The following is a 61558-nucleotide window of genomic DNA, read 5'->3' on the forward strand; positions in this document are numbered from 1 at the left end:
ACCTTGTTCCCCCTTCCAGGGTAACGAAAAGGATTCTGATGGCTTGAATGGGGCATTGGGGAAGGGTACGTGCAGCCTGATACAGTTGGTCGTCCTGCACGTAAGAAAACATGCTCGCTCCTGTATCAGCAGTTCACGTACACGGCTCTGACACAACGTGGAGAGAGCGACAGAAGGGGAACGTCTAGGTTACGTATGTAACCTCCGTTCCCCGATGGAGGGAACGAGACGTTGTGTCTTCCCCGCCACGTCGCTGAGCCACTGTTGTGGCCGGACCATTTCCGGCTCCTCAGAAAAATCCTGAATGAACTCCTGTATTTGCGCCGCCTAGATACCCGTATGTCCGGGGGCGGGACATGCAAATACCGGCTGCCAACTTCTCATTGGCCTTTTTTCATAGATCAGAGGTGAATATCGGCGCTCAAGAGAGACCCCTAGTGTCGCTTCTCTGACACAATGTCTCGTTCCCTCCATCGGGGAACGGAGGTTACATACGTAACCTAGACGATTTTATAATATGGGCATATTAAAGTGCATTTTACAAATTTAACCTGAACACATATTTGCAAGCACAAGCTTTGTTGATGATAATGAGGCAGCGTAAACACTAGTTAAAATATAATCTAAACATTCATATCATATTTATATTTATACAGCTTACAATTTAAATACCTGCTTTAGCAGAAACAGCATTTAATGTAACAAAAACTTGCTTATTAGGACATATTTCAAATTGCAATATTCTGAATCCTGGCTGGCAAGTCTGGAAACAGTCCCACTAGTAACATATGTACATGTTTATATAAAATAGCATGTCAACTAATGAAAACTAAATTACTTACTTGTCTGAAATTGATTCCTCAGCTGGATCAAGTCACTCATCAAAATACAAATGACCAAATTGACGCCCTGGCTCGGGGCCTTATCAGGGGTGTCAGCTTGAGCACGTAAGTGTCTTTTAATGTCTTTAGAGCCAGAGAATTTTGAATTATTTGACATATTGTCCTCCTAGAACAGTTATGAAACAGAGTGTATCAAATCTCACCAGTTTATGTCATTAAAAGTGTTAAAACTAGCCAAGTGCGCAGAGCTTGGCATTCAAACGTCAGATCCTCGCATAGCGTCATGTGACTCTCCTGTATAGGTATTCTTAATCCTATTTAGGAATAAACAAAATGCACTCCAGTCCCATTGCAAATGTTTATTAATTTAGTTACATTTAATTTGTTTTTTAAATATACAGCGCACACATTTTACTCTACATAACCTAAAATCCTTTATCCCATCTTCATGTCATTTGGAGGCTGACATGGAATATTTTAAAGATTAAAAATGTCCAAGATTCCTATCATTTTTATCTCTGTCCTCACTGCTATGAAAAATGTAATATGCTAGTTGTTAACTAAAGTGTAAGTATCTGTCATTCATGTTTTATCCAACTTTTAACCTACAACCTAGACATAAAATATATATGTTTGAATTCAAATGCATAAACAATGCAGTTTTTGATGAACACTTCTTTCAAAACAAAATGACCATGCTTCCTTTTTGCAAGCAGAGAGGGAACATTACTGATAGCATTTGCTAAATAAGTGTCATCAGTTTAACTTGAGATGTGATTAAAGAAACTTACAATTGCATTACATCTCCCCTGTTCTTACAGTAGCTCAGCTTAACACATTTTTACCATATTTCTCCAAAAATCAGCTCAGAAAATGTTAAAAAGGTTAGCAGATTCTCTCTCAGCCTACTAATGGGATACGTTAGGCCTTCAAAAAGAAAACTTTTATGGTAACAACTCAGACGTTGTCTGACTCAAACAGTTTTATGACAATGGCCTCGTGTGGCTGTAATACGATTGACCGAAGAGACACAGGGCCTAGTCGGTCAAGTCCCGAGCTGGTTAAGAACACACCACCTTTAGGCAGACTGGGAGCCCAATCAGGGTCCAGAGTGTGAGGTTCAAAACCCAAATTAAACATCACCAGGAAGTGAACGCAGCCCCATGAGCGCAAAAAAGCTAAAGGAGGTATGGCTGTGGAATTTGGGTTGGATGAGGACATGGTGGCATTGAAGGGGAGGAAGGAGAAACTGCCAAATTGCAGAGCCTCTTCACGAGCACGCGACTGCCTCAGAGAGTGGAAGAGAGCTAGAGGTTGCTTCAGCTGTCCCAGATACTAAAATTAATTCAAATAAAGACAAACGTGTGAATGAAAATGAATACTCCACAGAAAAGTTCAACCAAAAAATTAAAATGCTGTCATAATTTACTCATGTCGTTCCAAACCCATATGACATTCTTTCTTCACTGGAGCACAAAAGGAAATATTTTTAAATATTGTTGTGATCCCTAATTTCTGTGTAATGGCAGTTTATAGGACACCAAAGTGTAAAAATCGATTTTAGTGAGAAATAACACAAAATGTTTGCTATTTTACAATGAAAATCTTTACTTTCACCACAGATCTCCTATACATGTTCATAAGTGCACGAGAGAAGATTGTTCACAATGTCTCGCATTTAAACCTTGCAAAAGCGAAACATCGCAAGTTCTCACGTACTGTAAATAGCGCAAGTTCTGACTTAAACAGCACAAGTTGTCACATGACCAGTACAAGTTATCACATGAAAAGCACAAGTTGTCACATGACCAGTACAAGTTATCACATGAACAGCACAAGTTGTCACATGAACAAAGGAAGTTGTTGTGTTAACAAGTTGATGGGTGAACAGAGCATGTTGTGAACAGCACAAGTTCTCACATGAACAGCACAGGTTGTCAAGTGAACAGCAGAAGTTCTCACAAGAACAGCACAGGTTGTCACCTGAACAGCACAGGTTTGTCAAGTGAACAGCACAAGTTCTCACACGAAAAGCACAGGTTGTCAAGTGAACAGCACAAGTTCTCATACGAACAGCACAGGTTGTCATGTGAACAGCACTGGTTGTCAAGTGAACAGCACAAGTTCTCACATGAACAGCACAGGTTGTCAAGTGAACAGCACAAGTTCTCACATGAACAGCACAGGTTGTCACCTGAACAGCACAGGTTGTCAAGTGAACAGCACAAGTTCTTACACGAAAAGTACAGGTTGTCACGTGAACAGCACAAGTTCTCACATGCCGTGAAATGCACAGGTTTTCACATGAACAGCACAATTTCTTGTGTGAACAGCACAATTTCTCACATAAACAGCACATGTTTGTACATGAACAGCACAAGTTTGTGCATGAACAGCATAAGATTTCACGTGATCATCACTAATTGTCACATGAACTGCTCAAGATTTCCCAAGAACAGCACAAGTCCTCAAGTGAACAGCACCAGTCCTCATGTGAGCATCACAGCTTCTCAAGTGAACAGCTCAAGTTCTCACACGAACAGCACCAGTTGTCACGAGAACAGCACAGGTTGTCAAGTGAACAGCACAGGTTCTCACACGAACAGCACAGGTTGTCACGAGAACAGCACAGGTTGTCAAGTGAACAGCACATGTTCTAACGTGAACAGCATCAGTTCTTGCATGAACACAAGCCATTTTGAAAGAGCTTCTCTTTTGCACTTATGAACACGCACAGGAGAACTGTGACAGTGGTCAAGATTTTCACTGTGAAATAAGTCACATTTAATTTACACATTTACTTTTATTTTTTTCTCACCAAATCGTACGCCTTGGAATTTGACGCACAAATTGCAGTGACTACTTTTATGATATTTTTGGTGCTTTTTTATCCTTTAAAATTAGTCACCACCAACTGCCATTGAATGGAATTCAAGAATCGTAACATTCTTTAAAACATCTCCTTTTGTTTTCCACAAAAAAAAAAAGAAAGTCAAATTGGTTTGGAATGGTTCGAAGGGGAGTAAATGATGAAATAAATTTAATTTGGGTAAACTGTCCCTTTCAGGTTCAGTGAGAAAGTAACAAAACTCACCTGCTGGTTTGCTGCTGACGTGTTCAAAGTACCATCCTAAACACAACAGATAATAAATACATTGTTACTTCAAATTGTGACCACAACATTGGCAAGTCAAAGAGGGTTTCCCCATCTCACCTGAATTGGATTGACCTCATCTCCAAATTTGATTATGGGTGTTCCGGGTAGCGTCATTATTAAGACGAGAATGGCTCTCTGCAGCTCACATGGTACATCTCCACCCACCTGTGATTGGTGCAAACATATGACACATGGCATGCACAGCACATAGCATATGTTCTCCTGTGTTACAAGATTACAAGAGTCTTCTGCTCTTTAATAAATTGGTACGGTCAGTCCTAAGAAATTCCCACTCACAGTCCAGCTCAGCCAGTCTCCCTGTGCAATCTGTAGACTGGCCTCCATGGATTGAGCCACTTCAGAGACCGACAATGGATGATGTGATGGAGGGATCAGTGACTTTGTAACCAGCTCCACCAGTGAACCGTTAACAACAAGGTTGGATGTGTTGAGCGTTGGAAGAGTATTCTCTGTTTGCCACACCATCAAAATTCTTTAAAAATAATAATAATCATAAAAAACGAATTCATGTAACCATGACTTACTTAAAGCACATTTATTTATTGATAGACATAAAGTATGCCACTTTCTGTTCACGTGGCAATACCTTTCATCATCCTGTGAACTGAACTCTTGCATCAGCACACTCCACTCCATTAGTGTCTGCAAACCATAAATACACATCCATTTCTACCCCGGTACTGAGAACTTGCTCCAAACAAAGATATAAATAAAATATACAACCTTCTCCACATCATTTCTCAAAGCCGAACTCCTACACAATTTTCCACACAACTATAGAACACATCAGTCTTTTTTCAGATGGTTTTACCTTTGCAGTGAAGACAGCGTCTGTGTCACAGATTGCAAACCCTGAAACACCTTGCTCCAGCCAGTACCTCAATGAGTCCTGGAGAGAGAGATATGTTACCACATAAGCAATAATAAACCAAAGGTGGGCAGAATTATGACATAACCCTATTAGCTTAAAAAAAGAACAAAAAGTACTGTAGTGTAATAAAAAGTATTGTAATATGGTACAGTGATGGTATCTTTTTTTTTTTTGTCATGAAACTTCTTGTTTTACATAATGTTGAGAGAGTGAATATACATTACCTGAATGTGCCCTGATGTATGGTACCAATGCTCAGTGCCATTACTCTGCTGCTCAGACAGGTCCAATGCACAAAGGTCCAACATTATTTTCACACCTGAACCAAAGCAGGTGGATCAAGTGGATAATTAAAGGCATAGTTCACCCAAAAATGACAATTTTCTCATCATTTACTAACCCTCGTGCCATCCCAGATGTGTATGACTTTCTTTCTTCAGCATAAAACAAACAAAGAATATCTCAGCTCTGTTGGTCCATACAATGCAAGTGAATGGTGACCAAAACGTTGAAGGTTCAAAAGCATATAAAAGCAGCATAAAAGTAATCCATTTGACTGCAGCGGTCAAATCAATATCTTCATAAACGAAATTATAGATCAACAGATCAATATTTAAGTCCTTTTAACCATAAATCTACACTTTATCTTTCACATTCTTCTTTTCTTTTTGGCGATTCACATTATTTATGCACATCGTCACCTTCTGGGCAGGTAGGAGAATTTATAGTAACAAAGGACTGAAATATTGACTTAAATAAGTGGTTTCTCACCCACACTAATCATATCGCTTCTGAAGACATGGTTTAAACACTGGAGTCGTTTGGATTACTTTTATGATGACTTTATGTCCTTTTTGGTCCTTCAAAATTTGAGTCACCTTTCACTTGCATTGAATGGACCAACAGTGCTGAGATTTTATTCGTAATAATCTAATAATCTTCGTTTGTGTTGAGTGGAAGACACATGTGGGATGGCATGAGGGTGAGTAAATGATGAGAGAATTTACATTTTTGGGTGAACTATCCCTTTAACATTGCCTATAAATGGTCTGAAATCGATAAGTTAAATTATTTGGACAATTAACCAAGTGGCATTTATTGTAGAGAAAGGATTGGTCAATTAAACCATTTCACAAAAATAAGTTTGTTAGATTTTAAATGATAAAACAATAGATATGCTTCTCAAAATTAAGATAAAAAGTATTTGGACCCTTTCAAGTTGTTAAGTGTTTGTTGAACATGTCCATAGATAATGTGCTGAAATACACATGTGGTTACTCTGCTAGGACACCTGTACGAACTTGAGGGGAACCGACTTCAAACATTTATTAAAAATCACATAACAGTTCATTAAAAGTACTGTAATTGCAGAAATGCCACAGAAAATTGAAGTATGGACGAGCATCATTATTTATTTGCAGATGCAACTTGGTTTGATATTTTGTTAGCCAATGACAGTCGAACACTTCTAAGTATCCAAATGCTTTTTGGGAGGCCACTCTTGATGACATTCTAGGATGATAAAATATGGCTCAACCACATCATCTAGTGACTTTTAAGCATAGCACAATCATGACCCAAACCAGTGAGATGCTGTATTTATTCAAAACATTTCATGGTTATAAGATGGTGAATGCCAGAAATACCAAATACAAAAAAAGAGCAAGTGCAGTAGTAAAGATAATTCATCCTGCCAATCTACCTGCTTTATGGCTTTCTTTAATAAGCCGCTTGAACTGTGGAAGAGTACCAAGCTGTTGGTCAATCTCTGTCAGGTTTAATGGGGAATCGTCATGTGGGAACAACCCCTCAAGGATCACAGCTCCGACCCCCAGTGACTTCAGATATGGCAGCTGCTCGGACACCTCTGAATGAGAGACATACATCATAATACCAGCTTTAGTAATGGAATTAGCTGAAATGTTCTATTTCTGCAGCACTAGCATCACCAAATGGAATTGCAAAAATAATAACATAATAAACAGATTCCAGAAAACTCCTCCCATCTTCTATTGGTTGTACAAACAGATAGTCCCACCCCACACTTACACCAAGTGCAGAGCAATAAAACTGTCATCTGTTTGGACACTGTTAAGCATTTGTCACAACTGTGTTAAATGTCCTGCATTGTGGTTTCTGGACACACTTCATAAACCCAACATTAACCTTGACTTTGACATGTGGGTGTAATTTCAGTCATGATTAAAGTTGAGTGAACAGACTGTTTTGAGAGCAGTAGAGGTGATGTGAAATCAATCAAATAAAACTAATTAGGACCTGAAAGTCTTTAAAAATTACATAACATTTTTTTGGGACTTGGCTAAATACGGATAAACAGTGATTTGCTGTACAGCTAAATATAACATTTAGGGCAATTACAATTAGTTAATAATTAAATCTTGTTTTCACTGACAGTGACTTTTATGTGAAATACAGATATTTGATTCATATTAAACAAATAATTGTTCATGCTAGGTTAAAGCTGAAGTGTGTTACTAGGTTATTTTCAAGAAAACTGTGAACACTGTCTCTGTGACGCTATTAAAATTCCTCTGTTTGTTCTGAGCGGACCAATCCAGCATGACACAACAACACTGACTCAACCAATCCCGAGAGTTGAATCTGTTTGTTCAATCAAAAGCAGAAGGGGGGCCTGTACCACGAAGTTCGTTGAACAAACTTACAGAATTTGTTACAGGATTAAGAGTTGCAGGATTGGTTTACGAGCTGACAAATACAAAACCATTCCAACCCAGTTTAAATGGTAACAAGATGCTCAATATAATCCTTTCTGTTAAATCAAGAGTTTGATCCTGCATTTAAGAATAGTTCACAAGGGGCCTGGGTAGCTCAGCGAGTATTGATGCCGACTACCACACCTGGAGTCGTGAGTTTGAATCCAGGGTGTGCTGAGTGACTCCAGCCAGGTCTCCCAAGCAACCAAATTGGCCCGGTTGCTAGGGAGGGTAGAGTCACATGGGGTAACCTCCTCATGGTCGCAGTTAGTGGTTCTCGCTCTCAATGGGGTATGTGGTAAGTTGTGTGTGGATCGTGGAGAGTAGCATGAGCCTCCACATGCTGTGAATCTCCGTGGCGTCATGCACAGCGAGGCACGTGATAAATGTGCGGATTGACTCTCTCAGAAGCGGAGGCAACTGAGACTTGTCCTCCACCACCCTGATTGAGGTGAGTAACCATACCACCACGAGAACCTACTAAGTAGTGGAAATTGGGCATTCCAAACTGGGGAGGAAAGGCAATAAAGTTATAGTTTATGAGAACGTGCACATGAATGAGGGACGTTTGCAACAAACATCCAATCATGTGAAACATGGAGCAAGACCATGGGATCAATTTCTCAGTTTAAGGCTGATCATAATGAAAATATGAATACACTGAAACACATTTACACTGCACAAGAGATCACTATGAAATCATAAAGAATTAAAACTCATGATTTACTGTCAGAGTGCAACAAAAGGATCCAAATGCAAAAGGTAACTCAAATCAAAGTCTTTAATGATCAACAACAAAGGAAGTCTGTAGTGGATAACACAGAACTGGAACTCAAATGATGCTCTCCAGGAAGACAGCTACACAGAGGGTACTTGTCAGGAGAGGAAACTTGGAGCAGAAAGTTCACTCGAACAGAAGGTACTGGTCCTTGTAGAAAGTAGCTTGAGCAGAGTAAGCCTTGTAGAAACTCACCACAGCAGGTAACAGGATACACTAAGACGAGCGCAGCTACACATGACAAGACGTGGTGAGTAACTGCTGACAGATGAGAGAGCATTACACAAAGCGTAACACACACAATAATCCGACACAGAACAGAGAGAGCAAACACCAGAAGTAGACAGAGTAATCAGACAAGACTAGAAACAGGTGTCACTGCAAATCAGCGCGAGCGCTGATTGAGATGATCAACAGGTGATGTCAGAGTGCAACCATGTAAGTGTGTGTGCTGGTGTGCGAGTGAGATGAGTGTGTGAATGAGTGTGTGTAGTGAGAGAGAAACAACCCAGATCCTGACAGTACCCCTCCCTCAACGAGCGCCACCCGGCGCTCCTGAGGGAGAGGCCTGGCGAGCCCGGTAGAAATCCTCGATGAGCGAGCGGTCCAGGACGTCCCGGGCCGGGATCCACCGCCTCTCCTCAGGACCGTAGCCATCCCAGTCCACCAAGAACTGGTGGCCACGCCCTCGAGGGCGAACATCAAGCAGCCTGCGAACTCTGAAAATGGAAGCCTCTTCGTCAAGAGGTGGAGGAGGAAGGGTGGGACGGGTGGGAGCACGAATGACAGGCTTAATACGAGACACATGAAATACAGGGTGTACCCGGCGTAACTGATGAGATAATCTTGACAGCTGCCGGACTAAGGACCTTCACAATAGCAAAGGGACCGACAAAACGGGGCATAAGCTTACGTGAGACCTCGTGTATAGGTAGATCTTGAGTGGAAAGCCACACCTTCTGCCCACATACGTATCTAGGGGCTTTAACCCGACGACGATTCGCAGCTCTACAATTCGTGCTCTAGTGCGACATAAAGCCGATCTCACTCTCCTCCAAGTACGCTTGCACCTTTGAATATGGGCCTGTACGGAAGGCACGGAAGTCTCAGAGTCTTGTGATGTAAAAAGTGGAGGTTGGTAACCGAGACAGCTCTCAAATGGGGACAACCCAGTAGCGGACGACGGCAGAGAATTATGGGCGTATTCAGCCCAGGGCAACTGATCGCACCAAGAGGCAGGGCTCTGTGAAGTCAAGCTGCGCAACATGCGTCCGAGAATCTGATTTGTTCGTTCGGCCTGCCCATTAGTCTGAGGATGGAATCCTGATGACAGACTGGGGGATGCCCCAATCAGTCGGCAGAATTCCCTCCAGAACTGAGAAGTGAACTGAGGCCCTCTGTCAGAAACAATGTCCGAAGGAAGACCATGAATCTTAAATACGTGATCAACCATTACTTGGGCGGTCTCACAAGCGGACGGTAGTTTAGGAAGAGGAATGAAATGAGCTGCTTTAGAAAAACGGTCGACCACAGTGAGAATAACCGTGTTGCCGGCGGATGACGGGAGACTGGTAACGAAATCTAAAGCAATGTGCGACCATGGGCGTGACGGAATGGGAAGTGGTCTGAGAAGGCCAGCAGGCGGAGAGTTGCCTGATTTTGTCTGGGCGCAGACAGGACACGACGCTACGAACCGACGAATGTCACGTTCTAGTGGGCCACCAAAATCTCTGGCGAATAGCGGCCAAGGTACCCCTAACACCGGGATGCGCGACTAATTTAGAGGCATGACCCCACTGGAGAACGGCTGAACGAGCGGTCTCGGGAACAAATAACGTACCCTCTGGGGCACGAGGCGGTCTGACAACGTGTGAAAGAGCCCTCTTTACGGCCTGTTCGACTCCCCAGACGACAGCTCCGACCACGCAGTGTTGGGGAACAATAACCTCCTTGGTCGAAGCCCCCACTGAAGAACCGAACTGCCGCGAGAGAGCATCGGGTTTAAGGTTCTTGGAACCTGGTCTAAACGAGATCGAGAAGTCAAAATGACCAAAAAATAATGCCCAGCGGGCCTGACGAGCGTTAAGTCTCCTGGCGGAATGGATGTATTCGAGGTTCCGGTGGTCAGTCCAAACAATAAATGGAACACTGGCTCCCTCCAACCAGTGCCACCATTCCCCCAGAGCTAACCGAATCGCCAAAAGCTCCCGATTACCCACGTCATAATTGCACTCAGCCGGCGAAAGACGATGGGAAAAGAAGGCGCACGGATGAACCTTGTCATCAAGAGAAGATCGCTGTGACAAAATAGCCCCCACCCCAACATCGGAGGCATCGACCTCGACTATAAATTGTCTCTCAGGATCCGGAGTGACTAAAATGGGCGCGGAGGAGAACAACCTCTTGAGTCGTTCGAATGCATCTTGCATCACCTCAGACCAAACGAATTGAGACTTGGTCGAGGTGAGAGCAGACAGAGGGGCCACGACTTGACTAAAATTACGAATAAATCATCTGTAAAAGTTAGCGAATCCCAAAAACCGCTGGAGAGCAACACGAGAATCCGGAATAGGCCAATCGAGAACCACCCGCACCTTCTCGGGATCCATGCTGATACCCTCAGCAGAGACCACCGAACCCAGGGACGTGACCGATCGAGAATGAAATTCACATTTCTCTGACTTGACAAAAAGGCGGTTCTCGAGTAGTCGTTGTAAGACTCGGCGAACGTGTTGGATGTGTACTTCGAGAGAGAGTGAGAAAATGAGGATGTCGTCTAGATAAACGAACACAAAGACATTTAACATGTCTCGCAAGACGTCGTTGACTAACGCCTGGAATACAGCGGGAGCATTGACCAGCCCGAAAGGAAGAACGCGGTATTCAAAGTGACCAATAGGGGTGTTAAAAGCGGTCTTCCATTCGTCTCCCTGCTTAATACGAACGAGATGGTATGCGTTACGTAGATCCAGCTTTGTGAAGACATTTGCGCCCTGCAAGATTTCGAAAGCCGACGACATAAGGGGCAAGGGGTAACGATTCTTGACCGTTATGTCGTTCAGCCCCCGATAATCAATGCAGGGATGCAACGAGCCATCCTTCTTCTTCACAAAGAAGAACCCAGCACCGGCAGGAGAGGAGGACGGGACAATAATCCCAGCGTCAAGTGACTCGGAGAGGTATCTTTCTAGAGCCTCCCGTTCGGGCGCAGAGAGAGAATATAATCTACCACGGGGTGGCGTGGTGCCAGGATGGAGATCAATGCTACAATCGTAAGGGCGGTGAGGCGGTAAGGAAACGGCCCGGGAGCGGCTGAAAACCGCTCGCAAATCGTGGTATACCTCCGGGACTCCAGACAGATCTCCAGGCTCCTCCTGAAACACAGCAACAGAAGAAACCACAGGAATAGCAGAAACTAAACAATTTACATGTCATGAAAGACTCCAAGACAACATGGTATTCTTGACCCAGTCAATATGAGGGTTATGTTGGACTAGCCAGGGATGTCCTAACACAATGGGGGTATAGGAAGACTGAAAAATGAGAAAAGAAATAGTCTCTTGGTGGTTTCCAGAGATAACTAGACTCACCGGACAGGAGACACGGTGAATCTCAGACAAAATACTACCATCTAGGGCGAAGACGGTGGTACTATTGTTCAAGTCCACTAGAGGGACGTTATGTTCCCGAGCCCATTTCTCATCAATAAAATTCCCTTCAGCCCCTGAATCGATTAGTGCGGAACATGAAACAGTAGAACCAGCCCAACGAAGAACCGCAGGCAGGATGGTGCGGGACTTGGATGGAGAGGACGTCACAGTAGCGCTCGCCAGTACTCCTCGGTCTACTGGCGAGCTCTGGCTTTTAACGGACATGAAGCGGCAAAGTGGCCAGCCGCGCCACAGTAAAGACACAGTCTGTTGGAGATGCGACGTTGTTTCTCTTCAGCCTGGAGGCGAATGCTACCCAACTGCATGGGCTCAGGGTCTGGTCTGGAAGCAGCGGAAGTAGATGGCTCACTAGGTGTAGCGGAGATTGCTCGAACACGTCGCCGTTGCTCAAAGCACTTGTCAAGACGAATCGCCAGCTCTATCAGTTGGTCGAGCTGGTCAGGTGAACCGCGAGCATAAATCTCCTCCTTCAAATTAACATTCAGACCCTCCAGGAAATGAGCAACCAAGGCAGGCTCATTCCACTTGCATGTGGTGGACAGGGTGCAAAATTCAATGGCGAAATCGGCTGCAGTTCTTCTCCCCTGATGAATAGTGGTCAGAAGACGTGAAGCCTCGCGACCAAAAACAGACTGGTCGAAGACCTTAATCATCTCCTCCTTAAAGAGATCAAAACGACTGCAGTAGGGTGTCCCTGCTTCCCAAGCGGAGGTTCCCCACTCACACGCATGCCCAATCAGTAACGAAATCACAAAGGCGATACGGGCGCAATCACTTGCGTAAGTCTGTGGTTGCAGGGAAAACACCACCTCACACTGAGTCAAAAAGGCTCGACACTCAGTCGACTCACCGGCATAACATGGGGGATTGTTCACACGAGGTTCTGGAGGAGAAGGACGACTCTGAACTGCTGGTGACTCCTGGTGCACATGGAGAAGACGAGCAGATAAATCATTCACCTGTGCAACCAAACTCTCCACCGCATGTCTGGCAGCAGATAATTCCTCCTCATGTCGACCCAGCATAGCTCCTTGAATCTTTACCGCAGAGAAAAACGATTCCTCCTCTGCTGGATCCATCCTTGGTCGGATTATTCTGTCAGAGTGCAACAAAAGGATCCAAATGCAAAAGGTAACTCAAATCAAAGTATTTAATGATCAACAACAAAGGAAGTCTGTAGTGGATAACACAGAACTGGAACTCAAATGATGCTCTCCAGGAAGACAGCTACACAGAGGGTACTTGTCAGGAGAGGAAACGTGGAGCAGAAAGTTCACTCGAACAGAAGGTACTGGTCCTTGTAGAAAGTAGCTTGAGCAGAGTAAGCCTTGTAGAAACTCACCACAGCAGGTAACAGGATACACTAAGACGAGCACAGCTACACATGACAAGACGTGGTGAGTAACTGCTGACAGATGAGAGAGCATTACACAAAGCATAACACACACAATAATCCGACACAGAACAGAGAGAGCAAACACCAGAAGTAGACAGAGTAATCAGACAAGACTAGAAACAGGTGTCACTGCAAATCAGCGCGAGCGCTGATTGAGATGATCAACAGGTGATGTCAGAGTGCAACCATGTAAGTGTGTGTGTGCTGGTGTGTGAGTGAGATGAGTGTGTGAATGAGTGTGTGTAGTGAGAGAGAAACAACCCAGATCCTGACATTTACACTGCACAAGAAACTTAATTAGAAATATAAAAGCTTTTATATTAATTTAAATGAAAAGCTTTATATAATTTTGCACTATTAAAAATCAATATAGTATTGCATGATTAATAATGAAAAAATCAATCACTTATATGAGAAATATGTCATATTCAATAATTAGAAGTATTTGCTCTTTTTTTTCTAGCAACATGTCAAGCAATAAATACATATTTGGTTGGTCGTATTTGATGTGCTTTTATTGAAATTAAATAATGTGAAATAATGTATGTTCATCTCTAGCCCATGAAAGAACAAGTTTGGGTGACATTAAAATTCAGAAGGAATAACCTCTTTTATTTATTTATTTGTATTATTATTTATCTGGCTTCCATATCTAAAACTTCTGAGCAAAAATAATAAATAAATAAATACAAATCTGCCTTAAAAAATAGGCTAATGTGTCACAAAAGTGTATCTATAATGTTCCATATTCCCCTAATCTGCCAATTGCTGTTATTGATACGTCTGTCAATTCAGTTTTTGTTTATTCTACCTTACTTACTGCTGATACTGCTGGTCTCTGTACTGTCTACATCCATGAAGAGTGCCGGCTGCAGATGAAAAAACACATCCCTCTGCCACCAGTGGAGTGAAGGATACACAGCCCTTGGGGTCTGAATGATTATTGCGACTGCAGTGCCGAGCATAATCAGCCAACTGATCCAAAAGACCAGAACTAGTCGAGAGCGAAATTTCTTCCATCCTGGTCCGCCGGCGCACTTCTCCAACTCCTCTTTGCTCAAGGGCTTCCAGATGTACTGGTGGACCTCTGGTTCAGGGATAAGGAGAGGAACAGCCTCTGACCCGTCCAGAAAGGGGAATCGTCCTCCAGGTGTTGTGCCATAGCCTGGATCACCTTCAACATGTAGTGGCATCTGATGTCACTGGATATTTGAGGAGCCATGGAGAGGAGAGCATATCAAATCATACATGATGAATATTGTTCAGATGTCTTTTCCATGGTAGACCCAAAATAGATTCTCAATTCTGAACAATTATGTCTTTTGTCTATTAAAAAACTTTCCATTTAAATTATACTTTTAAAGAAAACTCCTAGTTAAAATCCCAAGTTCAAGTGGTTCCTAGTATTAGTTGTAATTACAGTACTTACTGTACATGTAACAGGAAAGCAAGTGTGACAAATTCAAGCCTATTCATTTGCAGTAGAAAAGTCTTCCCAGCAGTATACTCTAGTCACAACAGGCAGAACCTTTTCACTTAGAATTGCTGTAGAAAGCTTCATTCTAGTCCATACATTGCACCTTACCTGTTAGGAATGTCTTAAATTGAAAGATCTCTGATTGTGATGGTTGCTTTTGTTTCAGTTTTCAGTTTATTGCCATTACAAACACTCCATTTGTTTAGTCAATGTAAACGAAGAACAGGTTCAGCTGACCTTCTATGAGCTCCAAATGCTCCTATATCCTTGAACTTCTGGTCTAAAGTAAAGGTATGTCAGGATCACCAAATATAGGGTTCAAGTAATTAGTATAGAGGTGCCATGACCCATAACACTTTACTAACACATTCAACAGAGCTTGTGGTACATTGGCTTTTGGCCAAGTAACATAGCATAACCTTGTAATTATCAATTGTTTGTGTAAGAGAGAGAGATGTGTGTGTGTGTGTGTGTGTGTGTGTGTGTGTGTGTGTGGTGCCTCTTTGTAAAACAGAGTGTTACAAAACTTAGCCTTAAACTTTTTTAACCTTTTATTACAGCACATATGTTTAGCGTTACTACCGTTAGTGTTTCTGTATCAAGCACTCTCTTGATACAGAAACCTGCTGGATTCACTTGTTGATTAGCATGTAGATAAATCAGTGTGCTTCACGTTTTGACCACCAAGTGCCACTGATGTCCATTCTAGAGAATCACAAATTACAAAGAAACAACTTTTAGGCTTTTCATCCTGGCACTTCGGATCTCATAACAACAAACACTTACAAACTGGCATAGAGAGATAAAGAGAAAATGCTCTGAAACAAAATAAACCTCTTCAATCACATCTTTATTGGTGCATTTGAGTCATAAAAATCATAATTAAAAAAAAAAAAAATAATAATATTATATCCTCTATTACAACCTGTTTTTGTTGCTAGTTTATATATATAAAAACTAGCAACAAAAACAGGTTGTAATAGAGGAGGCAAAGGCATCTATACAGATGTAAGATAGAGAACTAAATATCAATCAACATAGACAAGCATTGTATAGTTACACATCTGTGCAAATAATAAAAATCTTGTTGAACGATGCTAAACCATTTTTAACCCTGTTAACTGTGAAACAATCCAGAAGCACAATGTTCTGTAAAAGGATTATTAGATATTAATTTTTAAAAGTTTTAGTTTGTAAAGTAAATCAATTGAAAGAGTTCCACAAGAAGCAGGGCCGGCCCAAGCCTTTATGGGGCCCTAAGCAGAATTTGATTTGGGGGGGCCCCTCGGTGCCGCCAATATGATTGAATATTGTCAATGCTTGATTATTCGCACACTATAAATCTAACACACCCCTTATCAATTTTATTAGTTGTAGCTGTGTTGCTTACAACATACCAATGTCTGCCTGGCATGATTTCACCCTTCTATGGTTTTAAATGTAACAGTAGCACACCTATATTTACCCAATCCTGTTGATCCTCCGTTACCAGTTTTGTGTACTTCCTAGAGAACAATTAGCAGCAGAAGCTGAAGACGGTATCATTTCTTTTTGAATAAGTGAGCCAGCTCCACTTACATTTTTTCCCCATTAATTAACTTTCTGTTGGTGTAGTGGAAGCTTCGGCCATCAGGTTTTTCAGGGAATGTGAAGTTTTCCTTTATAGGGAGTGGCCCTCTGCTTACCAGATCAGTCCTTTCTGAGTCAGACAGGATAGATGACCACATCACTGCACTACGTGTGTGTGTGTGTATGTGGGTATGTATGAAGGTGAGTGTATGTACGTATATGTATAACTATTTATATTGTATTCTTTTTTGTTTTTTGTTAATTACCTATGTCTTGCTGCTGTTTTTGGTATTGTTTGTATTGTTGTACACTGGAAGCTTCTGTCACCAAGACAAATTTCTTGAATGTGTAAGCATACTTGGCAATAAAACTGATTCTATTCTATTCTATCAGTGGATGCACGTATTGGGAAGTGCTCCTCGCCTGCAGTGGATGGACCTGATGAAAGATGAAAATAATAATAATAAAAGCTAGCCATGTTAGATGTCATATTAGAAGGTAATGCAACTGTCTGTCAAAACAAAGGCATGGTTTATCCATATAAATATAATGATCTGGGATTGTTGAAAAATCATCATCAGCTGTAGCACAGGCACTTGGGGCAGGTGGCATTGGTTGTGCCCCACGTCCAAAATATTTCAACAGTGCTCCTAGGGAAGTTTCATAAGAGTACATATTTGACAGAATATTTGACAAAATATGTTATTTTCTCAACACAAATTATTAAACACAACAGCAAGCCATCTGTACACCTAAACAACAACTCTTAATCTATAACTAGCTAATTGAGGCATAATGATATTGGAATATAATAGCAAAGACCCCAAAATGGTAGACTAATGTAAATAATGTTAAGTTGTTATCAGTAAAAAGTTTATGGAACAGAAGCTTATTTTTATTACAAAAATAAATACCCAGGAAAGTTATTTTTACACAGAAGACAAAAATTTTTATCTAAAACTAGCTAAGTAATATGTTGTAGGCTACTAATAATATATTAAGATGTCAAGGCTATTTACAGATGATTAATCAAACTTTCCTAAAAAAAGAAGATATGCAACATAGGCTATGTTAACTAACAAGCCAGCTAATGTTAGCTCGTAACATAGCCAGCTACTTAATACCTTTATCGTGCTGTTTTTTCTCTTCCTCTGTTTTCTTCTTTTTCCTTTTCTTTGCACCAGAGGATGTCCTTTTTTGTGACATTGCTGTTTTGCTGTCTGAATGTGCTTGCATCCTGCAGCCCGTTAACATAATATTGCATTTAATATTGCGTTTTTGTATAATTACCATTGTCCATTGACAGTATAATCACAAAAAAAAAAAAAAAAAAAAGATGTGCTCTTGGGGGCCCCCTGGTGGCCACCGGGGCCCTAAGCAGCCGCTTAGTTCGCTTATGCCTTGGGCCGGCTCTGACAAGAAGTACAGAATCTTTAAAGGTGCACTCAGTATTTTTTAACCTGTTGATATGCACCCCCTTTTTGAGCACAAACCATGAAAATGACTTAAATGGTTGTATTTACTGGACCCTTTGGAGTATGGACACAGTTGTAGTATCTTTTGAAAGAAGACACTTTGGGCTTTATTACACAAGTGTCAGAATTAATATATGTTGTTATATTTTTCAAGTTAGAGAAGATGAAGTTTATAGTATTGGAAATATTTTGTGCTGATCATGTTTTTATAATCTAAAAAACAAAAATAAAAGTATCAAGACAACCCATAAATACAAAGATCTCAAAGCCACAAGTCTAAAGAAGTTACGTTTCAAATTTGAAGATGATCTAACAAAAAATGAGGTTCTTGCAAGCTTTTTTCTCTGAAAATCGCTGCCGGTATACAGAGTAAAATTCAAAAGACACAAAGTCTGACCACACTTCTCGGCTATTATGAATAAAACTATACTGCATTTTTAAAAACAGACTTTGGAGACAGGCTCATTTTGTTTACGGGATTCTAATATATAAGATAATATACAGTTTTGATGAATGTGGCTCAGATTGCATACGCTGATGAAGAACGACGACGAAGGGTAATTCTTTCAGGTGAGATCTCATGTAAACAATGGAGAATATATCAATATTTCTCAGCTTTATCACTTTTATGGACAAAAAGTGCTATTGGATGTTTTTCAGTGAACGCTTGTCATGGACAATTGACCCAAGTATGGCGATCGCGTTTTCATAAAGGTGAAGTCCCGTTTTGATGCTGCATGATTAATTTGTACTCCTGGCACAAATAACTAAATTGCTGTTTCTGGAGCATTGCTATCGTGAAACAGATCGAATAATGATATCAATGATGAACCCTTAGACCTTTGACAAGATGTATAATTTGTTAACATTCATTACATTTATAGACGGTAAATTATATATTAAACGTAAGCAGAGTGACGTCACCACCGCATGTGGGGAAATGCATATAAACAGGTTAATGCATGACGTCATGGACTTACTGATACCTAGTGACGTGGATGTGGCATCATTTGTAGAAATTCACTATTCACAGTTCCCTGTCAAAAAGCTACACTTTGATGCTGCACTGATTTAGCGCTTTGGGAACAACTTAAGGTGTGACCAGCTGTGAATATGTGTGCAACACGTCAATGAAATTGACCAGAATTTTTTAGCTTCTGCTGATGACATCATTGGATGCACCTGTAGAAGGGCTATAAATAGATGCGTGACAGGTGCATCGTCAGATCTTTTGTCTTCAGATCATTCTGTGTGTGTTGGGCTGATCTGTTGAAGGACCTGAGTGCGGGCACCACGGTCGACGAAGAGGCTTTCTCTGAGCTTCATCGAGGATCTGTCTCTCCGCACGACCAAGCAGACGGCCCGTGCCTTTGGCCGGTCTATGTTGGCTTTAGTCAGCATGGAGAGACACTTATGGCTCAACCTGTCGGGCATCAGAGACAAGGACAAGGACAAAGTTTTCCTTCTTGATGCCCCGGTTTCGCCTTCTGGCTTATTTGGTGATGAATGTATGTATCTATGAATGTAGTTATCACCAAGTTCCAGGAGGTGAAAAGTCACGAGGAACCCTTCGGGCAATTCCTTCCTCGCTGCACTCAGGGGGAGGGGCCGTCGGCCACCCAGCCCCACCCCGGTACTTCTAGAAGGCAGGCTCAGAAACAAAGCCTGGCGAGTCGTGCTCCCCCTCGTAGAGACTGCTGGTCACACCTAAAGTTGTTCCCAAAGCGCTAAATCAGAGCAGCATCTCATTCCGCTTTTATCAGCATCTCATTCCACTTTTATCAGCATCTCATTCCACTTTTATCAGGGAACAGGGGTTACAGTTAAGTAACCCGAGACATTAGCCTTGATTAATTTAATAACGTGTAAAAATCTTCCATAATAAGGGGGTTACTGAGATTATGTGAGTTGTATTGGCTGGTAATGTGACCATAACATGGCATAATGGCAGCCCCCATGAGGGGACCCTCTACATGTAGAATAAAATAGCTTTTATAAGGTTAATGATATAATTGGACGATTCATATTTTATACACGTTTCAAAGTTGCTATTTGTTTCTAAGCACTCATTTTATTCCTCATTTAAAAAGTTTTACTTCTACAGAAATGAATAGTAATATAGAAACATACAGCTCTTGAAAAAAATTAAGAGACCACTGGATTTGCTGTTTACAGGTATGTGATTGAGTAAAATGAAAATGTGTTGTTTTATTCTTTAAAGTACTGACAACATTTCTCCCAAATTCCAAATAAAAATATCCATCCACACCTTGAATGACATGGCTGTGTGGCATGGAGCATTGTGCTGCTGGTGTCACGATTCACTGTTGTTTGCTTTGTGTTTCTTCCCTGTCATCTGTTCCTTCCGGACTATACTTCCCATAATTCCCTGCCCTCATCACTGCCAGCTGTCCTCGATTGCCCTCACCTGTGTTTCATTAACTCATTATCCCTTGTGTATAAAATGCCCTGATTTCTGTACAGTCTTTGCAAGTTGTTATGTTTATGCGTGTGATTCTCTAGTTTATGGTTAGTTCTTTTTTGTTTACGTTTTGACCATCCTAGTTTTTGGTGGTTTCAGTATTTTGATTGATTCTTTTATCATTAAAAACTTGCTGCACATAGATCCAGCTCTCGTGATGTCCTTTCAGACATTACAGCTGGAAAGACCAATCCTCAGTGTTTGGGAACATTGTCAGAGCAGAAGGAAGCAAGTTTTCTTCCAGGATAACCTTGTACGTGGCTTGTTTCATCCGTCCTTCACAAAGACGAATCTGCCCGATTCCAGCCTTGCTGAAGCACCCCCAGATCATCGTTGATCCTCCAGACCTGAACCCCATTAAAAACCTCTGGAATGTGATCAAGAGGAAGATGGATGGCCACAAGCCATCAAACAAAGAGCTTGAATTTTTGCACCAGGAGTGGCATAAAGTCACCCAACAGCAATGTGAAAGACTGGTAGAGAGCATGCCAACATGCATTAAAGCTGTGATTGAAAATCAGGGTTATTCCACCAAATATTGATTTCTGAAATCTTAAGTTTAAACATTAATATTGTGTTGTTTTTAAATGAATATGATCTTGTTTTCTTTGCATCATTTGAGGTCTGAAAACACAAAACTGCAACTTTTTGGTTATGTTGACCAGTTGTAATTTTCTGCATATAAATGTTCTAAATAACAATGTTTATTTGGAATTTGAAAGAAATGTTGTCAATACTTTATAGAATAAAACTAAAAATTTCATTTTACTCAAACTCATGCCTACAAATAGTAAGAGAAACTGATAATTTTGCAGTAGTACTTAATTTTTTCCAGAGCTGTATGTATGGAATCATGACCATTCATGTGAGATGAAGAGTTCAGTCATATCAGTAGCCTTATAAAATATATTTTATTCTACATGGGGCAGGGGCACCTCATAGGGGCAGCCATGTAAGCATCACATGACCAGCTGAATACTAGTCACTTAATCTCAGTAACTGCCCTGTTATTGGATACTTTCATTCATGGATTGAACTAATACTGTCTTACTGTGCATAGTGCATTTCTACAATGGCATTGGTAAATGAAAACTACTGTATTTTAATGATGCAGCTTCCAGGCACCAAGTGTCACTGTAAGCCAATTTAAGTCACTTCAACGTACTTAAAAAAATGACTGAGTGCACCTTTAAGGAGTAAATGTTTTTTTAGCAGTGCAACTTTAACTATGGCTATGTAGAATGCTTTGCATTCGTGAAAGTCTTTGATCATTTCACCTCTACATCCTGTTCCTGTTTACAATAAACAACATTGATTAAAAAAAAGGAACAGTTTGGATAAACAGTTTGACATCTGTAAACCAGGTGGCACAGGAATGTCCTCCTCTAACTGATTATTATGTCTACAGAGATGCAAGGCTTGATTCCATTTCCAGGGAAACCGCCACTAGTTGAAATCATCAAAGCCACCACCTTCCTAATATAAAAAGATATATGAGAATTAAAATCTAAATATAACTATAGAAATACTTGTATTGATGTTCTGAAAGATGCAGATTTGCCTTTTATCTAATAAATTACTATTTCATGACTTTGACACCAAATAACTGCATGTGATTGTCAAATAAAATTGTGTGGAATGAATCATTTACATTTTAATTCAAGACAGTTTCAACATGTGCAATTAAACGTCAAAGTTTCAGCACATACCATTGGCTCAAGAGATCAAAAGGCTGCTGCATATTTTTGATATGCGGCAATTATGCAATCTTTCCTGTAATAGAAATAAAAGAGTCAGAAATGCACAACTGGTTTGTTTACAGAAAATGTTTTTGCAACAGATACATTTTCAATGTTTTGTGGGCTGAATGATCAACAAAAAGGTACGCATCTGTCCTCTTACTTTTTTCTTTCTTTCCCTCCTTAATTCATATATTAAATAATACTTCATTATCTTTATATCTACCCAAAATAGGCACCAAAAATTGTTCAGACAATGTAAAGGGCAAATAAATAGGTACTTTTCCCTTCCTGTCCCACTCACTTGCATGAAATGCCGCCCCTGGTGGAAGACCTGGAATGTTCTCAGACGCCAGGAATTTCATCACGTAGAGCAGGTCAAGTTCCTGATCTTTAGCTCTGATTATGTGAATGATCTCTGGGTAACGTGATAGGAAAAGATAAGATTATTTAAAAAAATTATTGATATTTTGGAGACTTTTTATCACACGTGTTTGGGAGGACTTGCATCTAATCAGGCATCTTTATCAGACTCTGCAACATTTTATACTGAGTAAACTGGTCCGTTTACCTTCCACTTTTTGCTCAATGATTTTCTCCAGCTCTGCCTCATGTTGCTGTGCCTCTGGTGTAACCTTGGGGGCGCCATCAAAGCAGATGATGATGACACTGATGTTGTCTAAACTTCCCTGCAAGAGGTGAGACAAATTAGCACTTTATAATAAATTCAGGGCAGTGGAAGATGATTTTTGTTGGGGGTGCTGTAGTGGGAGATGCATTTTTGCGTGAACAACATGTGACCAGATGACCATGACACCCCCCACCAACCCCACCCCCCAATAAACTGTCAATTACTAAATTAAATACAGTATGAAGAATTTACATGATTCACTGGCATTTTACCAGAATGTCAATTTGCAATTACCCTAACCTTTTTAGGGCATTTTATAGAACATGAAAACACTGTAATCTTTATTGTTGTGTGTGTTCCCGGAAAAATACTGATATGCTTGTTTTGGACGGGATTAAAATCAGTGAGAACTCTAGGAATCATTACATTGCCCCACATAAAATGAATCCCGTCCATATATTGGTTTATGACATCACATGGCTCGTTGATTCAGGGTTGCGATTTTACTGATGGTTTGTCTGCTATTTGATTACCTTGACCTGTGCTATTATCATCTCTCCCTCCCTGGTTTTTGGCTTCAAGCACATGAGTAAACTTTTCTTATGGGCTGACAGACAGCATCAAATCTGGGAGGGGGTGATAATTATGGGGGAAATTTCAGCACAGCGGGAAAAAAATCACAGTTGTCTGATTGGTCCGACCAGCACTGGATCTGTCTGAGGGTGGGTGCTTCCTGTTTCATTTTCTGCTTGTAAGTGGGCAGAAGCAGAACGGAAGAGTGGTCTGATCTGCATATAAATGTTTTCCATCTGAAAGCACTAAATATTAAATGAAACAAATGACAATAAAATAAAAAGTAATCTCTTCAGTAATCAAATATACTTTTTAAATGTAACTGTATTCTAATTACCAATTATTTAAATTGTAAATATAGTGGAATACAGTTACTTTTATTTTGTATTTTAAATATGTAATCCCACTACATGTATTCTCATACTCCCCAACACTGCTCGTGGCCCATCTACTTTGAAAACAAAAAGCTTGAATATGTGGGCCCCACAGCTTATACAAGGCCCCCTCTATAGGCCCCTGTGACTATGAAGGCCCTCAGTCCTCATATAGAACCCTTTTGCCTTCCTGTTTCTAATTACATTTTTGAGCCACTCTTTAACATTATAACGGCGCTTGTAACATATTTGATACATTACTTTTCTTTAATTAAAACTTAGCTGAAAAACGTAGCTGTGTACTAGATGTTTAATGCCTCCTGGTGAAAGTTTCCATGCTCTTCTGGAAGTAGAAGACCTAGTAATATATTTTCCAAAATGGCTACCATCGCATTGTGATTCTATCGTCTTTTTTATGTGAAATCTTTCCTGATTTTGATAAAGTAAAATGAACAATAACGATTATATTTTTACTGATATTTCAAAATGAGTATTTACTGAATTGAAGCAACATGTGCTCACTTAATTCATTATTTTCTAGACAAATCGTGTTGAAAATGTATCAAATATGTTTGATGTGTGTAGCAAAACTCCGAAACATTTGGCATTTACATTTACATTTATTCATTTGGCAGATGCTTTTATCCAAAGCGACTTACAAAAGAGGAAAACATAAGCGAATCATCTTATGGAGACATTTGTACGAAAAGTGCCATATTACAAAGTTTCACTATCATCGAAATAGCATTCAAATCAGATTTAAGTGCAACAATTTTTTTTGTGACTGGTTAAGTGCTCTTGGAAAAGATGTGTTTTTAGCCGTTTTTTGAAGATAGAGAGTGAGTTAGCTTCATGGATGGTGTTGGGAAGGTCATTCCACCAACGTGGTGTGATGAAACTGAAAGTCCGGGAAAGTGTTTTGGTGCCTCTTTGTGTTGGTACAACAATGCGACGTTCCTTAGCCGACCGCAGGCTTCTGGCAGGAGTGTAGATCTGCATAAATGATTTTAGGTATGCTGGAGCAGACCCTGTGACTGTTTTGTATGCCAGCATCAGAGCCTTGAATTTAATATGTGCATCAACCGGCAGCCATTGGAGAGAGACAAAGAGAGGTGTAACATGTGCTCTCTTTGGTTCATTAAAGACCAGATGTGGTGCTGCATTCTGGATCATTTGGAGAGCTCTAATTGCACATGCAGGAAGGCCTGCAATGAGAGTGTTACAGTAGTCCAGTCTAGTTATGACAAGTGACTGAACAAGCAGTTGTGTGGCATGTTCAGAGAGGAAAGGTCTTATTTTCATGATATTGTAGAAAATTGTAAATTATTTCTGAAAAGCCAAGGGTTTCCTCTAAAAATAAACAAACTATCTAATATTTATTGCTATAACTGCATGTTTGCCCTATATTACAAAAATTGTATTATTTTATTTTGTGTTGTACAAAGTACTGATTTAACTAGATCCATAAAGTTTGTCGAGACAAAATATAATGTTGGTTTGACAAAACCTTGTCTTAAAATTTTAAATTGTTTTAAATAGGGTATAGGGATGATCACTTCTGAATGAAGTTTGAAAAGATATGGCAGTGCAAGCCAGAACTGCCTGAACTCTTTGCAGAGTTTCACCAAACCCATGCAATGATGCTGTAAGAGCCTATTTTGTAAAATCTTTTATATTTAAAGGTGCTATATGTAATACATTTACTGTACTAAAGCATAAAACTATCATAATATGTTATCAGAGATTTAGGAAACATGCTAAGTTGACATACTGGCTGCTCCGAAAACAATGCAACAGCCAGTATATTCTACATTGAAATGTCCATTCTGGGCCAGAATTTCTGTTGCGTTCTGGACTGTGTGATCCCGCCCACTGCCCATTTCCCAATAGTATTTCGACAAGATTTGAAACAAATTAGCGGGGACAATTGGCCCCCGGGCCCTTGCTAGTCATAATCCGCCCCTGAGTAGCTGGCATGTAACCCTGGATCTCCCTAAACCTGAATCTCACCCTTAATCCCCATCTCTCTCTCTCTCTCTCTCTCTCTCTCTCTCTCTCTCTCTCTCTCTCTCCTCTCTGCCTGTCTTTCTTGTAATCATTCTATTTAAAGAGCAATATCTGAACAGGTCAAGCTGTTTCTATTTCATGCACTGTAATCTTCCTCACCTCAACATGCGGCTGGGAAATATCGCATTATATATTACATTACCCCAGAGCCGGTAATCATTTTTAATAGCAGTACTTTCACAAACTAGTTTACTATTTACTAGCAGATTGTAAACATGTCTGGCAATTGATCAATATCAGATAACTAAATCAATGTCAGCCTTGAGTCATTAACTCTGACCTGCATTAGTCACAGACTAATGACTAGTGGCATAAAATAATGTCGTATTGCTGCCATGATACTGATAATGTGACAGCATGGTACAGTGCAGAACAGTGGCCTGGCACTCAGCATCAGGGACCATTTACTGCTTAGACTTGCAAAGCCGGTCTTTTGGCTATTGGTACAAAGTCTGGTGCACTTGTAGACATGTCTGATGAAATGTTTTTATGTGATGTTTAGAGGTAGGTAAACCTTAAATCATGATGATAGACACAATAATGGTAGACCAGCACTGTTCCCTCCAAGCTGCACACGTGTGCACTTCTGATGTTGTTACAGAAAAAAACATTATGCAGATTTCTAACTCAAGTGTGTTGGAAAAGCTTGAGATTTTCTTGAATCAGAGCTAAATGCATGCTCAGTGTTTCAACTGGAGGTCATGTGAATATACAGTAAAAGAAATTCCAGTATGGAGCTGAAGTTAGTAGTGAAATCGTATGTGTAAACAAGGTGGAAATACAAATTATTGAGTCGTGAACACACATATTACAGCATTTATCATGGGGTGCAAACACTATTGGTGAATATGTAAGTGTGGCTGTGCGCCCGAGTGGTTAATTGTAATTCGTGGGGTGTGTCTCAATCAGCTCCCTAGGTCAGTAGTCAGGGCACTGATCAGGAAGTCGGCCATTTCTAAGGAGGTCTCAGTCGCAAAATTGTTCAGGTGCGCTCCCTAAGAATTCCCAGAGTGCCTTATAAAAACCAGGGAGCATGCTCACTAGGGCTGAAACGTTTAGCCGATGTTATGTTGACAATAAATATTTTTCAAAACAAATTGTTGTCGAATAGTCGTTTGATGTAATTTAACGTAACATGAGATCATATGAAATTCTAATGGTGACGGGCGAGAGCAGCACTACAGCTCGCGCCTGACTGAAGAGAGGAAGAATTTCACAGCTCACTGTCCAGATGCACTCTAAACTTTTCCAAACTGCTTCAGCTAATGTAGATCGCAAAGTATGAGGGAATTATACAAAAATACACTTTAGCAAACTGTTGAGCATCTTTAAAGGAAACACCCCGCCATTACATCTTAAATGCAGTTATATTTAGTGAGTTATTGCTTTATTAAAGTTAAAATAATAAGGAAGCAAGTCATGTAAATAATTAAAAACTCTGAAACTGGTATTTCTCTGTGCTGTCGGCATCTCTTCTATGAGTTGCACGCAGTGTCCCAATCTAAGGGGGAGAGATTGAAACTGCACCCGGCTGATACACACTATAACTGGTACGCTCATCCCTCGAGTGTGAACACTTGCGGCAGCTAGATTATAACGTGATGGCTCTCAACTTATTGAATCATAATATATGTGTCACTGTGCATTTCTTATCGTGAAGAAAATTGGCAATACATGGCTTTATTAAGAAGAGAGTTGGTTTTTTCTGTGAGTTAAAGCTGGATTGAAGTGAACAGAAAAGTGAAAATGCATTTTTGATTTGTTTTTGTTTTGGCTTGTTTTCCAATATAATATAATTATCCAAAACTCCTTTAAAACCACTTATATTTACTTTAGCAGCTATACTGCAGAAGAAAAAATTGTTAAATGAGAATGTTAAATATAATATTAAAAATACAAATATTTTAAAATACCTAAAAATCTTTAAATAAATATGCATTCACAAGAATTTTTGCAATACATTTTTTACTGAATTAAACTTAATTAAAAGTATTTCTTTCTTCCCTTTAATTCAGTGAATGTCATTGAAGTATTTTTAAAAAAATATTTTTTTCCTCTTAATTGTTAGTAAGCACGTTTAATACCTTTTAAGCTGGGTCACAAGCTGAATAGTCGGTTAAGAGCTAATGATTAATCGTTGCAATATATTTACATTTGGCAGCCACTTTTATCCAAAGCGACTTACAGTGCATTTATTACAGGGACAATCCCCCCGGAGCAACCTGGAGTTAAGTGCCTTTCTCAAGGACACAATGGTTGTGGCTGTGGGGATCGAACCATTGTGTCCTTGAGAAAGACGCTTAACTCCAGGTTGCTCCGGGGGGATTGAACCTTCTGATTAACAGTTATGTGCCACCACCACTCTACCAATAATCGCCTGAATAGTCAAATAATCATTCTAATAATCGTTTGATTAGTCGATTATCAAAATAATCATTAGTTGCAGCCCCATTGCTCACTATGTTCCCTAACTGAAAGCATCGTCATGTCTTCTGAAGTCTTTCAAGTCTTTAGAAGATGAGCACAAGTGTAAAACTATGATGTGTCAAAGCCTTATTTTCTCTTTAAAATAGAAGTTGTTTGTAATGTCTTTCATCCATAATGACCATAAAAGGGAAACAATCTTTTAAATATTAGAGTTGCTAGAAGTTTTAATAATTAATCATTTTCCTAGGAAGGGGGTATTGATGCTGACTACCACCCCTGGAGTCATGAGATCGAATCCAGGGTGTGCTGAGTGTCTCCAGTAATCAACCAAATAGGACCGGTTGCTAGGGAGGGTAAAGTGACATGGGGTAACCTCCTCGTGGTCACTATATTGTGGTTCGCTCTAGGTGGGGTGCGTGGTGAGTTGTGCGTGGATACCGCGGGGAATAGTGTGAAGCCTCCACATGCGCTATAACGTGCTCAACAAGCCACATGATAAGATGCACGGATTAACGGTCTCAGACGCGGAGGCTACTGAGCTTCATCCTCCATCACCCAGATTGAGGCAGGTCACTATGCCACCATGAGGACTTAGAGTGCATTGGGAATTGGGCATTCCATATTGGGGAGAAAAAGGGGAGAAAAAAATAATACATTTACTAGGGCTGTGGATTTAACATGTGAATTCAGTGCGATTAATTTTATAATCTTAAAAAAAAAATTTACCGTTGCATAAACGCAATTAATCATGACCCCAGACCTTAATTAGGAAGATTCCTAAGAAATTCAAGCTTGAAGTACCACCTGTTTTCTCCAAGGGGCAGAAAGCAAAACTTCAGCTGAATAGGCAAAACACAGCTTCAGCAGACAGCACTATATGAAGTAGGAGGGCGTTCATAAAAAAAAGTGTCACTCGGCTTGTGTTCGTGCCATTCTAAATTAAAGTGTAAGAGCAGTGTAGATGTGTTTAGAGATGTCTCTTTACATTTAATTATGTGGCTAAAACATTACATATTTTAGCCAGGTGGAGGAAAAAGACAATTTTTGTGTGAAATATGAGCCAGTTGGTAACGTGAAGTGAGTCAGCCACTCAGTGTTTATATTCAACAGCACTTCCGTGATCACTCGTATTATTACCACACTACTAAAGCTAGAAAATAGCTTTAAATGGCTTTAAACTAACAATTTCAGCATTATGGCTCATCACAGCTGAGAGACACAACAGACTGATTCATTAAACAAACTCAAGGCACTTGAAGGGCATGCAAGGGATAAAGGCGGCCGGGACGTCGGTTCAAGAGAGAGAGAATTACAGGCAGCTGTTCTGTATTTTTATGTTTGTGTGTTTTTGGTTCAGTTTATTATTAAAACTATTATTTATGTCGTCAAGCTGGTTTCCTCCTTTCCCCTGAATCTCTTTACACTGGTGCCAAAACCCAGGAAGGAGAAGGGATGCCCGTCGCGGAGTCCTCGACGGGGGACAGAGTTACCCGACCACCCGGACGCGGAGAATGGCCGCCGTCTGCGAGGGGAGGAGGGAAGCGACTCACCAACCGTCTGGAGCGGAGGAGTGTCCCCACGAGTCACCAGCAGATGGGATGCAAGGCACGCCCCCAGAGGAGGGGGGTGGGTGTACCTCATGCCAGGGGCTCCCAGGCCCGAGGCAATGCCGGGAGGTGTGTAGAGCGGATGAGGGCGGGGCCGTAAAAACGCACACATGGTCCCCAATAAGCCTGAGTGGGGCACATGAGGGATACAGACGGCCGGTGACGACAGTTCGAGAGAGAGAGAAAATGACATGCAGCTAAAAAAGTATTGTGAAGCTGAAAGAGATTCAGGGGAAAGGAGGAGGCGAGAACCGGCTTGACGATATAAATAATAGTTTTAATAATAAACTGAACGAAAAACACACAAACATAAACACAAAGAGCAGCTGCCTGTAATGCTCTCTCCCTCGAAATGTCATCCTGGCCGCCTTTATCCCTTGCGCCCCCCCATCAGGCTGATTGGGGACCGGGCGTGCGTTGTTCCAGCCTGGCCCCGCCCTCCTCCGCTTTACATTAACCTACCAGGGTGAAAACTAAGTGTACATGAAGTGATAATATGCTGTTTACTTATTTGTTTGAAACAGAAAGTTTGGGTGGGACATCTCAAAGGACTTGGCCCATATTTTTAAATTGCCAAAAGGCTTTAGTTATGTCACAGCCATGATGAAACATGTTTTTCTTACTTTCAGGTGGTACAGGTAGTAGTGGGAGGGTTAGAAGTTATCAGTTAGCAGTGTGCTAGTACTTATAGTACTGGTAACCTGTAAAAATGACTTTGTTTCCCAGCAGAATGTTTAAAAACCTACCTACCCTGACGACCGGTAATTGCGTAGTCTGGTTAAGTTTATAATTTTGGGAAGTGCTACCAATTTTGTATGCAATATGCAACAGATGGTCAGTCTGAGACTGATACACTATCTACTGTTAAAACCATCTGCTGATACCAACCTTGTATATGCAGAGATCAATGACCTGTGCACAGATGTCCCTCAGATCATCACAGACCTGAAGGCGGTTGCGCACAAACGCACACAGCTCCTCATTACCGATGGCGTCCCAGACACCATCACACGCCACTACCAAGAACTCATCTTCGGGAGTCCGCTCTAGCTCATATACCTCTGGTTCAGGTGACACCAACTGTTCGGTCTGAGCCCTCCATTCCACTTCCTTAAAGTCGAAGTCACCAAGAGCCCGTGACACGGCCAGAGAGCCATTAATGCGCTGCAGGGTGACGGATCCGCCAGCATTCTGGATGCGCTCTTTCTCACGTGGGTTGAAGGGTTTGTGGTCCTCCGTATAGAAGACCACCTGGCCATTCCGGCAGAGGAAGGTCCGTGAATCGCCGCAGTTGATGAAGTAGATGTTCCGTGGAGAGATCATAACAGCAGCTGCCGTTGAACCGCTGCGGTCCCAGCTCTCATTGCGGGCTAGGGTGTGCATGTGTCGGTCAATGCCAAGGAATCCATCTCTGATGCCTTCTTTGACATGTTCTACATCCTCATCCACCGTTACACCACCTGGTTATACAATCATACAGTATAATTTTAGGGTCAAGGACTGGAACTTCTTAAAAGCTTTTCTATCTGTCTCCTGACCTGACTTTTCAACCTACTTGAGTAAAGCTTGTTACAGGCTGACAGTTAAGCTTGTAGGCTTGTTTCTCTGACCATAATTAAGATTTGTTACATATTTTTTGGCATGCAGCTAATGCATTAATGACAACCAATATATCGGCCAAGCCTATTAATTGGCCAACATTTCACATTTTGAGATTATCTGCATCAGTGCATGGAAATTATCCTTGCCGCAATGCATTTAAAGGGATATTCCACCCAGTATCAAATATTTTCCCATTTTAGTTGTTAACAATTTTAATAAAAACAGGTTTTTATTAAATTATCTAGTTAGCGGTGCATGCTAAGGCAAGCATCACAATTAAGATTGCTTATACTAGCATGACAAACTGTTAGCTGGGATGGTCCTGTATTTTGTCCTAAATGAAAATGTCCTGTTCAGGGTTGCCCTTTGTCCTGTATTTAAGCAGCAAAATGCTTGAGGGGGACCCCTGTTGCCCAGTCGGATGACAAAATGGACTGTATTGAAGAAATCGTGTCCCGTTTTGAAGCAACAAAAGGGGTAACCCCCTCACATATAGAAATTCATCAGCCAAAATTCTTGATCAAGCATATTCCATTGAGATGATGAAATTTTGTTATTCAAAGGTCAATGTGACTGCCCCTTAACTGATCCAGCACCGTTTGTGCAAAAGACATGAATGATCCCTCAAATCACAAGATTTGTTGAGGAGAGATGTGCTAGTACTTTTATGAGCGATCAGATTATGATTTTATACAATGATCAATAAAACAGGCAAAATATTCCTTAGATTCAAGGGGTAAACCGAGTCATATCTAAGGACCAGAGCATAAAGACCAGACTTGGGGGTGGGGTATTTTGATTTGGGCCAGAAAGCAACCACCTATCCCAGCAACCACAGCAACTAAACATTTTAGCTACCATCTAATAGCACCTTATAGGAACCACCAACATCTTCTTGGCAGGGATAATGATTTGGCTTTTCTACAAAAAGCTTGACTTACATGACTACAAAATAAATTGTGTAAACTGTGAGTACCTGTGTCAAGAATAAAATCCAACAGGTTTCCAGAGCAATACTGAGCCACTGTCCTCCCCGCATGTCCATCATACACCGCGAAATAGCTCCAGTCTGGAAACCCATCAGCCATCTCTGGCATGCAGGTGTGGGCATCCTCCATCTGGGCACGCCAGCCCTGCATACTGGCCATGGCATAGTTAATTCCCCATTTTGAGCCCCCCTCTTCCGTGTCCTTCTCCAAAACTGGCCTGTGTAGGTAGGGGCTGGGAATGTCCTCTTCATTCTCAAAGTCATCATCATCATCAGTTTCTGGGTGCCTTCGCCCACCCTTAAAGAAAAACGTAACCATCTTCTCAGTTTCCCTCACCAGCTGCCTCAAGAAAGAGGGCACCTCCATGGTGCTGGCCCGCCTGGCTGTTCTCATGGCCACCCGAATTCTCTGCTTGAGACTCCTGCTAGTATTCCTCCTTAAACTCCTCTTCCTGGTCTTCCGGAGGTAATTCAGTGCCACACTTTATAAAGGAGGGGCAATGGCTGTACAAATTGTTTTTCAATGCTTACAATTAGTTTGGTCACTCTTTGTATGCTAAAGACATTTTAATTTATACAGTAGTTCACTTTAATCTGTTGGTCCCCATGAAATCCATGTTTTGAAGTCTTATGAATTCTGTTCTTCACTTTTACCAAGCACTGTCCTATCTTTAGCCAAGTTCTGATTGGCCAATCTATTTATGTCCACTCTCCGTCAGACATGAACACTACTCTGTGTTCTGTCTCTCCCTCCCTCTGTTTGATGCCGTCATCTAATCCCTACTTTGTAATGTGCCTGGATTAGTTCACGGCTACACATGCACCTGATGAACACAGTGTTTCATAATGAGCATCCAGAGCATGGATGCATATTCTTTATTACATATAAAAGCCAGGGACATGCAAACAGGATAGAATTGATTGGGACATACAGTAATGATACTGAATCTTAGTTGGATGTTTCCAATTTGTGGAAAATTGGGTGCACATCCTATATACACTGTATCTATGTACTGTATGTGTATGCAATTTTAAATGCTGTGCCAAGTTAAAAAAAGCTTCAACTTAAAAAAAAAAGTGCATCTTGCGTCTATTTTTATTTATTTATTTACTTTTTGTGCAAAAACACATTTTGTTTGAATGGTTGCAAAGTTGTTTTACATATGTTTTAAATACACTTGCCATCAATGTAACCAGGTAAGGAGATGCTAAGCTGATATTCAGGACAACAAACAAGAAGTTAATATTGTTACGAATGAGGCAGCGAGGAGAGAGGATCTAAATGCAGGTTTCTTTATTTAGCAAAATCAAAACAAACACAAAGGAAAAACCCTCGATGGGGAAACAAACATAAACTAAGAACTCGGGCAGGGAAACACAGATCAGGCTTGACAACATTCAACGAACGACAAGGAGTGAACAAGCGGCTTCCAGACGCTCCTCAGAGAAAAAAAATAAATGAAAAAAAAATCGTCCAAGGAGTGGGGGGGGGGGCAAACAGACAGACCAGAGGAGCACAAGGGGCAAACAGACAGACCAAGGGAGTACAAGGGGAAAACAGGCAGTCCAAGGGGCACAAAGGGCAGACAGGCAGTCCAAGGAGGCACAGGGGGCAGACAGGCAGTCCAAGGAGGCACAGGGGGCAGACAGGCAGTCCAAGGAGGCACAGGGGGCAGACAGGCAGTCCAAGGAGGCACAAAGGGTAAGGACAGATTCAGGTGGTCTGGGAGCTGGCCACCTTGCAAGAATAGGTTCAGGAGGCCTGAGAGCTGGCCACAGGGCAAGGACAGGTTTGGGGAACCTGGGAGGAGGCCACAGGACGGGAACAGGGTCAGGTGGTCTGGGAGCTGGCCACCGGGCAAGAACAGGGTCAGGAGGCCCGGGAGCTGGCCACAGGGCAAGGACAGGTTCAGGAGGCCTGGAAGGCGGCCACAGGGCAAGGACAGGTTCAGGAGGCCGAACCGTGGGAGGTGCAGCCGTTGCAGGCGGAGGCGTGGAAGTAGGTGCCATAGGAGGCTCTAGAGGCGGAGACCAGGAAGGCTCTGGAAGCGGAGCCGACGGAGGTGGCACCGTAGGATGCTCCAGAAGCGAAGCCCTGGAAGGCTCGAGAGGCTTGAGAGGCGGAGCCCTGGAAGGCTCGAGAGGCTTGAGAGGCGGAGCCCTGGAAGGCTCGAGAGGCTTGAGAGGCGGAGCCCTGGGAGGCTCGAGGGGCGGAGCCAAGGGAGGCTCAGGGGGCGGAGCCAAGGGAGGCTCAGGGGGCGGAGGCTCGAGAGGCGGAGCCGCAGGAGGCTCGGGAGTCTCTGGGAGAGGAGCCGTAGAAAGCTCAGGAGGCGAAGCTCTGGAAAGCTCGGAAGGCGGAGCTCTGGAAGGCTCGGGAGGCGGAGCTCTGGAAGGCGGAGCTCTGGAAGGCTTGGGAGGCGGAGCTCTGGAAGGCGGAGCTCTGGAAGGCTCGGGAGGCGGAGCTCTGGAAAGCTTGGGAAACTCGGGAGGCGGAGCTCTGGAAAGCTCGGAAGGTGGAGCTCTGGGAAGCTCGGGGGGTACTGGCTCTTGGACGGTCAAGGCTACAGGCGCTGGCTCAGGGACGGTAGAGGCTACAGGCGCTGGCTCACTGACATCGGAGGCTACAGGCGCTGGCTCACTGACATCGGAGGCTACAGGCGCTGGCTCACTGACATCGGAGGCTACAGGCACTTGCTCACTGACATCGGAGGCTACAGGCACTGGCTCACTGACATCGGAGGCTACAGGCACTGGCTCACTGACATCGGAGGCTACAGGCACTGGCTCACTGACATCGGAGGCTACAGGCATTAGCTGGTTGGCCATGGTTAGCAGAGGCTGGAGAGCAGAGCTTCTCCTCCTCCTCCGGGCGGATGAAGTTAGCAGCGCTGGTTCGTTGACCACGGCAGGCGTGGAGGTTGGCTCACTCACCGTGGCTGGAGAGGAAAGCCCAGAGGCGGGAGCTGGGATCTGGAGAGGTGGTTCCCCGGCAGCGAACTCCTCCAAGATGAGTCTCTCGTACTCCCACCAGGTGCAGTCTCCGGGAGTTCCCACCACCGGTGTTTGGGAACACCGAACCGGTACGCCACCTTCAGAGTGTGGTCATCCCAGCCGGTGCAACTGGCCACGTTGGTGAAAAAGTATGAGAAATCCCGGACAGTCAAGTCCGCCTGTGTCAGCTCCATGAGGAACCCTGCTAGATCCATAGTTGGTCGTTCGTTCTGTTACGAATGAGGCAGCGAGGAGAGAGGATCTAAATGCAGGTTTCTTTATTTAGCAAAATCAAAACAAATACAAAGGGAAAAACCCTCGATGGGGAAACAAATATAAACTAAGAACTCGGGCAGGGAAACACAGATCAGGCTTGACAACATTCAATGAACGACAAGGAGTGAACAAAAAGCAGCGCTTAAATAACCAGGGAGTGATGACTGAATTAGACACAGGTGAGAACAATGAACAAAATGGCAGTGGTGATGGCAGGTGGATTCTGGGAAGTGTAGTACATTTAACAATGACAAGTGAAACCCAGGGCAGACAACAAGGGAATCGTGACAAATATCAAGTAACTTACATTTTGGACACACTATGGCCAATTGTTTTATCTATTTGTGTTGCTGTGCCAAAAGCCACACAAAGCCAATAGAGAATCAATCATTGTGTGTAGCTGAGCAACGCACAGAATGATAACCTGTCTAAAATGCCATAAACCCAGACAAGCAGAGTGACACAAACAGTAAAGCGTGACGTGCTGCTATGCTAATTATATATATGCAATCTAGGAATGTCACTTGTCCAATCAGATTGGAGAACTTAAACTAATTGTTGTATAATATATAGTATATAACAATATCCTCCCTATATACAGTATATCATAATATCCCTGTATGAACCACATGTCACCACATTCTTAATCCACTGTATGTAAACACTGGGTTTCACTGTAATAAATAAATTAACATGCTAAATTTCAATTTAAAGGGGAAATGGCTGCATGAAATGTCGCATAGCATGGCAGCATGTCTATTAAGCAAATTGTCTTTATGAGTAGTAGGAAATTGCCTCCTTTGGAAGCCCCAGTTCTTAGAAGGCTTGCAGATTACCTTTATTTAAGTAACACAGGTGTGTGACGTTGGACTTGAGCCATTCATACAAAATGACTGATTACAGTGAGCCAGATCATTTCAGGACCCAGAGATTAGAAAACAAACACTTACATAACTAGAGAGATAACAGGTACCTTAAAATATTCAGGACTATCAGCCCCAGTTTCACTTCAAAATCCCATTTGCTGTGCTATATATATATATATATATATATATATATATATATATATATATATATATATACAGTGGGTACGGAAAGTATTCAGACCCCCTTACATTTTTCACTCTTTGTTATATTGCAGCCATTTGCTAAAATCATTTAAGTTCATTTTTTCCCTCATTATTGTACACACACAGCACCCCATATTGACAGAAAAACACAGAATTGTTGACATTTTTGCACATTTATTAAAAAAGAAAAACTGAAATATCACATGGTCCTAAGTATCCAGACCCTTTGTTCTGTATTTAGTAGAAGCACCCTTTTGATCTAATACAGCCATGAGTCTTTTTGGGAAAGATGCAACAAGTTTTTCACATCTGGATTTGGGTATCCTCTGCCATTCCCCCTTGCAGATCCTCTCCAGTTCTGTCAGGTTGGATGGTAAACGTTGGTGGACAGCCATTTTCAGGTCTCTCCAGAGATGCTCAATTGGGTTTAAGTCAGGGCTCTGACTGGGCCATTCAAGAACAGTCACGGAGTTGTTGTGAAGCCACTCCTTCGTTATTTTAGCGGTGTGCTTAGGGTCATTGTCTTGTTGGAAGGTGAACCTTCGGCCCAGTCTGAGGTCCAGAGCACTCTGGAGAAGGTTTTTGTCCAGGATATCCCTGTACTTGGCCGCATTCATCTTTCCCTCGATTGCAACCAGTCGTCCTGTCCCTGCAGCTGAAAAACACCCCCACAGCATGATGCTGCCACCACCATGCTTCACTGTTGAGACTGTATTGGACAGGTGATGAGCAGTGCCTGGTTTTCTCCACACATACCGCTTAGAATTAAGGCCAAAAGTTCTATCTTGGTCTCATCAGACCAGAGAATCTTATTTATCACCATCTTGGAGTCCTTCAGGTGTATTTTAGCAAACTCCATGCAGGCTTTCATGTGTCTTGCACTGAGGAGAGGCTTCCGTCGGGCCACTCTGCCATAAAGCCCCGACTGGTGGATGGCTGCACTGATGGTTGACTTACTACAACTTTCTCCCATCTCCCGACTGCATCTCTGGAGCTCAGCCACAGTGATCTTTGGGTTCTTCTTTACCTCTCTCACCAAGGCTCTTCTCCCCGATAGCTCAGTTTGGCCGGACGGCCAGCTCTAGGAAGGGTTCTGGTCAGTCCCAAACGTCTTCCATTTAAGGATTATGGAGGCCACTGTGCTCTTATGAACCTTAAGGGCAGCAGACATTTTTTGTAACCTTGGCCAGATCTGTGCCTTGCCACAATTCTGTCTCTGAGCTCTTCAGGCAGTTCCTTTGACCTCATGATTCTCATTTGCTCTGACATGCACTGTGAGCTGTAAGGTCTTATATAGACAGGTGTGTGGCCTTCCTAATCAAGTCCAATCAGTATAATCAAACACAGCTGGACTCAATTGAAGGTGTAGAACCATCTCAAGGATGATCAGAAGAAATGGACAGCACCTGAGTTAAATATATGAGTGTCACAGCAAAGGGTCTGAATACTTAGGACCATGTGATATTTCAGTTTTTCTTTTTTAATAAATGTGCAAAAATTTCAACAATTCTGTGTTTTTCTGTCAATATGGGGTGCTGTGTGTACAATAATGAGGAAAAAAAATGAACTTAAATGATTTTAGCAAATGGCTGCAATATAACAAAGAGTGAAAAATTTAAGGGGGTCTGAATACTTTCCGTACCCACTGTATATATATATATACACTCCAGGAATTCCTCATTTAAACTGAGTTTGATCACATGAAGTAATTATATTATATTATATAAGATCTAATATTTTTAATTATAAAATATGTTCAGTACATATGTTATTGCATAAAGGAAATATATAATATAATGTACTGTACAGTACATTACATATTTTTTTCATTGATAAAAATTAGTTATATGAAGAATTGTCATGATCCCCTGTTGTCTGCCCTGTGTTTCTCACTTGTCACCTGTCCTAAACTACACTTCCCATAATTCCCTGCCCTCATCACTGCCAGCAGTCATTCATTGTTCTCACCTGTGTCGTTTATTCATTATCATTGTGTATTTAAACCCTGTTGTTTCACCATTCGTACCGGTTGTTAAATGTTGATGGCATGTCTGTTCCTGTATGTGTTTTGATCCTGTGCCTCACCGTGTTAATTTTTTAAATAAATTTCAGTTTCCCATCGTGGATGTTTGATTTGTTCCTGTGTCTAGCTGTTATTTGTATTTATTTATAATTTAATTAAAACCGCTACCCGCACCTGGATCTAGCCTTCTTGACTTCCCTTCTTCATTTGTTACAAGAATACTATGCATATAATTGTATCTCTAGAATTGAAAATATTAATTTTAGGGGTAAAGTTAGATATGGGTTGTAGGATTAACAAAGAAATAATTAACATAAAAATATAAACATTATGTGTGTGTGTGTGTGTACTGTGTGTATATATATATATATATATAATTTATATTGTTTGTCTGATCTGGCGGCTTTGAGTAGGGCCTTCTCATTCATTACGTGTCTGTAGAACTCCTGGCAGGTGTAGCTGTAGATCACTTTCGCCAGGAGTTCACTTTTTATGTGGTCCACAGATGCTCGGTTCCTTGTCTCTGTCCATGCAGCGGTCATCAGAGAAAACACCCTCTCCACGAACGCGTTGGTGACAGGAATGCTCAAAGCCAAAGCTACCAGAGCTGTCATGTTTGGGGCACTGACGTGCTTCAGCAGAGCTGTCCATGAAACTCCGGTGGCATACACTGCACTCTCCTTTTTTAGGGTCATCTGTAACTGGTTTTAACCATGTATATTTTTTCTCCCATTCTTTATAATATGAACAAAGATGCCTTTTCTTCTCGGGTGCTCTGGATAAATAAATTTTTCTGTTGCAGTTTTGTTTTTTTTCCAGTGATTTCCCACTCTGGCCAGAACCAAAAACATCTGTGCTGCGCATGTTCAGTTTTATTATGACCTTTTTTTTATTGTGGAATTGTAATTTAAATAACGATTAAATAAAACGATGCAGAAATACTAATAATAACAAAAAAGAATACAGACAAAATTGAAATGCGGGACACTGCTTATGACTTGCGGGACACTGGACAAAGCTTCCAATTTCGGGAGTGTCCCGCAAAATGTGGGACATGTGGTCACCCTACACCAGCTGCATTAAGTACTGCAGTGAATCTCCTCCTCATGGACTGCACCAGATTTGCCAGTTCTTGCTGTGAGACGTTACCCCACTCGTCCACCAAGGCACTTGCAAAATCCCGGACATTTCTGGGGGAATGGCTCTAGCCCTCACCCTCCGATCCAAGAGGTCCCAGATGTGTTCAATGGGATTGAGATCCGGGCTCTTCGCTGGCCATGGCAGAACACTGACGTTCCTGTCTTGCAGGAAATCACACACAGAACGAGCAATGGCTGGTGGCATTGTCATGCTGGAGGGTCATGTCAGGATGAGCCTGCAGGAAGAGTACCACACGATGGAGGAGGATGTCTTCCCTGTAACGTACAGCGTTGAAATTGCCTGCAGTGACCATAAGCTCAGTCTGATGATTTTGTCACACATTGCCCAGACCATGACGGACCCTCCACCTCCAAATCGATCCCCTCCAGAGTACAGGAGTCCAGCCTCAGTCAAGCCTCTCTTAGCCTATTGCGGCCCGTCTGAGCACTGATGGAGGGATTGTGCATTCCTGGTGTAACTCGGGCAGTTGTTGTTGCCATCCTGTACCTGTCCCGCAGGTGTGATATTCGGATGTACCGATCCTGTGCAGGTGTTGTTACACGTGGTCTGCCACTGCGAGGATGATCAGCTGTCCTTCCTCTCTCCTTGTAGCGCTGTCTTAGGTGTCTCACAGTACAGACATTACAATTTATTGCCCTGGCCACATCTGCAGTCCTCGTGCCTCCATGCAGCATGCCTAAGACACGTTCATGCAGATGAGCAGGGACCCTGGGCATCTTTCTTTTGGTGTTTTCCAGAGTCAGTAAAAAGGTCTCTTTAGTGTACTAAGTTTTTATAACTGTGACCTTTATTGTCTACCGTCTGTAAGCTGTTAGTGTCTTAACGACCGTTCCACAGGTGCATGTTCATTAATTGTTTATGGTTCATTGATCAAGCATGGAAAACATTGCTTAAACCCTTTACAAAAGTTATTTGGATTTTTACAAAATTATCTTTAAAACACAGTGTACATGTTTCTTTTTTTGCTGAGTTTCTGTATATAGCAATTATATTTGGAACATAACATTTGTTAATGTAAGTGATTTGCCAAGAAGAATCTGGATCAACATCTTGATCCAACATGTTGTTGGATCAAGATGTTAATCCAAGTTATATTTATAATTGATAATTGCTTACTGTGATTTAGCCAAGTAGGACATCAATCAACATGATGTCGTACTTGGCCATATAACAGTAAGCAACATGTTCCTGAATTAATCTGCTTGTTGGTCCTAGAACAACATTCCTCTGAACCAATCAGATTTTAGAGTTTGGTTTAGGGTTAGTCTTCCTAAGGCTGGGGTTAGGAGCTTGCATTGAAAAACATTCTTATTAACCAATCATTTGCCTCTGATTTTAGAGGTAGTTATTTGTCAAGGTTAGGGATATGGTTAGCATGTTGTTCCAGGACAAAGAAAAGGTGTTGATCCAAGTTCTTCTTGGCAAAGCACTTGCCTATACATATTTTATGATTTACAAGACTGGAAAATTACCAAAAATAATTGCTTTGATTTTTTTTTTTTTAATTGTTTAAATAGTAATGTTTCATTCTTATCTAAACTTATAGATTGTATGGGCTGCTGTACAGTATAGCACTCTGATGTAGCTACTAGACCACATGAGAATTTCTCATTTTTTAGAGTACCTTGTAATACCATGCGACTTTGGCTCTGCTTCAATATATATGCATATATTGAAGACTCCTAATACAGTAAATAACAGTACAGGATATTCAAAGGTTTAAAGTCGTATTAAAGAAGAAAAATAAAGCCAGAAATCCAGACAGCAATATCGTTATTTTTTATAGGTGATCTACGATTATATTGTTAAAAAAGGTAACACTTTATATTAATGTTTCATTTGTTAAGGGTTTATAATGACTAATAAATCATTTACAAATGCATTAAAAATCATTTATATGCAGTAATAACAACTTGCATAAAAAGGGCATCTTTCATCCAATACTTGCCAAATATTGTGCGTTTTAACTTACATGTTATAAATGCTTAATTAACATACTTGTTCGTACTTCACTCAATTAAAAATACCAACAACATAAAATGCAATAATGCATGATTTATGTCACAATGCAGTAAAAATAGACTGTTATAGTGAGATTAAAAGGAGGGATTTTGTCATATTGCTACAGTCCTCTTTGTGTTTATACAACACAGACTCGTGAAAATGTTTACATATTTTATGAGTTGGCTATTTCGTATCATTTCGTATGAGTTTGTTTGTATAAATTTTTAATGATTTCATCACGTGCAAATGCCCAGATGTCTCATGTGGAAGTAAGCAAATAAGTTTTGTGCACAAGACGTTATGGACATACTTATTAATATTATGCCTAAACCCAAACCCCTTATCTAAACCTAACCAATCACTAGAACGAGTAAACATGATAGAAAGCTGTTGTGTGTAACAGAAGCGAATTCAGTCATACAATATCATACGAATTAGCCAAATTCAGATAAGTTGTATGAATCCTTACAATTTTGTTGCGAGAGTGTGTAGGTTTATACTGTATTTATTACTGTAATGTCTTGACTCACTTGTATCACCTAGTCCTAGTTACAGAAAGTCCTCTTCAAAAACACTTTTCAGGTCTTCATGCTCATTCATAGTATGTATCATATAATGACCATATAGACCATACTGAACTTTACAGGTTTCTAATATTGTCAACTCTTTAAAGTAATATTCCAGGTCCAATATTACCGGCCAGGTTGAACTGTGATGCACCTCACTGATCTCTGCCTGCATCACCTTGATCTATTGATGGACTACACACTTGAAATGGAATACATAGACTATCAATTGCCACAAATGCCTTCATCAGCCAATTAAAAAGGTCAGTTGCATCTATGTGAAACTTCTGCAGTTAATCCAGGATGGACTTCAAAGACATTAGTCATTAATCTTACAGTTCATACAAAATCTTTGTTTAAACACTGTCCCTTAACACTTACTTAGTTTAATAATTTTAAACCATGACTTGCACTATACATAAGTAATATTGGCAAAATATTCATGATGTTATCCAGAGGGGAACTGGCCCCCAGAGTGAGTCTGGTTTCTCCCAAGGTCATCTTGTGGAGTTTTGCGTTCCTTGCCAATTATTTAATTACTTATTTTTATACACAATTCACAATCATATTTTATCTAATTACACAATGATGACTCATAGACATTATAGACATTACAGTTTTATTTTTTGTTAATGCTTGATCTTCTGTAAAGCTGCTTTGAAACGATGTGTGTTGTGAAAGGCGCAATACAAATAAAAGTGACTTGACTTGAAATGAGTTGACAATACAAGTTAAGCCCAATTGACAGCATTTGTGGCATAATGTTGATTGCTACAAATAACATTGACGTATCCCTCCTTTAAAAAAATCTACTTCTTTAAATTAAAAATTGAGGTCACATTGAGGCTCTTACAATGGAAGTGAATGGGGCCAATTTTTGGAGGGTTTTAAGGCAGAAATGTGAAGATTATAATTTTATGAAAGCACTTACATTAATACTTCTGTTAAAACTGCTTATTATTTGAGCTGTAAAATTGTTTAAATCATCGGTTATCGGGATTATAGAGTTTAAGGTGTTACATCGTCATGACAACGAAGTTGTAAAATTGGATAGAACTTTATACAGATACAACTTTATCACACTAAAATCATGTTAACATGCACATCGTTTATTTTTTGTGGCTATACATTTGAAACAGTGAGTATTTTAACGTTTATGGATTGGCCCCATTCACTTCCATTCAGGGCATTTGAGCGGAGCAGAGCGGTGATAATTCCACCTGAGTGGAGAGCGCCTTTTTGAAGATTCCACTCCGCTCGCTCAGGCTGCTCAGCGCCACTCGCTCAACCCAGAATGCACTTTGTGATATGCTGGTTTGGGAATCTGCTAAATAAGCAATAGGCCTGAGGTTATGGAGTTCAAACATTGTTTTAGTGAAGTTGCAAACCTTATAAATAAATGCAAAGCATAAATCAAAGCTAAGAATGAGGAAGGAAAATAAATCGAAAGGGAGTGTAGAGACTGTGAGAGTTAGCAAAGATTCCCTTTGGAATCAAACGGATGTTTTACGCGAACATGGTAGTGCAGCAAAAAGTGAGCTAGTAGGCCACACTACCATTCGTTAATAATTGAAGAGATAAATAATCAGGTATCTTGTTGTTTTGCAATCATGTCTGTGCAGCTGCCAGATAGATGCAGGTCTGGTTCTGCGTGGTTGTGAAAGTTAGATCATCCTCAATTGAATATTTTAGCTTAATAAGCATGTTTCCTTGAATCCCGGCTAACACACAAAATCCCTGCATCAAAACTAATAAACATGTATGATCTTGCAGATCAGTGTGTCCTAATTTGCAGGCTCAGCATTCTGCTTTCATGCCTCCATTGAACAATTGAGCATTTTATTAGTAGTAGAGTAAGATTTTCACTCTAACACAGAGAATTTCATAGCGGAAATATCTCACTTAATCGACCGCCTGTTGCTTTCGATATCTGCTTTGGGATAAAGTGGCACATCACTGCTGGTCAGTTTCCCAAAGCCAAATCCACACTTTAACAATAAGTGAAATGTAAAAACGGACTCTAGATTAATGGTTGCAGATAACACCTTCTGACATCGCTTGCTTCATTCTAGAGTTGGGGTACTCGAGTTTGGACTCAGACACGAATCCGAGTCACAAGTCCAATTTTAATGGACTTGTCACAGACTCTGATGCATTTTTAGTCCATGACATATGTGATGCAATGAAAAAAATAAATAACTAACAAAACAGAAATTAATGAACACATCTCTGTGTGCATGCAGTTGTATTAGCCCCTGAAGTCATAGACATAGCCAGAGTTGTTTCACTGTGTTTAAGCAAACACACGCATGCACACATACGCACATGCACAGGCACACACATCAGTCAACCAATATACTTGAATGTTACTACAGAGATTACTGTATGACATTGACTACCGAGGTGGCTGGCACAATGAAAACATAAAGATGGGTATGCATCCAATGTAATTGTAACTAAACAAGGCAGTTTCACACGGCACGGGACCTGACAACTGGTAACATTTCGAAGACATTTTTTTCAAATCAAGAAGTCACCCACATCATGTCTCTCACAGTTTACTAAAAACAGCATATCAAAATAAAATACATTAAAATAGAATTAATATTGGATATTAAATCTTTTTACATGTATCTACACATGTAGACATCTGTACTCTCTTATGGTCTTATGGTTGTCAGCTTGAACTGGTCCATAATAGCTTGATGAATTAACTGTGTAACTATTTAAATAGTCGGGGGGTTATCTGCAACTTTAAACAGATAAACAGAACCTATTTATTATTGATGGACTATTTTAAAAGCATTGACGAACTGCTTACAAATCCATTATTTTACAGCATTTGTCCACCATTCACAACATTCAACCATGAACAGTAAAATATTCTGATATTTTTGGCAGTGAAATGTTTTGTTTATAATTTAATTATATACTATAAACTAAATGTATTATTCAATGACAGTGTTTGTGTGTGAAGCTAAACTTCATGTTAAGAGTTAAATTTAGTTGGTTATGATGTTTTTTTATTTAATTTCTATTGCAAACACTTTTGAATGACAAATCAAAGAGAAATACAAAATGATGAGAAAACATCCTGATCACTCATTCATAAAAAACAATATAGTAATATAACTTCTGTAAGACACTTTTAGTGTTAGAAAGATCATATGCGAGGAGGCATGAACTATCATGAATATTGATGTAATTCACGCTTGAGGAGACAAAGACCCATCCCCTGGGCCTATAACTGAGTAATGTGACAGAGAAAGACAATGATCAAAATCAAGTTTTAAATTAAAAGAAGTAATCTTTTGATTACATCAGAAAGCATATAAAGAGCGCATGCACAACACATTATCTTTTGATGCATATAAAGTCCAGATTCACTTTATGCTGCTTTAAACATATCAAGGAGAAAAAAAGGGGGCACGTGGTATTTACTAATATAATAATATTATATAATTAACCACAGTCCTTTTAGATTTATCCAATGTGTACATATAAAATGTAATGGAATAGGCTATTAATCAAGCAACAGTACTGAAAAAGAGAAAAAAACATTTACTACTCATTTCTGGATAACGTTTTATGATTATGATTATAAATTCAGACGCAAAATACAGTCCCAAAGTCTGACAGCATTAAGTCACTATGTATCAAATTTAGAGTATAATCATTCTGTGGAGTCAACTGATGTACAATTATGAATTTCACTTTTACCTGTAATAAGTCACTTGGGGGGTGCTGAAAGGGGGTGGGGTGGTGTTCATCCAGAGCACCATAAAAGCTAGAACTACCACTGGCAGGCGTATAGCCTAAATTTCACCCAGAGGGGTACCTCAGTCCATGTGGGCAAAGGGGCAATTGCTCGGGCGTGTGTGCACTACACAGAAATGTAACTTAGGAGCAGGATTTGAGGAACTTTTTTGCCGTTATGCGTGTGCGGTACTTGAGCGGAGTATTCACAGGAGTTTCATATCTGGAGCATGGTGTCTGAATCCTGACTTCCCTGTCTGGTTCAGTTTCAGTTTTAGTCTTGTGATCTGATCACTCATGCTCCATGTCTCGTCTTTTATTGCCGTGAGTGCATTGCGCTTATGTAATCTTGGCGACATGCACGTGTGCCAATAGTTGGTGTCTGTTTGTGCCTCGCGACTATGACGCACTTCACGTTGCGCTCACTTTGCGCTGTACGGCCGGGTTACGATCTGTCTTCAAGTTGTGCTAAGGTTCAGTCACTTCGGTCTAAGGTGCCGGGTTTATTTGTGGCCGAACTCTCGCACAGGTGTCCTGTCTTGTTTTGTCACCTGTTGCATGCATCGTGTGGGGTTTGCCTTTGCAATGTACACTCAGGTTTCGTCTAGTGTGAGAATGCTAGCATTGCCATGCATTCTCTTGCCTTATCTGCCAGTTGGCATGAGCGTAGTTTCTGTTTCTGTATTGCCACATGTCTCTCAGTCTTGTGTCAGTCTTGTGCCTCCTTGTTTGCCTATTATTAGTTAATTTGCCTGAACTGTCCCGCCTGTTAACCTGTTGATTTCTCTCTCTATTTTAGACTCCTTGTGTGTAATGTCCAGTGCCAGTTTGTCTTGTTTCACGTCTCATGTTGTCCTGTTTCCTGTGCCTTATCTGTTCTGTCGGTTGCGGTCGGTCCTGTTTCTGTTCATCTGCCCCAGTCCCGCCTCAGAGTGTTGCCTGCATTGGACTGTGTTTATTTCCCCTTCTGGGTAGTTTGGATTTTTTTCCCTTTGTTTATTTTTGTATAAAATAAATCTTCTGTTTTTCTCTCTGCATTTGATTCCTGCCTCTGCTACTGCCTGCAAATCGTGACAGTAAAGTGTAACCAAAAAAGCTCTGATTGGCTATTAATTAAAAACTATCATTAATTTCTTTAGGGGTTAAAAGATTTTATTGAGGAAAAAATGACTAAGTGCACCTTTAATCTTAAAAAGCAGGTCTGTTAAATTATGTATTATGTGATTTATTTACATTTAAAGATGGTTCGTTTCAAGGGAGCAACACGTTCATCCTTGTTATATTCATGCAGACAGATATAAAGAGGATGTTGATTTGAGATGGCAGAGAGCAGGCAGACATGAGTTATTCACACACATGGATGCACACATACTGACAACACACACACTCACACACACACTGACATTATAAGTCAGGTCCCTAGTAGGCTCTCCCGTCTACCCTCTATTGGCTGTAGCAGAGAGAGAGGCAGTCTGGGAGGGGCCGGGTGATAAAGAGAAGGAGCGTAAGAGGGAGTGAGAGAAAAACAAACAGCATCGCACTAAAGGAGGGAGGGGTGTATGAGGAAGAAAGGAGTAATCCAGACTGGATGGGTCTAGCAGTGTCTTGATGGAGCATGGGTCAGGTTCTAGGGTTCTCCCACTGCAGTGAGTGCTTCCTTTGTTTACAATTCAGTTGTTTCCTCTGCTCATACCTGATAATCTGCATAATTTCTTTCTGTTTCTTTCTCTCTATGTAGCTTATGTGTTTATATTCTCTTGCATTGTTTGTGTTGTTGTTAGTGGTGGAATCAACTTGCATTGGTTGGTGTAACAGGTCTAATTGGTTCATGTGTGTCTAGTTTGTCCGATGTGGCTGTTAATGTCCAGTACAGCTGATTATAACAATATATACAACAGTTAGTTCCGGTCCTCGAATTTGATTGGACGAAAGACGTTCCATGAGTACTGATGTCTCAGAACATCAGCACTCATACGCTTCACTGTTTCTATAACTCCGCTTGTGTTCATGCAGTTCTAAACTAAATTGTAATCGCAGAGCAGATGTGAAAAGAGCTAGATGTGTTTCTTTACATTTATTTTTGTGACATTGTAGATTTTAGCCAGCAAGTGACACACACTATTGTTGTGTGTAAATGAGCCAGCTTAAGCCACGTGCATTTAGTCAGTGGTAGGGCTGAAATGATTAGTCAACATGATAACAATGAAATCAACAATGAAAACTTGTCAGCAAAAATGTTCATTGTCGAATAGTCATTTTATTTAATTTAATGTAACATGAGATCATATGAAACAATAATGATGCGCGAAAGGAGCAATTCAGCCTGCGTCTGATTGAGGAGAGGGAGGTGACAATTCACAGAAAAAGTTTCAGGTGATGTAGATCACAAGTATGAGAGATTTATACAAAAATACTAAATATGTAAATACAGAAGCACTCTCGTTGTGGAATAATTGGAACCGGAGTTTTCATTCTGCTCAAGCAAAATTTGTGCATTGAGCATCTTTAAAGGAAACATTATATCTTTATTGCATCTTTTATTAAAGTTAAAATAATAAGGTTATGAAGTAGTTTATGTAAATAAGTATAAACTCTGAAACTGGCATTTCTCTGCAGTAAGCGTCATCATCCCTGCAGCTAGATTAATACACAATGGCTCATGAGGTATTGAATCATAATATACAGTGTGTGTCACTGTGTGTTTCTTATCGTAAAGAAAATAGGCAGCTTTATTAAAAGGAGACAGTTTTTTTTGCGTTAAATATGGATTGAAATGAACAAAAAGTTGAGAGAGGTAGTCTTCACCCCATGTACTGCAGCAAAATACTTCTTTGATATGTTTTTGTTTTGGCTACTTTTCTAAAACTCATTTCAAACAATGTAAATTTACTTAAAGAGCTATACTGCACAAGAAATATTGTTATCTGAGAATATCTAAAAATCCTTAAAACATAAAAAATGCATTCACCTATGAAGCAGCATATATGATTTCAGAGAATAGATCTTGAATATAAGTATATTTTGTCTTTGATGCAGAAGTATAAAATGTGAAAAAGACACTTATATACAAAATACAATTATATTCAAGATGCATTCTCTGAAAGCAATTCTTAATATCGCATATGTTGCTTCTAAAGTAAATGTATCTTATTTTAAGGATTTTTTGACAATTTTAAATGGAAAACAAGACAAAAACACTTGATAAAAATAGGATTTTTGTTGTAGTGAATTTGTTTACTGAATAAAACCTAATAAAAAGTTGTATTTCTTTAATTCAGTGAATGTCATTTAGAAGTATTTTTTAAAGATGATTTTGTCCTCTTTGTTGTTAGTAAGCACATTTAATACAACCTTTTAACTCAGGGCATAAGCTGAATAGTCATTTATGAGCTAATGTTTAATTGTTGCAGCAATCGCCCGAATAGTTGAATAATCGTTACATTAGTTGATTATCAAAATAACCGTTGGTTGCAGCCCAAGTCAGTGGCAGCACTGTCAGTCAGTCAGTCAGTATTTTCATTCATCTGCACTCCTTGATTTCTCGAATTACTACGACACTACTAAAGCTAGGAAATAGCTTTAAAAGGCTTTAAACGAACATTTTCAGCATTAAGGCTCATCACAGCTGAGAGACACAACAGACTAATTGTGGCAGGGCGGAGGGCGTGGCCGGGTCGTGATGCTGCACACACGGTCCCTTATCAGGATAATTAAGCCTCCGAGAGGGATAAAGGCCGACTGCGGGCGGTGGTCCGTGAGAGAGAGAACGTTTACAGAGTGGAGTTCTCACCTCTACCATCCACCCCAATGGAGCAGCCGCCTGGAAGCGGAGGATGGCCGCCGACCGCGAGGGGAGAAGGGGCTCCTAACCGACTGCCTGGAGCGGTCAGTGCCACTGCCAGGGGCAGAGGAGACCCCTACTAGCCACTGAAATGCAGCGGGGTCTGAGACCGCCGACCGCGAGTGGGGAGGGGCTCACTGCCGACCACCTAGAATGGGAGAACCGCTGCCAGGAGCGGGGGAGACCCCTTCTGTTCCCCGAGAACACAGCGGGGTGTTCTGTCTGCCAGGGGCTGGAGGACTGCCTCCGATCCACCCGGGGAGGCGTGGCTGTCATCCGTTAGAGGGTTGAGGAGTGGCCGAGGACCAACCTACGGGTTATCGGAGAACCGGTGAGTATTTTTATTTTCTCTATCTCTTCCACTGCTGCTCCGCGTTGTCCTTTTCCCTCTCTTTTAAATTTTACGGGGAGGGGGGGCATGTATGTCATGCCGGGAGAACGAGGGAAGAATGTGACAGGGCGGAGGACTGGGCCGGGTCGTGATGCTGTACACCCAGTCCCTTATACGGCTTATTAAGCATCCGAGAGGGACAAAAGAAGACTGCAGATGGTGGTGCGCGCGAGAGAGAACTTTTACGGGTAGCTGACCGTATGTGTGTGTTTGTGTCTTTTTGGTTCAGTTTACCATTAAACAATTATTTATATTGTCAAGCCAGTTCTCTCCTCCTCCTTTCCACTGATTAATTACACAAACTCAAGGCGGAGTTTGCGGTTTCTATTACCTTATGTGCCAGAGAAACTAGCTCGTATCTTGTCTCGAAACTTCCATTCTAGCGGTTGTGTATAGATATCTATGGTGTTGATGTCAAAATGTAATAAGCTAGCGAAGTGGATTTACAAGTTAAAGAGTTGTCAAAAGCTATTTTAAAGTGTTTAGGAGATACGCAAGAGTACTTGATTCATAAATCCACAAGATCCTACCTTGCTGTGAACATACTGATATGCCTCTCTGCTCATGAAACTCTTTCTGTACAAAAGTACAATTGTAATTATCTTTAATGTAATGAACTTGCATGTGTAACAATACTACATATTTTTTTTTTAAATATTAAAAAGTTGAAACCATTAAAATTAAGAGAAATTACACATATAACAATTAAACACTTTTATTATGAAAAATCGCATAGTGTTGCTAGACTAATGCCGGGTTCAAACATTGTCCGTAAGCGAGGCACAAGCGGCACGTGAGCTGGGCGGTCGCTTTGGACATTCATATTGGCCATGTCTCTTCAACAAGAAACAGCAGTGCCTCTGCGCAGGAAAAAGTCTATCTATGGAGTCCTATGCCAATTTTTTCTTTAATAAGATCAGAATGAGCTTAGGTTATTGCTGCTTCAAGGACAACAGTGGGCAGTAATGTGCACTTCATCTTCATAAGCACAATTGGTTGTTTGGAGACTCAGCCTTAGCGATCTGTGTCGGTGGTGGGCGTTCCTACTGCTGCCGCCACTCTAACATTATTGTTGGGCAGCACAATTGGCCATAGTAGTGTTTGAAACACTGATTAGAGATAATATTAGTGGTCGACTGATATATCGCAGAGACCGATAAATCAGCCTATTTTCCAACCTTTTTTAAATATGCACTTATCTTGTTAAAACAGATGTTATTAACCAACCTCACACAACTTGAGCAGATCCAGCGTCCTGTGGAGTGCTTACTTATTGACTTCTAAAGCATTATTCTATCAGCCTCTCTTCAGCAGTTCCCTGTCACTTTTAACTTTCTTTTCTAATGATAAAAGGCAAATATCAATAAAACTGCAAATTTGCAGATATATAGTTTAAACAGATGTAATTTACGAGCCTCATGAAAATCCAGCTTTTTCTTCCCATCGAGCACTTATCTAATATCTTCCTCTGAAGTGCGTATTCAATCAGCCAGAATCAAAAACTTCAGGATCAGGATAAAAATTTCCTCTGATTCACAAATCATGATGGTCAGTCCATGACAATCTGTAACGAAGACTCAGGCTGGTTGGGATCCATATGCTGTTTTATTATAGAGAGCAGACTCAGGTTAATACAGGCGAGGTTCAAGGGACAAGCAAACGGGGATATAACAGGTAGGCAGTATCGTAGTCAAACAGGTAGAAGATCAGGGCAGGCAGCAAACAGACGTAATCGATAATACAAGGCAAGGTCAATACACAGTAGGTCAGTAATAGTAGAAGTAAATGCTCAGTAATGTAGCCAGGGCAAACAATACTTCGCAATGAGTGAACAAGCAGATGTGGTTTAAGTAGAGTGATAGTGATCTGAAACAGCTGTGGTGTAATCGGGCCAGGTATGTGGGCTTATGGGAAATGTAGTCTTAAAGTCAATACTCGAGTGAGTTAGATCTCCGGTGGCCGATTGAGGAGGCGCCTTCACCGGCCTTCGTGACAGAGACCCCCTCCTGTGAGCGGCTCCTGACGCGAGGGCACGGCCGACATCGGGGTCTACCATGAGGTTGGGGTCGAGGATGTCATCTGCTCCGACCCATGATCTCTCCTCCGGACCGTACCCCTCCCAGTCCACCAGATATTGGATTTGACCTCGCTGACATATGGAGTCTAGCAGACCTCGCACCAGGAACACCTCTTCACCATCCACGATCATGGGAGGGGGGCAGGGGTTCACGTCCTCCTCCTCAGCCCTCGGACCACTGGCCGGTTTCAGCAATGAGACATGAAAGGTAGGAGAAATGCAGTAATTAGTGGGTAGTTGGAGGCGAAATGACACAGAGTTAATTTTCTTTAAAATCTTAAAGGGACCCACATATCTGGGACTGAGTTTTTTGCAGGGTAAGCAGAGGCGAAGATCTCGAGCTGAGAGCCACACCCACTGTCCCGGAGCGTAGTTAGGACAGGGACAACGATGTCGGTCTGCTTGTTCCCTTGATCTGCTTATGGCTCGTTGGAGGTGGACGTGGGCCTGATCCCATACGGCCTCGCTGCGCTGGAGCCAGCTGTTCACCGCTGGAACTTCCGATGGTTCGCCAGACCAGGGGAACAGAGGGGATTGGTACCCCAAAACGCACTGGAAGGGTGTTAGATTGGTGGAGGGTTTGAGGATCGAGTTCTGTGCATAATCGGCCCAAGGGAGGAAACGGCTCCAATAAGTTTGGTTGCGTTGACAGTACATACATAGAAACTTAGAGATTTCCTGGTTCAGTCGCTCCGTCTGACCTTTCGATTGAGGATGGTACCCTAAAGTGAGGCTGATGTTGATGTTTAATAAACGGAAGAAGGCTGTCCAAACCCTGGAGGTGAATTGGGGACCCCGTTCCGAGACGATATCCTCGTGGAGCCCGTAATAACGGAAGACGTATTGGAAGAGGTGTTCTGTGGTTTCAAAGGCTGATGGGAGCTTTGCTAGGGGTATTAAGCGGCATGCTTTGGAGAACCGGTCAATGACGGTTAGGATGGTGGTATGACCTAGAGAGACGGGCAGATCAGACACGAAGTCTACGGCAATGTGGGACCATGGTCGTTGCGGTATGGGCAAAGGTTGAAGCAGGCCTGCCGGAGATTGTTTCAGGGTTTTTGCCAGGCCTGCCAGAGATTGTTTCAGGGTTGGTGTCGATCTGCAGCGTTTCCCACCAGAATCGATTTTTCATCAGGCATACTGTGGAAGTAATACCGGGGTGACCCGAGTTTGTGGAGGAATGTACCCAATGAATTTCCCTCTCCCGCAGGCTTGGTGGTACAAATGTCCGGTTGGGCGGACATCCGGGTGGAGGTGGATCAGTTGTATGGGCCTGGGAGATTTCTGACATAATGTCCCACTGGATCATTATGTCAAATAAAATCAGACATAATCGGACAGCACTGGATTTGACACTGCTGCCATTTACCACCCAGTCCATGAAGGAGGGCAGGTTCTCATTGACATTTCATCTCCCATAATGGCTTTCAGGTTGAAAACAGCACAGAGACTTTTATATGACCGTGGTCTGAGATGGCAAGAAACTACATAGTTGCTTTTGCAGAGTGCAGGGCGACTAGGATACATTAAACAACTCTTCCTGCTGAGGCCTAAAGAAGCAGATATTACAGGACTAAATCCGTTTTATGCTTCAAGTGGCAGGTGTTCAAGATATCCAGGGATCCCAGTGTTTTGACCGGTATGTGGCTCTTTGAAGAGCCACTGTTTTACAATTATTTTATCTGACTATTATTTGACTAAATTCTGCCAGTCTACGATCAGTGCTGCAGTACTGATCAGAGGCACGTCTGACCAATGGATTGTGGGTATGTTTTCCCATCTCTTTGAATCACTCCGGCTGTGGGAGAGTGGAATGACTCAGAGGACAGCATCCTCTCCTTTTCAACTCCACAGCTAAATACGTTTGAGAAGCTAGAGAAGGAAGCGACATATATATATAGTGTGTGTGTGTGTGTGTGTGTGTGTGTGTGTGTGTGTGTGTGTGTGTGTGTGTGTGTGTGTGTGTGTGTGTGTGTGTGTGTGAGAAAGTGACGTATAAGTTGCCTGTATAAGTTGCCCATTGAAAAACGGGCAGCAGATCTCCAATGGATAATAGTTCACGGGGCTATAGCCACAAACAGACATGTAGCACAACAGGATCCTAGTAATGGGGTGGGATATCCTTTATGTGCTCAGTGTGAAATGTTGGTACATTTGTTCACTGGATGTGTAAGGTTGAGGAATCTATTTATGCTATTGGAATTGTGGTGTTTGGGTTGGGGAGAGTGTTTCTTTATCATTTGTTTATTTTTGGTCCAAAGTTCTCTGTCAGAAAAAAAATAAAAACATGTTTTAATATATTTGATTTTAGGAGTGGCTAAACTGTCCATATGGCATTCCAGAAAAAATAAGATCCAGAGCAAGGGATAGGAGGAAGTTAAGGTGTGTTTTTGGACTGGTGGCAGCTTGCCTTAGGATCGAGTACACCTACTACTATAAGCTGATTAATAACTTGGAATCTTTTGTTGAAAAGTGGGATGTGTTCTCTGTGAGGTGAATGAGGACGGGGAATTAGTTTTATCTTTCTAAATGTTTCTGCATGGTTTGTGTATGCTTGTTTTGATGATGTTGATATGCTTTTCTTTTTATAGTTTTATTTCTGTTTTTCTTTCTTTTTCTTCTTCCTTGTTGTGACTAGTGGCTGAGAAGTGAAATGAAATAGGAAATGTTTTATAAAGTGTTTTTTCAATCTCTCTCTCTTTCTCACACACACACACACACACACACTCACTCTCAATCTCTCTCTCTTTCTCTCACACACACTCACTCTCAGTTCTCTCTCTTTCACACACAGTGTGACAGCAGTGCTGTGTAGGGCCATATCACACTGTTGCTCATGTAATATTGTTTAAATATATATGTTTAGGGCCATATAGCACAATTGCGAGTGTAATATTGCTTATATAAAACAGTTCAATGAACAAGACATTTTTTAAAAATTAGGAAACACAGTAGGTTCACAAAAACACATTTGTGCATGGAACTACTTTCTTATGTGATGGATCAGAATCTGCCATTGCTGGTTCAAACCAGCAGCAGATTATATATATACATATATATTACCAGTGTTATTCTATTGAAATTAAAATCTCTTTTTGGAGTGATATTCTCTTTTGAACTAATTCAAAACACTTGAGTCATGAGTTAATAACATACAGAGAAACATCATCTGGAGTTAATTCACTCTACTAAAAAACAACCAAGCAAGACGTGTATTGTAATAATATTTTTTGTGGTTTGATATAACTTTAATCTATAGAAGTTGCAAAATTATTGATTTTCTTTAATAAACTCTAGGGAAGTGCCCGAAGCCGAATACCTTATTTGGAAAGCCACGAAAAATTACTTAAGAACGATTAACAAATTCATCCAAATAATACGAAAAATATTCAGAAGACTGATCATCCAACGAGCACAGGTATTATGTGAAATTTTAAATAAACATACCCCAATTTACAAAGCACTGATGAGTCTGTGAAGCCAATTTTAGCTACTACAATGTAAACCTTATGAATGAAGATGCGCATGGTGTGATTTCAATTTAAATGCTCCATAGAGGTTTAAATACTTGTAAATCTATTCAGAATATTCCTGCACAGAGGATTGCAGAGAAAGCAAAGCATGCACATTTTTCCAGTTTTTCTCTTCTAGAAATGTATAGTCAATCCCTGCAATAAACAAGCCATTGTGTTCTTAAACAATGGCAGGTTACCCCAGGTTTCTCCACTGGGACTGTCACTGTAATAATTTACTGCGAGTTGCTTTATTATGTAATTCTGAAATTATGGCGTTAAAATTACTCTATTAGATACTTCAAAATAGGGGTGTTCAATGTTGATCAAATTTCATACTGAACATTGACAAAGTAGTAGGTCCCAGAGCAGCACTCCAGACCTGAGAACCTTGATGTTTCAATTGTCTGTGTTTGTCATATCGATTTTCGTTCTCTCATTTCAGAGGAATTTGGAACCGTGAACTCAACACCTGATTCCACTCCTTCTTGCTCAGATGGTAATGACATTTTCATATACATACATTTCACAGATTATTCAAATATTTAAAAAATATGAGTTGATGTTTTCCTGATGTCCACATCTATAATAGCCCTGATGTTCCTTGATAACTGGAATGCTTTCATATACACAGTACATGTTGATTTACTTGATGATTACTTAGTAGTGCTCATTAAAACCATTTTATGTTGTCCTGAAGTCTGTCCCCCCTGAATTAGATAAAACATGATAAACTTATCAATGTGAATCAAATGAATACTTTCAGTCCTGGATGCTGATTCTATAAATGGTTGGTTAAAAATATTGTTCTGCCACAATATACTTTACTTTATATATACTTTAAATTATTATTATTTCTTGACTAACATTTGCACTAGGAGGTAAGCAATCTAGCTTAACATTAAAGATGTTGGTTAATACTCTTTGATTCTGACCCTATAAAAATCTTTCTTATTTTTGCTCAGGTGGAAATGAGGAGTCCGACTTCCCAGAACTGCAGACAGCCAAGGAGTGGTCTGACGATGAGGAAGGTCTTGAGGATGATGACGTACATCTCAGCAGCTCATCTGTATGGGGCACACCACATCAGAACTCCTCTGAGCTCACCTTCTCCTACATTGCCTTCTCTGGGACTGACAGTTCATCATGTAGAGACTCAGGTCGCCGCTGGGCAGGAGGGAGGGGCAGCTGTGGTTCACTGAAGCGCTCGGACACTGTGGAGAGCCAGTTACCCATAGACTCCCCTGCTGTGAAGTGGGACGCCCATGCCTTCCTGCATGTGGAAGGGGAGGAGGAGAACCTGCAGCAGACTCTAGAGCCCACTGCTCAGAGCAGTGTTGAGGAGTTTCAGGATAAATACACAGGGACATGGGAACCAATGGAGGAGATCTCAGGCATTCAAACACACAGCTTAACATGCAGTCATGAAGATGAGCAAATAACAGGTGTTCATGATGTTACAATTGTTTGCATTTGAATGCATTTTAGACATGCTGTTGCTGATGAAACCCCTAACCTTTAGTATTTAGTATGTTGTTGGGGACATCTTTTTGAGCAATCAGACTTCTGATTTTTGCCAGGTGGATGAAAAATGAGGCATAAAAGGAGGTACCAAATACCATAGAATATCTCTTTTGAACCACCATAACACCCTTAAAACCACCTAGCAACACCCTAGAAGCCACCCATAACATCCAAGCAACACATAAGTAGCTAGCCGTATCACCATTGGAGCCACGTAGCAACACTTTAGCAGCCACTCATAACACCTTATCAACACCCTACCAGCCACCCTTAACACCAAAAAAAATCACCTAGAAACCACTTAGCAACACTCTATCAGCAACCTATAATACCCTAGCAACCACCTAGAAACACCCTAGCATCCATACATAACACTCTAGCAACATCCTACCAGCCACCCTTAACACCACAACAATCACCTAGCAACACCCTAGCAACCACTTAGCAACACTCTAGCAGCAACCTATAATAGCCTAGCAACACCCTAGCATCCATCCATAACACATTAGCAACACCCCACCCTTAACACCCTAGCAACCGCCTTGCAACACCCCAGCAGCCAGTCATAACACCCTAGATACACTCTAGCAGCCACCCATAGCACCATAATGTAGCAATGACCAAGCAACACCCTAGCAGCCAACCAGAACATACCCTAGCAACCACCTAGCAACACCCTAGCATCCCTCCATAACACCCTAGCAACCACCTTGCAATACCCCAGCAGCCAGTCATAACACCCTAGATACACTCTAGCAGCCACCCATAGCACCATAATGTAGCAATCACCAAGCAACACCCTAGCAACCAACCAGAACACCCTAGCAACCACATAAAAACATGATAAAAACCATTCAGAATACCTTAGCAACCGCATAGCAACACACTAGCGAATTACTGCTGTGGGTGTAATTTTGCATGTAAAAAACAAGGTAGCAGTATTTCCACTCAATGTGTAAAAATATTTGTCATGTACAAATAGTTTCTATGTATTAATTTTGAATCTGCCCAACTAATCCATCAAATCCATCAGATGTAGTTTGTTCTTTTTATAGTTTTTTCAACTGAATACACACGGTGACTGTACCAGAACACATACCCATTCTGCAAAACGGTTAAAACTTTTTCCTCCTTCCACACAATTTGCGGATCTCATATCTCAGCAGTCCAGTACAATTATCATTGTGAATACAACCGCTTCAAATCTAAAACCAATGGAGTCAAACAAACAAAACTCAACGAGATAATGCGGCAAACAAATCTCACCCGTGCAAACACAATCAACCAAAATGAAATACTTCACTCTCTCAAATCTATAAAAGTCAAACAATTGCTCATTGAAACATCAAAAACATGGAACAACAAAGAGCATGAGGAGGTAGAGGAAGACAAAGATGCAGAAGTATATCAAATGAGATACAGCTAAAAAGAATCCGTGAAAGATTAGTGTCATGAACCCTAATATGAGCTTCAGGAAAGCTGTACAGAGAGTGCTGCCACATCTAAATTGTTATACTGTAGCTAGAATAATTATGACATTTCGAGCTGAGAACAGGTAAGTTGTTGTTTACAGATATTTCTTACAGTATTTTATATTTTCACAATACGTCACTTTCATATGTATGGCAAACCCAACTTTTTCAATCTCTTCAGAAGTGAGAGAAGACAATCAAATATTGGGAAAAAACGAATCGCCTGTTCAATCCAAATCAAGAAGCTTAAATTGTCAATATGGTGGTGACCAATACTATAATGATGTTACCATTTTTTGGCTACTTTTTTACAGTGCATGGCCAAGTTTTTCTTTCCAAATATGACACTAAATACATTGAGAATTGAGTATGCAGTAAATACAGTACATTGAGAAATAAAATGTCTCATTCTGAAGTGTCAGACTTTTTTTTTTTTCAATCTGAATGAAATTGATTGTGTAAACTGATGCTTAGTGCATGCAACATAAATACTTTTCTGAGTGTTTTTCTGACTGGATAATTTCGTTTTGACTGCTGTGTGTAAGATTTTGGAAATGTGGAATTTTATAATGGACTTTGTGTATGTAAATTTAGGAAACGGGTCAATGATTCTGTAGATGTTTGTATCCAATTGAAAAAACTACTTTGTTTTAGTTCTTTAGTTAATCATTTGTTGTTTAAAACTATTTTACTTCAACACAATTAAATCCAACATTGTTCAATGGAACATGAACCTCTGAGCAACAGAAAATAGCTTATAGAAAAACTTGGGTTCTCATATTTTGCAATGAATCTGTGTTCCATATGCTGATGATATCTTGAGGATTAAATGTTGATTATATTGGCAGCACCACAGCTTCATGGGTCAGATACTACTGTTGCCACAGTCACTCTGGAGATGGTGGGCACATCACATACAACACCTTTTGCCATTGGTCGAATCACTCAGGAAGAACTGATCTGTGAACAGTGGTACTCTACTCTCAACTTATCAGAGGGCCCAACAATTTGCATCCAGATAGCAGGTTAGACATTTTTATCTCTTTGTATGGAATGAAATCAATGATCTGGTCCCTGTATCTGATTTCTCTGAGATAGCTTTAATATTTCATATGAAATTCTTCTTAAAGCACTTCATCAGTCAATATATGAAACAGAAACAAGGGATATTGTTTCTCTTGTTCACAATAAGCACAGGCTTTCCACATGTTAGCACAAATGCTCCTGTTTTATTGGAGAATGCATTATCCATCTCTATGGTAACATACTCATGGGGCTGTTGCCATAATGGGCTTATGCCATTGAGTGCATTCCTGGCCAGTCTGTCTTCATTATTCCATACAAACCAATGCAAGACAAGTCATTCTGTCTGTATGTTCTTAACAGGCTAAATCCATTTTTGTTGGCATGTAGATCCACAGAGGTTTGAAGGGTGGTGGCATAATGGATTATTATGGTGGAGTGGTGCACTTTAGAATATATTGGACTGTAGAGAGTCATCTCTGTCCAAATAGTTTATTACTGAGTGTATTCTGGTTGTCAGTGCAAGAGGATGTTGCAGCAAACAGAGGCGAACAGAAAAAATGTACAGTAAATGTGTGAAATCCGTAACCTTAGAAAGCTCCTGAAAAGGCAATGAGGGTAGAACAAAGAGTTATGCTTCTATTTTGCATTATTTTCTAATTTTATGCAAAACTGCAACATTTTTTAATTATAAATTATATCATCAGTATTCTTTGTCATTTTGCAACAAAAACAGCATGCTCTCAAGCTAGCATGGACGCTACAAGATTGTGTAAAACTCGATTGTCTGTGTTATCCCAGCATGATTTGAGAATGTTTCATCTTGTGTGCTTCAATGGAAACAAGGAAGCCTGAACTTTTATATGTACATGTATGATTAGTGGCATAGAAATAGAGAAAAATCTTATTTTATGTTCATTTTCATAACTTTTCTTTGTTTTAACACGTTTAGCATTTTAAAAAATTCTGTTTGTTTTTGGGTTTTTTTAACCTTGAAATAAACAGAAAGTTTAAAAACTAAAAAAGATTTAAAACCAAAAAGTTATGAAATATTCATTTGAAATATTTACTATTTTGCACTATTTCTATGTCACTTATCATACCTTTGCATAAAAGGTCATACATATTATATATATATATATATATATATATATATATATATATATATATACAGTGCATCTGGAAAGTGTTCACAGCGCTTCACTTTTTCCACATTTTTTTATGTTACAGCCTTATCCCAAAATGGATTAAATTCATTATTTTCCTCAAAATGCAACAAACAATACCCCATAATGACAACGTAAAAGAAGTTTGTTTGAAATCTATGCAAATTTATTAAAAATTACAAATTAAAAAATCTCATGTACATAAGTATTCACAGCCTTTGCC

At 40.8% G+C, this 61558-nt stretch overlaps 2 protein-coding genes across 3 annotated transcripts; both read right to left on the minus strand.

The window, feature by feature from the left end:
* Positions 1-1192: 1192 nt before the first annotated feature.
* Positions 1193-15174, minus strand: LOC127632052 (4F2 cell-surface antigen heavy chain-like). Of its 2 annotated transcripts, none has more exons than XM_052110520.1 (10): positions 15057-15174; positions 14292-14673; positions 6594-6758; positions 5116-5210; positions 4832-4909; positions 4607-4662; positions 4297-4492; positions 4057-4164; positions 3937-3972; positions 1193-2177 (listed from the first exon to the last, which is right to left on the minus strand). In XM_052110520.1, the coding sequence occupies exons 2-10, from the start codon at positions 14662-14664 to the stop codon at positions 1800-1802; spliced, it is 1485 nt and encodes a 494-aa protein (XP_051966480.1). In that variant the 5' UTR covers positions 14665-14673; positions 15057-15174; the 3' UTR covers positions 1193-1799. The 2 variants fall into 2 exon arrangements, with proteins under 2 accessions (XP_051966480.1, XP_051966479.1); XM_052110519.1 differs by lacking the exon at positions 15057-15174 and adding an exon at positions 14901-15037.
* A 529-nt stretch (positions 15175-15703) lies between these two features.
* On the minus strand, positions 15704-33075 carry LOC127631385 (protein phosphatase 1A-like). Its single transcript, XM_052109491.1, has 6 exons — positions 32471-33075; positions 30781-31352; positions 22785-22902; positions 22518-22631; positions 22184-22247; positions 15704-21950 (listed from the first exon to the last, which is right to left on the minus strand). Exons 1-5 carry the CDS (start codon positions 32874-32876, stop codon positions 22234-22236), a joined length of 1224 nt encoding a protein of 407 aa, XP_051965451.1. The 5' UTR covers positions 32877-33075; the 3' UTR covers positions 15704-21950; positions 22184-22233.
* Between the last annotated feature and the right edge of the window lie 28483 nt (positions 33076-61558).

Source organism: Xyrauchen texanus, chromosome 38 (assembly GCF_025860055.1).
Source record: "Xyrauchen texanus isolate HMW12.3.18 chromosome 38, RBS_HiC_50CHRs, whole genome shotgun sequence".
NCBI classification, from domain to species: Eukaryota; Metazoa; Chordata; class Actinopteri; order Cypriniformes; family Catostomidae; genus Xyrauchen; species Xyrauchen texanus.

What these genes read in the sequence shown, in the direction of transcription:
- LOC127632052 (XM_052110520.1), bottom strand. Translation starts at nt 14,664, where the DNA reads ATGCCACTACATGTTGAAGGTGATCCAGGCTATGGCACAACACCTGGA. An exon ending in TAAAGAAAGCCATAAAGCAG is followed by an intron (nt 5,211 to 6,593) that starts GTAGATTGGCAG and finishes GCTTTGGTTCAG; the next exon opens with GTGTGAAAATAATGTTGGAC. An exon ending in AGTTCACAGGATGATGAAAG is followed by an intron (nt 4,493 to 4,606) that starts GTATTGCCACGT and finishes TTATTTTTAAAG; the next exon opens with AATTTTGATGGTGTGGCAAA.
- LOC127631385 (XM_052109491.1), bottom strand. Translation starts at nt 32,876, where the DNA reads ATGAGAACAGCCAGGCGGGCCAGCACCATGGAGGTGCCCTCTTTCTTG. An exon ending in GGATTTTATTCTTGACACAG is followed by an intron (nt 31,353 to 32,470) that starts GTACTCACAGTT and finishes TTGTATAACCAG; the next exon opens with GTGGTGTAACGGTGGATGAG. An exon ending in CATTGAGCAAAAAGTGGAAG is followed by an intron (nt 22,632 to 22,784) that starts GTAAACGGACCA and finishes CACGTTACCCAG; the next exon opens with AGATCATTCACATAATCAGA.